The sequence below is a fragment of the Gobio gobio genome, assembly GCF_949357685.1.
Source record: "Gobio gobio genome assembly, chromosome: 16".
Taxonomy (NCBI): Eukaryota; Metazoa; Chordata; class Actinopteri; order Cypriniformes; family Gobionidae; genus Gobio; species Gobio gobio.
In genome coordinates, this window is record NC_137109.1 from 46,924,724 (window position 1) to 46,987,076 (window position 62,353).

The following is a 62,353-nucleotide window of genomic DNA, read 5'->3' on the forward strand; positions in this document are numbered from 1 at the left end:
AGATAAAAATCGCTAGAGCAATTTCAGATTACGACATATTTTTGTGTATTTGTTTATCACTCAAACGTGTATATTTAAGGCTTGCCGTGGATTAAAAACCCTAATGTATTCCCAGTTAAAGTGGAAGCAAAACAAACACAAGCACACCCAGTTTACATTTTTCATTCCCACCTGAATCTGACTGGTCATTTGCTTGACCCTTACACTACATTCTCGTTCCTCTTTCTTCAGCTACCCATCTAAGAGAGGGACGGGCTATGTCCTTTCCAACCCAAAACCGCAAAGCTGTCTGATGAATTTCACCCATCAAGACGGCTGTCTACGTGCCATTTGGCATCGAGGAGACTGACTCAACCCCAGACTCGTTCATTCTTGTTCTTTTTATTTGTGTTTTTTTTTTCTTTGGACTTTGTAAGATGTGTTTGTGATGCATGTTCTCTACATTTCCTGTGTGAAGAGATTGGACTAAAAACTGTTAGTTCTGTCAAGCTGGAGTCTTTCCTAAAACGCACTTTGGAAGCAATTATGGAGGCGCTCTCTCTGGATTCTTCATGACGTGACGTTTAAAGGTGTTTTATATTAAAAAGAATTGTGACTTCTAATTCTTTCTCCTCCTCTGTGAAATTACTTTAAGTGGAGTGTGTAATTTTTTTTTTTTTTACAACTACCGTATACAATTCCAGAAGTAATGACTGAACAGCTGCATGCAATTGGTTGAGCCACTGCTGCCATGTTGGGCTACCACAGGTTTTATAACTTTTTGGGAAATCAAATAGCTTATTTTAAATGGTTAGTTCACCCCAAAAAATGAAATTTCTGCCATTAATTACTCACCCTCATGAAATTCCAAACCAGCAAGACTTTTATTTATCTTTGCAAAAATAATCTTTAGGAGCTCAAACGTGCTGCGTAACACAAGAATGAACCTCATTGGTTCTTGAGGAGCTCAAACGTGCTGCGTAACACAAGAATGAACCTCATTGGTTCTTGAGGAAGCTCAAACGTGCTGCGTAACACAAGAATGAACCTCATTGGTTCTTGATTAAGCTAAAACGTGCTGCGTAACACGAGAAAGAAACCTCATTGGTTCTTGTTGAAGATCAAACGTGCTGCGTAACACAAGAATGAACCTCATTGGTTCTTGATTAAGCTAAAACGTGCTGCGTAATGAGAATGAACCTCATTGGTTCCTGCAGAAACGTGCTGCGTAACGAGAATGAACCTGATTGGTTCTTGATTAAGCAAAAACGTGCTGCGTAATGAGAATGAACCTCATTGGTTCCTGCAGAAGCTCAAACGTGCTGCGTAACAAGAATGAACCTCATTGGTTCTTGATTAAGCTCAAACGTGCTGCGTAACACAAGAATGAACCTCATTGGTTCTTGATTAAGCTCAAACGTGCTGCGTAACACAAGAATGAACCTCACTGGTTCCTGCAGAAACTCAAACGTGCTGCGTAACGAGAATGAACCTCATTGATTCTCGATTAAGCTCAAACGTGCTGCGTAACATGAGAATTAACCTCATTGGTTCTTGCTGAAGCTCAAACGTGCTGCGTAACGAGAATGAACCTCATTGGTTCTTGAAGAGCTCAAACGTGCTGCGTAACACGAGAATGAACCTCATTGGTTCTTGTTGAAGCCCAAACGTGCTGCGTAACACGAGAATGAACCTCATTGGTTCTTGAGGAAGCTCAAACATGCTGCATAACACAAGAATGAACCTCATTGGTTTTTGAGGCAAACGTGACACAAAATTAATCTCATTGGTTCTTGAGGAAGCCTCAAACGTGCTGCGTAACACGAGAATGAATCTCATTGGTTCTTGAGGAAGCTCAAACGTGCTGCGTAACACAAGAATGAATCTCATTGGTTCTTGAGGAAGCCTCAAACGTGCTGCGTAACATGAGAATGAACCTCATTGGTTCTTGAGGAAGCTCAAACATGCTGCATAACAAGAATGAACATCATTGGTTCTTGAGGAAGCTCAAACGTGCTGCATAACACAAGAATGAACCTCATTGGTTCTTGAGGAAGCTCAAACCTGCTGCGTAACACAAGAATGAACCTCATTGGTTCTTGAGGAAGCTCAAACGTGCAGCGTAACACAAGAATGAACCTCATTGGTTCTTGAGGAAGCTCAAACCTGCTGCGTAACACAAGAATGAACCTCATTGGTTCTTGAGGAAGTTCAAACGTGCAGCGTATCACAAGAATTAACCTCATTGGTTCTTGAGGAAGCTTAAAAGTGCTGCATAACACAAGAATGAACCTCATTGGTTCTTGAGGAAGCTCAAACGTGCTGCGTAACATGAGAATGAACCTCATTGGTTCTTGTTGAAGCCCAAACGTGCTGCATAACACAAGAATGAACCTCATTGGTTCTTGAGGAAGCTCAAACATGCTGCGTAACACAAGAATGAACCTCATTGGTTCTTGAGGAAGCTCAAACATGCTGCGTAACACAAGAATGAACCTCATTGGTTCTTGAGGAAGCTCAAACATGCTGCGTAACACAAGAATGAACCTCATTGGTTCTTGAGGAAGCTCAAACATGCTGCGTAACACAAGAATGAACCTCATTGGTTCTTGAGGAAGCTCAAACATGCTGCGTAACACAAGAATGAACCTCATTGGTTCTTGAGGAAGCTCAAACATGCTGCGTAACACAAGAATGAACCTCATTGGTTCTTGAGGAAGCTCAAACGTGCTGCGTAACACAAGAATTAACCTCATTGGTTCTTGAGGAAGCTCAAGCGTGCTGCATAACACAAGAATGAACCTCATTGGTTCTTGAGGAAGCTCAAACATGCTGCGTAACACAAGAACGAACCTCATTGGTTCTTGAGGAAGCTCAAACGTGCTGCGTAACATGAGAATGAACCTCATTGGTTCTTGAGGAAGCTCAAACGTGCTGCGTAACACGAGAATGAACCTCATTGGTTCTCGCACATCAATTGAATTAGCTTCAGCTTCTGTTTTCCACAACTGATGTGTGAATTGATGAAAGTTTATATGTGATAAAAGCATGGATTAAATCTGTTCATCATATAAAGCGATTGTGTCTATTCAGAATATTTGGACTAAACCGCTCAGTTCATACGGATTAGATTTACGATCTTTTTATGAAGTTTAAAAGTGTCAGTTGCGCAGCTGTCAACAGAGGGACAGAAAGCTCTCAGATTTCATCAAAAAGATCTTCATTTGTGTTCCCAAGAACAACATGAGGATGAATATGACAGAATTTTCATTTTTGGTTGAACTATCCCTTTAACATTGATAAACAATTACACACATTTTTAAATTTTACTACCTATTTTTAGTCCAAATCATCATTCGTCAACTTGTAAAAACCTCTTAGTGAGAACCTTTGAGCGCAGTTGTAAACAAAACACAAAGTTCTTGACATGTATTTTGAAAGCATTCATCGCCCATGTCCACCCAGACACTGTAGGGGCGTAAACAACTGATGGGATCTCTGTGAGCCAAAACAGCAGTCAAAACAGGAGTTTCCTCATTGGTTAGCACAGAGGAGTGATATCCGCATAACACAGGGAGGGGACGTGGAATCATAGCAGTTTTATTCACAGTAAATGAGCCTTTACATTCTGTTCTACACACGACTGCATCTCCCAGGAAATGCTAAAGCGCTAAACTGATTATGGCTCTCCACAGCCTGTGGCTTTCAGAAAAGAGCCAGCAGTTGACTGGGAACACAACATGCATCTTTCAACAGGAACAATAATACTGTTGGACTTGTGTGATTAGCCCATTTTAAAATTCATTACACATAATCATTGTCCAATTTAGTTCTACGGCAGGTGAATTAAACATTCAGATCTTGGAAATTGTTTCTGAAATTATAAAAGACATTCAAATAAAACACACACACGCACTCACGCACGCACACACAACACTGTTGTGTGTTCATGTCTTATGGGGACTTTCCATAGTCCTTGTTTTATATTGTACAAACTGTATTCTATCCTCTTACACTAACTTGACCCCAAAACTTACAGAAAACACAGAACACTTTCTGCATTTTTACATTTTCAAAAAACCTAATTTTGTCAGATTTATAAACTGTTTTCCTCATAGGGCCCAAAAAATATCCCTACACAAAGGATTTTGGATATTGCCATCTTTGTGGGGACATTTTGTCATCATAACGTAGGGTTTACCTGGACCACACACACGCACACACACACACACACACACACACACACACACACACACACACACACACACACACACACACACACACACACACACACACACACACACACACACACACACACACACACACACACACACACACACACACACACACACACACACACACACACACACACACACAGTCTGGGGTCAGTAAGATAAAATAATAATAATAATAATAATAATAATAATAATAATAATAATAATAATAATAATAATAATAATAATAATAATAATACATTTATTCAGAAAAGAAGTATTCAATTGAAATAAACTACACTCTAAAAAAAAAGGTTCTATATGGCACCAAAAATGGTTCTTGGCTCGTAATCATAGGGTAACCTTTTTTAGTGCTATATAGCAGTTCTTGGCTATATAGCACCTTAGTCAAAGAACCGCTGAAGAACCTCTAAAGAACCGCTGAAGAACCACTGAAGCACCAAAATTGGTGCTATATAGCACTAAAAAAGGTTCCCCTATGATTACGAGCCAAGAACCATTTTTGGCGCCATATGGAACCTTTTTTTTTTTTGAGTGTATTTCAAATAAATACTGTTTTTTACTTTCTCTTAATCAAAGAATCCCGACAATTTTTTAGCACGGTTTGCAAAATAATACAATATGAAGCTCAATAATAACAATAATACAATACATTTATGCATTTGGCAGATGCTTTTATCCAAAGCGACTTACATTGCATTCAAGGTGCATGTTTACATTTTTATCAGTTATTTTTTTTTTTAAATATTAAGCAGCACAACTGTTTTCAACATTGATAATAACAAAATTGTTTCTTGAGCAGAAAATTAGCATATTAGAATCGGATCATATGACTGAAGACTACAGTAATGATGCTGAAAATTCAGCTTTGCCATCAGAGGAATAATTAACATTTTAAAATATATTTTACAATATAAAACAGTTCAATTAAATTGTAATAATATTCACAATAAAACCGCCACAATATTACTGTTTTTACCAAGCGGCAACCTCCCGCAGTTTCTCTTGAAGCTTTGAGGCTTCAAAATCTCTCTTCAGAAACCTACGGGTGACATCACGGACACTACGTCCATATTTGTTTTACAGTCTATGGTTTTTACTAGCCTTGGCGATCATGAGAGATGTCTTTCAAAATCGTAAAAAACTTGCCAACCCCAAAATTTTAATGGCATATATATAAAAAAAAATAGATTTCATTGGGATTCATGTAAAGCTTAATATATTAAAGTCCCCTTGTGGTGAAAACGTATATTATAGGCTATGTCGATGTGTTGTTTTTTAATATGCTTTAAGACAAACCATGTGGAAATTCAACATTGCGGAGTATTTTCTCCTTTAAACTGCAGAGAGAAAAAAGGCGGTTTGAAATCACTGGTGTTTCTGACGTCACAAACTACCTTGTAACCAATCAAGTGTGATCTTCAATGAGTGGGTCTCTGAGCTGAGGCACGTTCAAGCTTAAACCGGTGCGCAACGCTTTGCTACGGTTTCTGGGTTGAACGACATGTTTCCTGGAAACGTTGTGCAACGTGGTTTGAGATGCGTTTTCTCTTGTTTGGTGGGTGTGTCAAAAAGGTCAGCCCAATCAGCAGCAAGATGTATATAAACCACGCTGTATTAAAGAGACAGCTCGCACAATGGGTCCAAGTAAAGCTGTTTACAAATGTGTCCGCTGCAACTTTTAAGATACACATAGAAGTTAAAATCCTAATTTATGGAAAATAACTATAAATTGTTTACAGTTTTTTCCTGTAATTTTGAATTATGCTTAAAACTATGTAAAATTACAAACAATATCTGTAAATAAACAACTTGACTGTTATTTTAAGGATTATATCATTAATGACAAATTACAGTCATTCTCATTTTTATTCAGGAAAATCACTGTATTATTTATACAGTATTTTTCTGTTTTCATAAATTACATACGAATTCATGTAAAATTACAAAAAAAATATCTGTAAATTAACAACTTGACCATTATTTTATCATTAATGACAAATCACAGTAATTCTAATTTTTTATACAGGGAAATTACTGTATTATTTATACAGTATTTTTCTGTTTTCTTAAATTACATACAAATTAATGTAAAATTACAGAACTAATCTGTAATAAAATATTTAGCTCATTATATTAAAGGTTTATGTCCATACTAACAATTTAACATTATTCTTTGTAATTTTAAAGTAAATCTTATTAGTTTCACTGTAAAAAAAAAATCGTAAAAAGCAGGTAAATGACTGGCAGCCAAACAAAAAACTTAAAATTAAAGTAAAATATCTTAATTTAAACAAGAAAAAAATCTGTAAAATAACAGGGTTTTTCACTAAAACCTTTATTGTTTTTGCACTTTATTTGAATTAAGATATTTTACATTCATTTTACGTTTTTTGTTTGGCAGCTGTAGCTGCCAGTCATTTACCTGCTTTTTACGATTTTTTTTTTTACAGTGCATATAAGAGTTTTATAGTTTTATAGTATATTTATACCGATTTCATCAGGCTCCGAAAATTCTTCAAAAAGAACACAAAGAAGGTAGCCTGACAAACCAGACTCACATCAAGATGTTGGGTCTGGGAACACAGCATTGGCAGGGCTCAATCTGAGGAGCGGGATAAACGGTTGTCTTTCAAACTCCCTCTGCACGCAATAGGATAGCGCTACAACCAACCAGAGCAATGAAGAAGGTGAAGCGGAACTGTTGATAGATTAAACTTTTGCCGTATCCGGTCAGGAAAACTCTGAACACATCTTCCTTTCTTAAGAATGACTTCAGTGCCGTTCTTTGTTCTTTCCTCAAAGAAAAGCTTAACTCAAGTCTTCCAGAGTCACGGCCAAAGCCGATTAGAAAGACCGCTGTTCGCCAGCTTCTTTGTTTACGAGTAGCACGCCGAACCGCCGCAACTCTGCCGTCATTATGTTAACTCCGCCCACCGACTCTATACACGATGTGATTGGCCTGACCAGAGTTTGTTTTTTCCAGCTTGCAAGCCAACGGAGAGTTGCTAAATGACCCTGCCTGCAAATTACATTTGCTGCCGCTAGGGTGCGTCTAGATTTCTAGGCTACAAAGAATGGCCTTCTCAGCTGCCATAGTTGCAACTCTTGCATCATCAGAACACAGTGTTCAACACCACAGTTTCCGTTTAGTAACCGGCTGCAACGTGTTGTCGGGGCTGAACGCAGCCCTGGTGTGAGTGAGTGAAGGCAGGCCTAATGTGTGCATATTCATAGAACATGGTGTAGAGATTCATTCAAGCTATTTTAAGGCATTTTTTCAAGGAAAAAATGTAATTTTGGTGATCAAAGATGAGTTTTAAGGGATAAAATTACTACAATTGACTACATAGGGACTTCATGGGGAAAAGCAGAATATTGATCATTTTCTTCTATTATAAAGTGGTTACATTTTTTCAGACTATACCCTAAGCGGAATGACAATGTCTGTTTTAGCCATCACATTCCTGGTTTGTTCAGCCAAGTTTGATGCCATCTCGCCTGGTTAAGATCCTGTCAGTGTGAGTCGGTTGCTGCGGTGATGCCTCTTCTACCCTCATTTCCCCTGTCAGTCTTCCAGCCGCTTTCATCTTCCTGTCTATTCTGCCACTGCGACGTGACTTGGCTCATTTCGCTGAAAATTCCTTTCGGCCTCTGTTTTCGAAAAATCTCTATTGTGTTTGGCCACAGGTGCTCTGAGCTTCTCTTTCTCCTCCTGATGTGCCTTTATGTTTTTTTTTTCTTCCTATCTACCTGAGGGCCCTCACCTCATCCGAAAATGTTGCCACACAAGATGAGCGAGAAACGAGAGGTTAAAGTATCACACTTCCTATCTCACTCAATGTTCCTAGACAGGCTCCTGTTTATCTCGCAGATGCTACAAACCAATATGACCTATACAGCCTTCGCTTCTTCATAATAAGTCTACGTTTTCAGATTACATCAGATGTCCAACTGCTCAACGATTCAACACACTGCATTCTCCAAACACAACCAGAAGGATAAACACAGTCCTTAAGATATAAACAACGCCAACAAAGGGCTTTAGGCTGAACATACCACAACAGTGAAAAACACAATGCTTCATCCATACAATAATCTATACATCTCACGTCATCTTCGACAGCTCCATTTGGCATGCAGCTAATGCAAGTAATAATTAGTAGAAGACTGACAGGTCAGCCAGTATTAGGCCGTTTTGTAACTATCTTTTTTATCCTTTAATGAAATATCTTGGTGCGCTGAAAATAGACTGTATTGACATGTTTTATTTTTATCTTGTATAGATGAAGTGATGTCTATGAGTCTAGTCACTCAAATCTTCTGAAAGAATTCAATAAAAGCCAACATTTATTTTTATCAAGCAAAGAATGGAGTACCATGGGACACTCGCTATACAATTTAATGCAGCATAAAAAGGCTTTTTTACTGTGTCTGTGGAACAATATCCACCCATATGGCGGGTCGTCAAAAGCATCACCAAAAGAAAACAACACACAGAAACAACTGATATACCTGTAGTTTTACTGACACATCTAAACTGCTGATCTGCGTTTGTGTAAATCAGATAGCTGGTTCTCTTCCAGAAAGCGATACAGGTCTGCAAAAACATTTCCATGAAAGTGAGAAGTTAGGAAAATGTCTAAGAACTGAATTTCTCATCATTATATTAAAGTACAGAGACCCTTTATAGTCTGATGGTCTGACATATGAAATAATAGCCTGAAAAATATTAGATTTTTTTATTTTACATTTATCCCCTTTTACTGCCAAAACAGCCCTGACCCGTCGAGGCATGGACTCCACTAGACCCCTGAAGGTGTGCTGTGGTATCTGGCACCAATATGTTAGCAGCAGATCCTTTAAGTCCTGTAAGTTGTGAGGTGGAGCCTCCATGGATCGGACTTGTTTGTTCAGCACATCCCACAGATGCTCGATTGGATTGAGATCTGGGGAATTTGAGGCCAAGTCAACACCTCAAACTCGTTGTTGTGCTCCTCAAACCATTCCTGAAGCATTTGTGCTTTGTGGCGGCGCATTATCTGCTGAAAGAGCCACAGCCACCAGGGAATACCGTTTCCATGAAAGGCTGTACATGGTCTTCAACAATGCTTCGGTAGGTGGTACGTGTCAAAGTAACATCCACATGGATGGCAGGACCCAAGGTTTCCCAGCAGAACATTCCCAAAGCATCACTGCCTCCGCCGGCTTGCCTTCTTCCCATAGTGCACCTGGTGCCATGTGTCGGTGGTGGACAGGGGTCAGCACGGACACACTAACTGGTCTGTGGCTCTACAGCCCCATATGCAACAAACTGTGATGCACTGTTTATTCTGACACCTTTCTATCAGGACCAGCATTAACTTCTTGAGCAACTTGAGCTCCAGTAGCTCGTCTGTTTGATTGGACCACACGGGCCAGCCTTCGCTCCCCACGTCAATGAGCCTCGGCCGCCTATGACCCTGTCGCCGGTTCTCCACTGTTCCCTCCTTGAAGCACTTTTGATAGAGACTGACCACTGCAGACCGGGAACACCCCACAAGAGCTGCAGTTTTGGAGATGATCTGACCCAGTCGTCTAGCCATCACAATTTGGCCCTTGTCAAACTCGCTCAAATCCTTACGCTTGCCCATTTTTCCTGCTTCTAACACATCAACTTTGAGGACAAAATGTTCACTTGCTGCCTAATATATCCCACCCACTAACAGGTGCCGTGATTAAGAGATCATCAGTGTTATTCACTTCACCTGTCATAATGTTATGCTTGATCGGTGTATATTTATATCTTGTTTGCAAATGTGTTTTGTTTTGTATCATATTTGATACAGCAGGCTTTTATGGCCCATATAGTGTGATATAGTGAGAATATGGAGCTCAAACTCAAGAAGGAAAAACACCTCAATTTTATTCAGAGGCCCAAACTGAGCAATGCAATATGGTGCAGATGTTGTTATGGCCAAAAACTTAAGATGAAGTTCTGATAGCTTGTAAATCATTGTAAATCAATGAGATTTTTATAACTATAGCAGACTACTGTCATAAAATGCACATACATATTAGTTGTCACTCTATGTCTTAATAAGATTATATTTAAATGCTTAGTTTTATGATCAAAGCTCTGCAATGCAATACAATGACAATTGAGAAGCATACTCACTCAAAAGCCTGTGTATCAAATTAGATAACCATTTTAACACGATTTAACATTATTTTTATTTATATAAAAAAAGAAGATATAATCCAGTAAACCTAAGATGGTTGAACTTGATTCAAAAAATGTTCATCCAATATTACTAACAATATAAAAAGTAATTCTTATATTTATTTTATATAAAAATCAGTAAGGATTCCATAGCAAAAAGACACATGAACCACAAGCTATTTTTCACATTTTCCAGCAAAGTTTTAATCATGTTGATCATTTAGAAGCCTTAGAAATGAATGGATCTAAAATGGTACACTAGGACTGGGTTAATGGGCTCATTTTTGGCCAATTTCAGATAATCTGGCTAGTAGAAAAATTTATTATTTTGTATATTTATGTCATTTCTACTAGATTTCAGCACTGAAACTTAAAAACACATTTCGGTCAACATAATCCACTGGTTAATAACAAATCCCATGATGCAAGCTTTCAATAATGAACATCCACCATGAATTAAAAGTTTTCAATATGTTGATAAATAGGCCATACTAAACATGATTAGCCTATAAGTTTGCACTCTGCTTACGAGAAAGAATTGTTTATGTGAATGTTAAGCAGTGTCTTGACAGGGCACAGAGACTACAGAGAGCTCTAAGATCCGACAGGCATGCATGTGTTTTGGGGTGTGCCATCAGACCGGCATGTCTTTGTGTGTATACGGGTCACTCACGTTAAAGTGCTGCTCGTTCTGAACTGTTTTCTTTCAAGATGGCCCTTTTCACCAAGCGCCTGCATGAAGGGTGGAAGCGATTATCTTCGTCCCTTTTTATGGCTGTCACCTCTAACAAAGCAAAAGAAAAAAACCCTTTGTTCTTGTGAATAGGAAATCAAATAAAACCTCTGAAGAGTTTAATAAATAGTCGAAGAACGACATGGCCTAGTGAACTACGAGGCGTCTATAAATTGCCAGAACGTGGTGTTCAAAACGAAGATCCGAACACTTTACGAATCGTATGATCTTTAATTCGAATCAATGCTTCGAGTGACTTATAATTTCAGCGTTACGTAAATTTAGTGTTTGACCCTGTACAATGTAAGATATTTTATGTGCATACCCCAATTTCTGTTTGTTTTTGTTTGATGTTAAATGTCATTGTATGTTTTTTTTGGAAAATTTTATATAAAACTAATAAATAATTCAGCGTTATGCCATTCTGTTTCAAAACCAAACCAAATATATAACCTAGTTGTTGGGTGCAATTAAATAGGCAAATATATTAAATATTCTTTCCTTGCAAAAGTAAAGTAATGGATTAGCCTACTCTGTAATCGTATTACAGATACTTCTGATGATACTTCTAATTGCATTAAATAGGCCTACTGTATAGACTATAGAACGATTCTATATAAAACAATAGTGGATTTAACATCATGTTAAAAATGTATATTTTTAATGTAGCCTATAACCTTCTCCCAATAAATACTTTTGTCAGTTCAAGAATAATTTATGCAACAGGCATTAATATGAAAGAATCAAAAGTTCAGTTTTCTGTCTATCCTTTAACTGGTCGAGACTGATGTGGGTTTTAGAAAGAAATTAATAAGTAATCCAATACCTTTTAGAGAGATGGTAATTAGTACAGTAATCTAATTACACTGTTGAAGATAATTCATTACTTTTTTAGAGTAGTAATGTACCCAGCACGGGTTGTAACTGATCTCAATTCAGTTTTATAATTTATGTTATTAAAATGTAGCAGATTTCCAAAAAATGCCTTACAATTCCAAGTGTGTGTTGCTAAACAAAACAAATGCCACACATTTTATGTATGAAAGATCACGTATGGCGTATAAATGGTAATCACATTGCATTTTACCAATTGAAAAAAGATATTCAACGAGAAACAGATTTGAGATTTTTCAACAACACAGAAATGTATCACTTGGTATTTGGTGAAAGACTAGCTGCTATTTTAACAACAAAAACAATAAATAATAGCAAATTTGTAATTGTTTTATTATTTGGGATGGATGTCAAATTACATTAAATCATACATCTAATCATAATACAACATTTAGGTAATTATATGAACAGCTTTAAGCCTTTATGTCTGTATTTGCTTACGTTAAGTATAATGTCTTGTTTGTGTTCTAGTATTGTGTATGTATAGAGATTTGTGGTGTAGTATGTACTTTTTGTCCTGTCTTTTATGAATATATATATATATATATATATATATATATATATATATATATATATATATATATATATATATATATATATATATATATATATATATATATATATATATATATATATATATATATATATATATATATATATATCCACATACTGCAATTGCACTGCACTTTACTTTCCTATTGTTACTGCGTAACAACCTGTAATAAACCTAGCACATTATACTTCTTTATATATACATATATATATATTTTATGTTAACCACTTATTTTTAAGTCTACAGTTTATCTCACTTATCATATCCACATATTTTTTATATTTTTATTTATCTTATTTCCTATTTTTATCTTTTACTTGATTTATTTATAATTCTACTTATGTTAATACTTTTTATTCTAATTTTTTTCTATTTCTATTTTAATTTCTTGTAACTGTTATTTGCACTGTCCATGGAGCGGACCTGTTTACATTTCACTGCCAGTTGTATATTGTGTATATAACTGTGTATGTGACAAATAAAACTCTTGAATCTTGAATCTTGAAATATATAATTTTAAACTTTTGGCCGCCAGTCTTGGCCAGGACTCCCTGGGAGAAGAGTTACTGTAACTCAATGGGACTTTTCCTGGTTAAATAAAGGTTAAATACATTTAAAAAAAAAAAAATTTAATTAAAGGGAAAAAACGGTTGAGCCGATAAGCAGTGTGGAGATTTGATGGATGTCTGAGCAGAGGCAGAGGCAAATATACCGAATATTTTATTATAGGGCGTCATCTTGCGGATAAATCAGGTACTGAAAGCAAGAAAAAGAAAACAAAGGAAAGCCATTGAGAGTGGGTGCAACCAAGGGTGTGTGCTATTGGATGATTCTTCCAAAAGCCCGCCCACTCTAGCACTCTCATTCGTCCATTCAGTTGTCAATCCACACGCCGGAACTACGATTAACAGGACCTTCTTTGGCGCAAAAATGGAGGATAACAGTAAAGACCTCAGCCGACCTCAGATGTATTTGTTTGGTGAGCTGAAATAAAACCTCATGTTGCATAATCATATATGTGCGATGATCAATAATATACCTTCATTTAGTATATGATATACATGCGTCTGCTGCAGTATTGCAGTGTAATAAAAGAGTTGTGGCTAATGCAGCTAGCCTCGTGCCTTTGTTTAGAGCTTTATGTTTAATGTAAACATACATTTTATTTCCATTATTATTTCAAATATATTAAGGACAAGAGGACTAAGAGTATTTCTTTTGTTTGCTAAGATACCCTGTTTAAAGGATATTGTGTATTATGTGGGATTGTGGATCGTTGAGGAGGGGGTTTCCCAAAGTTTGCACCCTGTTTACAACATTATTGAATAAAACACAAGTTTTGTCGTTTTGTTGTAGGTTGCTCGTTGAAAGCAGAAAAGAAAGAGCACAAAGTTGAGTTGGATGATGATGAGGCTGAACATCAGCTGTCACTCAAGTCGGTGAGGAAGATGAATTAATAAACTGGCAATAAAACTACCAATGATAACACAGATATTCAGTCCTGCATGGAATAGTTTAAAGATAAATGAACTGATGTTTCTGTACTTGTCTGTTATGTTGTAATCTTTAACATTTTGTCATGTTCTGTAGCACTTTAAAGAATAATCTTCTGTTTTGTTCTTATTAGCATTTTGCTTTTCTATATTCCTATTTTAGAGCCTAATTAATCTAACTTCTGTAAGAATGCATTATGATTTGATCTCTTTTCATGTTTGCTGAAATCAGCAGCTGCAGTGAGCTATTAATGTTTATTTAACTCTGAAATATCTTACCTATTGTTAAAAAAAACCCCTTTAAAATCCATATTATTATGTATCATCCTTCTTTCTATTAATGGACAGCCCAGTTTTATATCATTTTGTTCTTTAACATTGCATTTAGTAATATTATTATTATAGGATCTGTAGAATTATCCACTTGGACTATATCTAATGGGAATGTTGTTGTTAGTATTCATTAATTGTTGTGCTAGTGATCCATATTATTTAAATTGCCCATAATCTGACACGAAAACAGCAGTTTCCTCTCTCACGTGCACGTCTTCACCTGTGTCCTCAGGTGTGTTTGGGTGCAGAGGCGGAGGATAAATTCCACACCGTGGAGATGGAGGGGTTGACTTACGATGGCAAAACAACCAAAATCACTCTCGCTGTACTGAAGCCGTCCGTTCTGCCTTCTGTAAGTGTGCTAGTTTTCTATGTCATGAACTGAAACCCATATTTGTAAAGTCATTTACCTAGTCCTGAATTCATCATTCAAAAGTTATGCTACTGCATTTTAGCTACTGTTATTAAAGGGATAGTTCACCCAAAAATGAAAATTAGCCCATGATTTACTCACCCTCGAGTCATCCAAGGTGTATATGACATTCTTCTTTCAGACGAATAAAAGTTATATTAAAGATTAAACATTAAAAATGTTCTGGCTAATCCAAGCATTATAATAGCAGTAATAGTTGCTCTGTTTTTGAAGTCCATAAAAAATGCATCTGTCCGTCAAATAACATGCTCCACACGGCTCCGGGGTGTTAATAAAGGCCTTCTGAAGCGAATCGATGCATTTGTGTAAGAAAAATATCCATATTTAAAACTTAATTGCATTTTTTCTATGGCTCTGCATCAGCCGTCCACGCGTCATCACTTCCGGCGAGTAAGGTCAAAATACATGCAAAATACCGCCGCGATCATAGATGTAAACATAGAATCCTCATTAGTGCCTGCGCGGATCGGTCGAATGAGGCATTTATGTATATATATCTATATTCTCGGCAGTATTTTGACCTTATTCGCCGGAAGTTATGGCGCTGGGAAAACTTGATGACATTCGTCTGATAAGAGGTAAAAAAATAACAGATACTGTTGGGTTTCTCGCAGAAACTGATCGTTTCGTGTCTAAAGACATCAATGTGTCGCCACGAGCCGCATGGTTTAATAAGGATTCGTATGTCTATGTGTTTTTACTCATATTTTAAAATATCCCCATTGACATGCATTATCACACTGGTTGGAGTTAAAAATTTCATTTGTGATCGTTTTATATATAACCATTCACTTCATATGGATTAGTTTTACATGGATGAACGTCAAAGTGGTAGTTGTGTAGCAGTCAATGGAGGGACATCAAAAAGATCTTCATCTTACGAGTAGTTCTCCCATTTTTGGGTGAACTGTCCCTTTAATGCAGTGACTGTTTTTGTTGATTCCAATGTACACGCTGGCCAACGTAAGAGAGGTTCTGTAACACTATTTGTCCTTGTTGTACATATTAAATTATGCATAATTACAAGCAACTAATGTACATGTTGTTAATTAATATTACTCAATACATAATTGTATCAAATAAAGTGTAACCAACGGTTCCTTAAATTTAGAGGCTTTCACTTCAAAACAGTTTGTGGTAAAACAAACAAACAAAATATTTAGTAGAGAAATTAATTTTGCTGATTATATTGCAAGCTTACTTTAAATCATTTTGTAAAATACAAATAAAATACGGTCACGCTTTACAATATGGTTTCATTCATTAACATTAATAGACTATATTAGTTAACATGAGTTAACAATGAAAAATACATATACATGTATTAATATTAGTGAATGTTAAATTTAACATTTACCAATATATTATTAAATTGCAAAGTTGTATCTATTATTATTATTATAAAAGTTGTATCTGTTAATATTATTATTTAATGGACCTAAGCTAACATTAACTAACATTAACAAATATTAATAAATAAATACTGTATCAAATGTGTTGCTCTTTGTCAGTTAACGCATTGACCTGCGTTAATTCATATGAGACCTTATTCTGAAGTTTGACTGAAATAGCCAAGTGTTATACCTCCGATAACACTTTGTGTATTTATACTGCGGAGGGATGCCTGTTATGGGTGTTTTATGGTATTGGAAGAATGTGTCTAATAAAAATTCCAGCTGTGCCGAGGCTGGTCAAGTTGTGATTGACAGATTGTTTATGGAAGGGGCTGGGCCATTGTTGCATCATCAGAAGAGCAGGCACAAGCTCTCCATGACATCAGCACATATTCGCCTCTGTTTTATATCAGCTATGGAAAACATTTCCAAAGAACTGGGAGGAATCTATGTTTTATGGCTCGGTGCGAACAGAACGCAGAGTTTGCAACTCTATTTGTGTTCAGATAAATACTAACCGCCGATATGATTATCACAGTGGGTGGAGTTTCAGGAATTTTAATGTTGGCGCTTTGACCTTCTTCAACACCTTGTGTGTTTTGTCTATTTTTGTAAGCCCTTTCTCTCTGTGTGTGTGTGTGTGTGTGTGTGTGTGTAATACAGACCCTGCCTGTAAGATCTTGGATTTTATTCAGTTTATTCAATCCCCAAAATTAGAAAACGCCCCAGGATATCTCACTCAAAAACGAGTCGAGCAATAATTGTACCTTAATCACAAGGTTTTGTCTTGATTGCTCAGGAGACAATCAACTCATCAGTCAGCGTTTATGTTGAAACAGATCATCTGAGATGATTTTGGACGTGAGGGATTGCTTGCCATTCAGCGTAATTACAACAGTTACCTAGCTGTCATTTAAAGCATTAAGCAGACCATCGCGCCCTCAGCTGTTTACATCTGGTTGCCATCGATGCAAGTGCTGTTGCCTGGTGCGCTGGAATGTTCATTCAGATTTTTTGGCCGTGGCTTGTATTTTGCGAGTTGCGCAATTGTGTACTGGTGTTTAGCTGTAGGCCTGTCTTAGATGTACTGGCATGGAATGATCAGGACGGTTCCCAGTCGTGAAATCTTTCTGGGAAACTCATTTTGTTTGGTTGTTTGTGGTGGGAATCATTAGTCATCTGATTTTGCAAAAACATTGCCAGATAAACAACACGTAGCCTTGCTTAGTAGTACATTTTTTTAGGAATCATTTACGTTACCGTTTAAAAGTTTGGGTAAGATGTTTTAAAGGGGTGTAATTCAAAAATGCTTTGGAATATATACCTAAGTTTGGTCTTGTTTTGAAGAAGACACTCAGCAGATTATTGCATTTTTGATTATAGCATTTCAAAATATGAAAGTATGAAAAAGTTATGGAAGTTTAAATTTACTGTATGAAAAATACTGTACTAAATATTTTTTTATTTTCATATAAAATATATATTTTACAAAAAATGTTTTACTATAAAATCAAAGCCATATGTCTAACCAAGTTGTGTTCCAAATTTGAAGTTGATATCACAAAAATGGAAGTCCCCATGAGATTTTGTTTAGGCGCTGTACCAAAAATAGCCACCGGGTGTCACACATTCAATTGACTGTTTTTTTTAATGCATTTTCCTGTACATTTCTATCCAAATATCACTTCCATCACAAAACAGTCAGCAACTATGGAATCTTGAGACTCAGACCTTTCCGACGATATGTGTTTTGTCTAGATTAGAAAAGGTTTTGATAATAAAGTAGTAGGGCTGTCAAAAGATTAATCGCGATTAATCGCATCCAAAATAAAAGTTTGTGTTTACATAATATATGTGTGTGTACTCTGTTAATTATTCTTTATATATAAATACACACACATTCATGTATATATTTAAGAAATATTTGCATGTATATACTGTATATACATATATATAATCTATAATAAATGTAAATATAAATGTTTTATATATAAAAATAATATTTATTTCTTAAATATATACATGCTTGTGTGTGTATTTATATATAAATAATAATTAACAGAGTACACACACATATATTATGTAAACACAAACTTTTATTTTGGATGCGATTAATCGCGATTAATCTTTTGACAGCCCTATAAAGTAGTTAAAATACATTTTGTTAAATGAAACATTACACCGGCCACTAGGAGGAGGAGCCAGGTAGAAGAATTTTGAGTACCGTTTCCATGGTAACACAAAGTCTGCTTTCAAATAGGTTTTCACAGGATGAATTTTGAGTTCGTAAGCTTTCGAATGATACTTAATTTACGATAATTACTAAAATATATGATACGAAAAAAAGGGCGACAAAAAAAAAAAGGCGATCATAAAAATAGTGCCAGGTGTCCTGCCAGCGGGACAGGGACAGTTAAGGGGTTAAATACAGTAGAATGAAAATATATAAAAAAGTCATATTGTGAAATATTGATAAAAAAAAATCACAATTTTCGCAACTAATAATCGCACATAATTAGGGTTGGGTACCGAAATCTGTATTTTTAAGGGCACCGACCGAATTACGTCGGGACTACTGAGTACCGATTCACATTAAATCAATCTGTACCAAATTTCGGTACCTGAGAACCCATTTTGTGATATAGACGACTAGTGTCTGTGAATATTAAACCGCAAAAAGACCATTTAAATACGAATCATGCGTGTCTCTGTGCGAATGAATGCGTAGACGCGCGGTTTACAGTCTATGGGTTTACCTCACAAACACTCTCACTCAGAATCGTGCGTGACGGTCGCATGTTTCCATCTCTGCCTCTCATATGAGGACATGGACGCACAAACATCATCTCCAGAGCCACTGAGAGTCACTTCATGAGCATTTTACCGTTTCTTTTGAGAAAAACTACCGTCATATCAAACACACAGAAACTCAAATTCATGGCAACCCGTCAAAATAAAAGTTTGGCTAACTTGACAAATAAATTACTGTTGTACAGTAGAATTTAGATGCGTCTCAATGTTATAATAATACTAACACTAATGTAATAATAATAAAATATCAAAACTTAAATGTTGTTTTCTTTTCTTTTTTTTTTTATAAATTACAATTTTAACCATATAAAGCTCATTTGTGCAGCACTTTGTTTGACAAAAAAAGTTTAATTAAATGAAAAGATTAAATGAATGTCTTATATCTTCATTTGATTACCAGAAAATACATAACACATCATTTGTAACACATAGGCCCTCATTTATCAATCTTGCGTAGAAACGGGCGTATATATTGGCGTAAGATTATGCTTACACTCCTCTCACCGCCTGATTTATGAAACTGTGCGCACCTCTGAAATCCAGGCGTACGCAAAACCTGCCCTTGATAAATGCCGCGGCTGAAAACGATCGTCATTAGAATAACACGCCCCTATATATTCAAGTCTCCACCTCCCCCACGCCCTCATTTTACGCCATGGACATACGGAAGACGGCAAAGAAGCGAAACTTCTCTGACGTGGAGATCGAGACCATCACCAGGGAAGTGGAAAAAAAACTAAATTGTTTTGGGAGTTTAAAGAGTGGGATTAAAGGCGCCCACAAAAAGGTGTACGGTGGAAATCCAGTTTAAATAGCTGTTTGGATGAGAAATTACCTATCACAATTCATTATTTTACAGCAGGTGTTTTGAAATAATTAGCATTTAATTTCGTATCACGTCACGTGTATTGGGGTTTACAATAGTGATGATGATGTGATGTGGAGTACCATTCATTAACATTAATAATTGCATGACAATTTGTACGATTCTTATTATTATTATAATTTGTATTATTAATGACACTTATTGTTATTTAGAAGAAGAATTTCGTTATTATTATAATTTATTTTATTATTATTTAAAAGAAGAAGAATGTCATTTTTATTATTTTGTCAGTCTGAATTATTTTCAGTCCCAGTCCGTGCCCAGCTGCCGGGCCTAACCAACATCAGGTAAAGCGCACATGCTCGCAACTGGAGGAATACATATGCCTACAAATCAAATGCTTTGGTAAAGTCACACAAATTAAACATTGAAGTCCATGTTGCACAAAAAATAAACACTGAAGTTTATAATTACTATATCCCTATTCGCACGGGATTAGTAGCCTATTATCTGGGGACCTCTGGTGATTTGTAATAATTGCAGAGAATGTCTGTGATCTTAATCCCGTGCGAATCGGCCATGTCTGTAATATATAATGTAAATATTCTCCCGCAAATTAGCCTACCTACCATATTTCGGTCCTGTGATAACATAGTCCCGTGCGAATCGGCATCTCTGTGATTTGGCCGGGATTAGGCGGATCGTATATAATTTTTGCAAGGTTTTTGTGTCCTGTGGGCATTTCTATCTTTATCTTTCATGAAGAATGGATAGGCTGTATATAATGCGCACCATTATGACTTCCCATGCGGCCGCGCGGATTATAGCCTACTTTCACTTTAGAATGATCACCAATTTGGCAGTAAATTGCTTGAATGGTGTGTTTAATAGCCTATTATTCTTAATGAAAAACACAAAAACAGAACAGTACAATGACAACTCGCTTAAATGGGCACTTTTACATTTAGCTTTGAAACTGAATCTTCCGTTGTAGCCTATAGCTATAGGCTATTGCTCAGTTACGTTTTTAATTGCGTCTGTTCTCTAACTGAACGAAATTATTTTTATTACTATAAAACAATCAAAATGATATCGATACGACTGTTTATAATTTCATACAGCTATATAACGAAAAAACATTTTCAAGTCTTTACATCATATCCGGGAGATAAGTCAGTAAATTCTAGTAAAATCACAGCTTATCCCGTGCGAATGCGCCACGCAAAATTCAGATGTGGGAGAGTCATTTCTAAATCACACGAGGTCCCCAGATAATACTTATCCTGTGCGAATAGGGCTTTATTTGTTGTTGTTGTTTTTTGTGTTTTTTTACAGTGGGTCATAATATAGCATATCTTTGTCAGTGCGTTTTGTGGTGTTAGGAATTGTTTTTCTGCGCATTTTCGCACTAACTCAAAACGTGCGTACACCACCTCCTGAGCTGGCGTAGGATTTGAGCGTGCCGTACGCCAACGTCCATATTGATAAATCTCAAAGTCACCGTGGTTTTGGGTGTACGCCAGGTGTACGCTGGAAATTTGGTGTACGCACTTTTGATAAATGAGGGCCATAATCTTTTCATAGAAATTAAAAAAAAAAAAAAAAATGATAATATGGTTGTTTTTATGAATTAAAGTAAGTAGCTAGTAGCGTAATATTTACTAGTAAATATTACACTAATCAAACATCACAGACAATGGCAGACAGAGACCAGTGCAGCTCTGGCATAATGTTAATAACACTATTATAAATTACAGTTATTTATGTAAACATCCCAAAAGTACCGAAAAAGGTACCGTTGGGTACCGATACCGGTTAAAATGTGAACGGTACCCAACCCTACACCTAACATTAAAGTTATTCATATATTTTTATATTGTAATAGTTTCACATTTAATCTCCAAATGAATACAACATGAAAAAAAGTGGGCCTCATTGATATTACACAGCGCCTGAAAATAGTCTAACTTCCGTCAAAATAACCAACGTGACAACCTGCTTGCACAGAAGGCGTACTGGGGACTATTTTCAGGCGCTGCGTAATATCATTGCGCCTGTGCACCCATGGTACGACAGCAAAGCTCCTTGATTATTCCTTGGGCGGCAGTGGCTCAGTGGTTCATGTAGGTTGTCTACAAAGCAGAAGGTTGGTGGTTCAATCCCCGGTTCCACCTGACCAAGTGTCGAGGTGTCCATGAGCAAGACACCTAACCCGTGTATGAATGAGTGAATGGGTGAATGTGAGGCAATATGTAAAGCACTTTGGATGGCCATGGGTCTGTTGAAAGCGCTATATAAATGCAGTCCATTTACCATTATTACGCAGGAATGAGAGTATAGTTCCTATCCATATCGGTCTAGAAAATCACAACTTTTCCTTTTCCGTCGGTCTTAATACACGATGTACCTACAGAAGAGTCAAGTTTTAAATAGGAGAAATATCTAAACTCTTTGGTCATTTTTTGAGCGAGATGCTAACGGTCTAATCAGATTCAATGATGTATGCTAAGCTATGCTAAAAGTGCAACCGCCAGACCCGGAGATCGGCTGAATGGATTCAAAAACGGTAAAACTCAACAAGGGGAGTTGGAAAATGAGCCTATTTTCAAAAATAGTGGCGTGCTCCTTTAATGCTTCCTTAGCCTTGTTGAATAAAGTATTAATAATTTTTTTTTTTATCTTATTGCCCCCAAGCTTTTGAACGGTAGTGTAGGAAGTAGACAGCAAAGGCAGCTCACTAGGTTTTGGAACAGAGCCTCTGTGTGGTAAGATCAGCTGTCGACTGTTTTCTTTGTGTTCTAAAAGTAGATCATAATTCAAACTTTTTGCTATTGTTGTGTTTGTTGAAGGGATCATTCTCCGCTCAGTTTGGATAACCACATGTGTGTCTGCATGTTCCCTCTAGCTAAGTCTGGGCGGTTTTGAGGTCACGCCTCCTGTGTCCTTCCGCCTGCGGTCCGGAGGGGGGCCGGTCTACATCAGCGGTCAGCATTTCATCAGTGAGTACCTTTTGTCTTTCCTCATTTGTTAGAACTGAACATGACTATTCAGAACAGAGAGTTCAGGAAGACAATTTCCCAGGTGTGTCTTTTGCCTGTTGTTTATTCTTCTCTCTGATGGAATGTTTCTTTGTACCTGTTGCGATGTCCATGGGACTAATCCGGCCGTCCTAAAGGGCCCTGCACTCTCCATACGGACTCAGAATGAATTAACTACCAACATGTGACAGCATTTGCACTGATATAATCGCTTCCATATGTTTGCACAGGCTGTTTCAGCTTTGTCAGTCGTATTCTCCGGATATTAAACAAGTGCAGCACTTTCATATGTCAGACTGGTTTTGTCATATGAACCTGGACATTGTATTTATTTAAAGCATAGTTATTGATGTCTGGAGATCACTGTGGTCTTTTTCAGGTGTAAAGGAATCAGATGACGAGGACGAGGAAGAGGAAGAGAATAACACATCACCAGTCAAGAGACCGTCCAACATGACCCTCGCAAAAGTGCCTCAGGTGATTTCTTTTCAATCTCACCTTACAATTAATCAATTAAAACTACTAAATCATGACTATTTGATTTTAAATATATACATTTATTATTTTTCTCATCAAACAACAAGACTATCGGATGGCTTGACCCCCATATAATTAGGCTATAACAGTGATTAAGCCCAAAGTTAATGTGGGTGTGGGTAATGAACACAATGTATAGCCTATAATGCATCCTATGCATTTTGAAATAATACAGCACATTTTATAATTGACCGTATTTGCCAGAAAAGTCGCACCGAGTGTAATTCACACGACACGGGGTCATGTTGAGAGAGAAACACGCGAACGTTGCATTGTTGTAAAAACTGCATTTTATTGTTAGCCTACATTCAGAAGTAGTGTAAAACATCGGTAAATAACAACATTAACTTTATAAACTCTATTAACATGTAGGCTATGCGTATTTTACCTCCCCTCACTGCATGATAAATCCTTAAATGAATGGTATTCAGAAAACAACAAGAATGAAAAATATAAGTAGCCATATAATACAAATATACATAAGCCTATATAAAAATAGTCTATTTATTACAAACAACATTTATTTTAAACACCAAGCCTAAATGAATTTAGTTGAATTGAAACTGTATCAACGTTGGGCTTGTGCATCTTTCATTCGGTCCAAAATCTTTTTACCTCTTACCTGTTAGAATTCGTTTTCAGGCAGACGCAAAGATACTTAAAGGGTTAGTTCACCCAAAAATGAAAATTCTGTCATTAATGACTTCCCCTCATGTCGCTCGACACCCGTAAGACCTCCGTTCATCTTCGGAACACAAATGAAGATATTTTAGTGTAAATCTGATGGCTCAGAAAGGCCTCCATTGGCACAATGCACTTAACACTCTCAAGACCCTTAAAAGGTACTAAAGACGTCGTTACAAAGTAAATGGTAAATGGACTGCATTTATATAGCGCTTTTATCAGACCTACGGCCATCCAAAGCGCTTTACATTTTGCCTCACATTCACCCATTCACACACTCATTCACACACCGACGGCGGTGTCAGCCATGCAAGGCGCCATCCAGCTCGTCGGGAGCAGCTGGGGTTAGGTGTCTTGCTCATGGACACCTCGGCACTTGGTCAGGTGGAAACGGGGATCGAACCACCAACCTTCCGGTTTGTAGACAACCTACATGAACCACTGAGCCACTGCCGCCCCATCTCAAAATAACGACTTATATAGTGATGACCGATTTCAAAACACTGCATCATGAAGCTTCGAAGCGTTATGAATCAGCGAGTCGAATCATGATTCAAACTGCTGAAATCACGTGACTTTGGCGATTCAAATCATGAATCGACTCACTGATTCATAACACTTCGAAGCTTCATGATGCAGTGTTTTGAAATCGGTCATCACTATATAAGTCGTTATTTAGTTTTTTTTTCGCACAAAAACTATTCTCGTCGCTTCATAATGTTATTGTAGAACCACTGTAGTGAGATGGACTTTGTAACGACGTCTTTAGTAGCTTTTATGGGTCTTGAGAGTGTAAAGTGCATTGTGCCAATGGAGGCCTTTCAGAGCCATCAGATTACAACTAAAATATCTTCATTTGTGTTCTGAAGATGAACGGAGGTCTTATGGGTGTCGAACGACATGAGGGTAAGTCATTAATGACAGAATTTTCATTTTTGGGTGAACTAACCCTTTAATAGTGACTATAAATGAGCATGAAAAGTAAATATATTTTATAAAAACCTGACCTCTGAGAATGTTTTCTCTATCCACGCAATGTTCTCACCTTTTGCATCCCTGCATGTTGACTTTCATGGAATCTCAATAAAGAGACACATTGTTCAATACACACTTAATCCTCTAGATAAGTGTCTGAGACAAGCAACAGCTTGTCATCAATGTGATACTCAGAGAGCCTGTTTGAAATCTTTTGTCAGAGTGTTGAAATGATCCCAGAACTCTTACTGAAGCAATAAGCCATGAGAGATTGTCACTTTTAGTGATTTTACTAGGGTTTAGGAGTGTTGTCGTGATTTACTCGCAATAAAATTACTGGAATGCGCAGCCTTTAACCCTTTCATGCATGAATTATGGAAAACATTATCTAGATTTTTTTAAAGATTCTTTTTATTACTTTCATATGATGATAAAATTTAAATCCATTTTCAGTTTTAAAGAAATCAGTTTTATTTAAAAATTATACGTATGTGGACACCATGCAACAAAGGCGTAAAATGGGACAAAAAGCCACCGATGACAATATGGAACATTGTGTTTTTATCATGTTATGCTATGTATATCTGTATAATCGGTTATTAAAAACATTACTATTACAATATAACAATAATAAAACACATATTGCCGGCACACACTCTTCATCAGTGCTGTCACGCTCACTTCCTCAGTCCTCTGGGATATTGTATATTATTCTGTACTGAGTGCTTGACCTGTGCTGTTCCTGTTTGGAAGGCAAAATTGTCTCGGTATGCATGTCTAAAGTTGCCATTTAATGCTGTAATATGTCATTTTGAATGGTTATTTATGTTGATATTTGTTTTATTACAATATTATACAATTCAAAACATACATGCAAAAATAGAACAGATATACTAGCAGGTTACAGAAGGTTATTCTCATATTAGGAGTCTTAAATGAGTTAAATAACGTCTTAAATTAACTTGAGAGAAAATGAGATGCACGTGACATCGCGTCAGATTTGTGTCATATTTGGCAGCGGCCGATCTTAAAGTGACAGCAGCACTGATGATGCCTTTCATTAATGTTCTTTAAATAACAACGGGAACAGAAGAAATTGTAGCTTTAATGATGATTTATCTATATTTCATTTATTATTTATGCAGTTAAGAAAGGTGTTGATAACTTTATTAAATTTCTGTGTAGACTATGTCTAACAGGGAAGGCCACGGGTAAATATAACATTTATTATAATGGGGTTATGTAAAGATTGTTTTAAGTTCACTTGAATTAAAAGTCATTTTTTTTAAAAGCCTAATAAATGTTGAAATTGGTAGCTTTCAGTTATGCTGTAATGTAACGTCATTAATGTTTCATAGAGACATTAGTATCAGTGATACTGGCCTTCATTCATAAAAACATGCCATTACGACACGTATTTAAAATATGCTGTCTTTAAATTGTTTCTTCATCAATTTGGAGAGTAAAATATTACAATATCAAAATATTAAAAACAATGTTTTTTTTTAAATTGTGATTAATCATGATTAATTACAGAAAAAATTGGATTATTATTATTATGATTTTTTTATTCACAGCACTAATTTTAACATACAAAGACTTCTATACTACACCTTTAATACATTTTTTAAATAATATGGTTTGATTATTCTTGCCTATAGCAGCTCACCGCTCTCTTCCAAATAGATTTTAGTGCCAGAATGCTCAGCTTCACAAAAAAAACACATACTTTTTTTCTTTTTCCAATGATGGTGTTCTGTCTTTTTAGAAAAAGCTGAAAATGGACTCCGATGAAGATGAGGATGAGGACAGCGAGGAAGATGATGATGACGACGACGATGAAGACGAAGAGTGAGAACTCTAATTTGTTCAGTTATAACCAGTGTTGTGCAAGTTACTTCCAAACTATAATACATTATAGATTACTTGTTACTGTAATTTAAAAGTAATTCTTTACCTTACAATATTACTGTCTCAGAATTGTAATGCGTTACATTACTCCTGTATTACTTTTGAGTTACTTTCATCAAAATAACTACAGAAGTAGAACTTAACATTCTTAAATGACAAAATGTAGGTTACCAGAGCATTTTACATCCAGTAGAAGGCGATAAGATGTAGCGTAATGACTGTGGGCTATCCAGGCTCCTAACAATATAGCATATAATTGGCAAAGTGAAGGCTCAAGAAATGTTGACAGACAGAATCACAAACGATCCAAGTCTGTTAAAAGTATGGTAGAGGTGATGATCTGGCAATAGCTTGGGTCTATTCATATTAGACACAACAGAACTGTATGTAAACTCTAATGCCATGCCAAGACGCACATTTGTTTTTCTTATTGTTGTCATTATTTTATTCTCTTTAAATTCAAGAGGTTCACAACACAAAACCGTCATGTAAAAAGTGCAAGAGATGTTTTTTTAATTGCTAGTTCTATTTCACAACGTCGATAGTTATTTCAGTTTTAGACAAAGGTTGCATTTGACTATTACGTTATTCTTGTCCTTATCTCTGACAAACTCGAAGTAATGCGCATACGTCCATCTCGTGAATGTACAGTCTTCTTCTGCCGTCTTCATCCATTAAGCCTTTCATTATAAAGCGCGCCTCGTCCGTTTGCGGAGTTGTTTATACTCAATGCGCTCGCCGTTGTGCTATTCTTTGAAACGACAGAGCCTTTAAGCCGCCTTTATTTACAAACTCGGACACCACTCGCGGCTATCGACTGACCACAAAGAATCAATAACTTACTTACATTTTTCATTCTCGCGGTCTTGCTGTTTTTTGTTTGTTTTGTTTATTTTAACAATTCAATTTTGGGCTAAAAATTTGTTGTAACGCAAGTGTTTCTGAACATGTACAGAGTAAAATATTACTGAAAATTGATTTGTACACTACTGCGTTACAGCAAAACTTAATATGTTACTGTAATGCATTACTTTTGTAACGCGTTACTCCCAAAACTGGTTATAACTAATGCTCTGTTGAAATGTTTTTACACGCTCCGTGAACAAGATATCACTTGGAGAGGGATCATTTTTATTTTTATTTGTTGATAGACGTCAACAAGAAACATGTTCATGTCCGTCTGTTTTTCTTTTTAGGGATGACGACAAAGAAGAAAAGACTGTTGAAAAAACCCCCAACAAAACCCCTCAAAAAGTGAGTCTTGCTGTTTCTTGCTGTTCATAGAATCAGGAAAGAGGAAAATGCTTTGTATTACACAACCTTTCAAAAGTTTGGGCTCAGTAAGGTTTTTAATATTTTTAATATTTTTATGCTCACCAAGGCTGCATTTATTTGATCAAAGATATACAATAAATATGGTAATATCGTGAAATATCATTACAATTTAAAAACAACGGTTTTCTATTTCTGAATATATTTTACAAAGTAAAAAAGCTGCATCATTCCTCCAGTCTTCAGGGTCACATGATCCTTCAGAAATCATTCTCACGTGCTGATTTGCTGCTAAAGACATATTTCTGATTATTTTCAACATTTATTATCAACCTCAGAATTTTTTGATAAATAGAAAGTTCAAAAGAACAGCATTTAATTCCCTTTATTCGTAAACATTATATATGTCTTTTGATCAGTTTAATGTGTCTTTGCTGAATACAAGAATTAAAGCTGCACTATGTAACTTTTCCGTCCGCTAGAGGTCGCCTGTTTAAAACAAAGGCGTAGTTTGATGACGCCACGTTTGAGCACAGAATCTTGGGACATGTGGTCTTCACCTCACAGCCGGTGGGAAAGAATCGGGATAGGACTCGGGCAGAAATCATGTTCATGGATGTGATTATTAACGTTACTGTAGTCTGAAGCAGAGCAGGACAGAGTGTTGTGGAGCTGAGGAACCGCTGGAGCGATTGTAAATAAGATGAACGCAACACACGCCTTGCGAGTAGCGGGACTTTTATTATGCCACAGTCGTCGGCGCCACTTCCACTTTTCTGGTCATGAGTATAACGCAGCTCTGTTTATCATATTAGACACATCTGAGTGTGATGAAAATGATGTTATGACGTGACTCTGTGCGTTCTCTCGGCGGCTGCTATGACACTTGTTCACACTGCAGTGAGAGTTAAGCGTTTCTGCAGAATTAAACCGGAAAACGAGGGTAACGCAGATATGAGACAGGCGAATCCCTCACACGTCCTGGTTCCTTGGTAAAAATCAGGGCTTAAAAACTGAAAAAAATATCAATCGGTTCACTCCGAGCAGAATCGATATTTTAACGTTTCCGTTTTTGCGTTCCTCATTAAACATTACTGTTCCGAAAACGGTTTGATTTGAAAAAATAACGGTTAATAACTTTCGTTTAATTTAGCCTATACTTTAAACAAATATGTATAAATAAAGACTTATTTTCACTCAATAATAATATAACGCATGATAATTAAACTCGAATATTTATTTCATAACATTTTTAAAACCACAACAGAAATACATGCATTAGTTACAAAGCATAAACAGCGGGACAAATATTGACCTGTTTTAATGGAGCGGAAAGTGGCCCTCTATATGCCTATTCTTTTCAGAAGAGTGATAACATTCTTTGCACATAACTTTTTTTTCAACACGACTTGTTTTAAAAATTGCATGAATAAAGAATAAATAAACTGGATAACCATTGCTCTTTTAATGCACTGTCAAATGGTAATTTCAAAGCAAACACTGCGCAACACGTCTTTGCATCACATAATCAAATTCAGTCAGCTAATAAAGCTTGATCATTTAATGCAACATACCAGAACATACCATTTAATACGAAGCATCAACCGTCTATATAGAAAACATTGACCTGTATTGGCAATCTGAAAGACTATAGGAAAAATGTTTGATAGATGCTAGTAACCTACTTGGATAGGCTTAAACAAAATCCATAAACTAGCCTAAATCAGACTATTTGAGCTTAAAGTCCGTACTGCTTATTTAAACATACGAAAAGAATGTCCTCCAATACCTGCGCTTTCATTGTAGACCTCAGTGGGGAAAGAAATGTACTTGAGGCATGAAAATGTGCGCTCTATACTGACTTGCGTACCGGTAGATTCATAGATGACTGCTGCGCGGGCATTTCACTCACGCTTGATCCGTCAACGTCACATGCTGTAGCTACTACTCTATTCATTATTGGTCACTGCCAAATTAAAATATTAAAGAGAACAATAAAATAACGTTATTAACCGGTTAATGGTCATTTCAAATTAACGTTTCTGTTCAGAACGATTCAAATTGATTTTGATTTCGTTTTCGGTTTTGTTCCTCTTAAAATTTCGTTTCGTTTTCGTTCCTTGAACCGGTTCAGAGCCCTGGTAAAAATAGCAATTTCTCACGTTTTACAAATAGTTGGAAACATTTGGGATATTGTAAGTACTCAACTGAACAAAGTGGCCTAGTGGTTTTTACTGAAAAAATGTTACATAGTGCACCTTTAATTTAAAAATAAAAAAGTCTTACTGACCCCAAACTTTTGAACAGTAGTGTGTTACATTGCTGCTTGTTATTATCAGTGCTGTCCTGAATGAATTCAAGTGAGCCCCAGATTGACCAGCAGGTGCCAGTCTCTGCCTGAGAGAGAGAGGGGAAGTTACCCCCATCACACATTCATCACCACCTGTGATTATCCCATCAGCTTACAGAGCACTTTCTGCCTGTCTCTTCATGGAACACATATTCTTTGTCTCTCATGTCACATTTATAAAACCTCATTGTCTTCTATCATCTTTATCATGCCTGGTTTGCATCCTTTCCTCGTCTGTCTGTTTTCATATATACCTTCTTTCTGTCTGGAGCATAATGATCACACGTATACTGGGAAGCTTCACAGACAGTATGACTTCACCTCTCTACCCATCACTGGCTCTCTTTCTCTCCCTCTACCTCTTTAACATGTGGCTCTTTATCTGATGTGAAGAATCTGATATAAAGAAATTACGGAAACTATCAGTTAAAAATGCTTTAAAGCTGCAGTCCGTAACTTTTTGCGCTCTAGCGGTTAATAAACAGAATTGTATGCGTCTTGCGGAAGAACATTGTAGCAGGAGCTACTTCTCTCTGTTTATGTCTATGGCAAGTCACGCAGGGATCGACTGTGCTCCTCCGCAGCGGTTCCTACCAGACCGGCCTGAAGTAGTCCCAATATAAACACTTATTATAAGTGTACCGTAATGATTCAGGGTAAGACAAATACACGGTTTGGAAAATGGATGCATGTTGTACATTCTCATTATATAATTTTTGTAAATCTTGAACAGTTATGGACAGCAGCTTTAAATAATTTGATAAAAAAAAAAAAACCTGTTCCAAATGTCCAAAAATTAAATACCAATATGTTTAGTTTTTTAACCTTGAAACCCAGACTTTTGACTATTGGTGTATTTGGGCTAAGAACCACATCAGACAGGTTTTTTCAAAGGTACAAACGAAATATTATAAAACAACAAATATAGATAATCTGTCTATTTTGTCCACTTTCAACCAATTCTGTCCTGATTTCTTCGAGGGGAGGGTCTATAGGCGGGAAAATGTATGGAGACACAATAAGCGTGTGTAATTTACATTTAAATAAAACCGGAGATGACAGAAAACATAAGGAAAGCCGCAAGACCACACCGAACGCTGTGACTGTGTCTTAGAAATCAGGAATGGCGAGGGAACGTTGTGCTTGGTATGTTTTTCGTCTTCAGACCAAACTTAGGTCTTCAGACAAAAGTTTAAAGGTCCCATGGCATGGCATTTTTCTATTATTTTATAGTGTTTTCTGAGGTGTACTTATATTATTAGTATGATTTTTACATCATAAAATGTCATAATTTAGAAATAAAAGGCATTTTTTCTATACTGCTGTTTGCCCTGTGGCTGAATGCCCTGCTTCAAGAGGCGTGTCTGCTGTGAGACTTCAGTAAAAACGCCCACTGTTGTGATTGGCTGACATCTTTGCATTTTAAATGAGCGGAGGGGGTGTGGTTTAACGAGGCACGAGCAGGCACGAGTCTGCCAGAGAGACGGATGGACCTGTGTTCACTTCTCATCAGTTCTCTCAGCATGTCTCAGTTCAGGGTGAACTGTTGTAGTTACTAGCATATACTTCAGGTTATTAGTTTATTTCTAGTCGGAGGGGCTGTCACTCATGTCAGAAAGTTAGTAACTTTAGTAAATTATGGATCAGCGCTGACTCGAGACGCGAACCGTTTAGAACGATTCAGTCCGATTTGGTGAACTGGTTCGGTTCACTAAAAAGAACCGATTCAAAAGAATGATTCGTTCGCGAACCGGACATCACGGAGACGGAGCGATTGCTAACAAAGTTATTTATAGTAACTACTGAGTTATGAGAGCGCTGTCAGTCAGCGCGAGTTTATTGTGTTTGTATCTGAGAGTTCTGAATAAACACGAGTCCCAGTCACACCGAGTCCTCTTCATCATTATTCTACCAACTTTGTAACACATGCAATGTACCATTACAGCGAGATGAACGAGTTAGTAAGTGTTGAGTATAGCATTATTTCTAGATATGTTCCAATCATATGAATAGCGTCATTGACGCGCATTGAGTAACGTTACACAGCGCAAACAAAGACACAACAGCTGTAATCGAATGTAATCCAGTTTATTGTGGGGAAAGCTGGCTTAAAAGATCTGCTTAATCTCACGCCGCGTTTGGTGCCTCCGCTGTGGGCCAGATGCAGTACTGGGGGTCGGGGATGTTGGAGGCCGAGCTTCGGCGTGCGTGAAGTTTATCTCTAAAGATGTGACTGCTGATGTTAAACAGAAAAGACTCTATGCACATTTTAGAACAGATAGACGCAACAAGGACGTACAAAAACACTGACTCACAAGATAGAAAACACGAAAACACCGTTCTGTCGGGAGAGAGAGAAGCCGCTGCGTGTCCACAAATAATAAATAATAAGCTACACATAAGAAATCAATGATCACAGATCAGAAGGAACTGAAGAAAGACTTCTGTTTTCATTTGTACATCCAAACACTGAGAAACTGCCAGTGTTCACTCGTTCACAAGTAACGTTAATGATCTTGAGTGTTTGCATGGGTGTGGCAGATTCTCTGGGCGGGGGAAAGGGAGGTAACCGTTCCTGCTTGGACGTCAAACCAGGAGACTTCAGGATTGGCTCGTCTGGCCTGTCATTTTCTCAAAGGCAGAGAGAGACAGCCAGAACTCGGGTTTACACCGATCAACATTTCTATCCACTTGGGGACAATATTCAGGCTAGGGGAACTCATATTAATGTTGAAATACCTCATAAAATGAAAATTTCATGCCATGGGACCTTTAAATCCCGTCTAGCTAGCGCGCGTCCCATAATGTTTACGCGTTAGGTCAGTAGGCGGAGAGTAGGTGCTCTTTTGTGTCTGTTCAAACGCATTTGACCACATGAGCGTTTACACTACGAAAGCAATCCAGTTGAATGCGTTTTTGACTTCCTCTGGAAGTGGCCGAAAGTGGACAAGCTCTAAACGTTTTAGACCCCATTTACACCTGTGTTTAGCGTTGTCCACTTGTGATCCGATCGACCAAAACGCATCTTAATACCAGGTGTAAACCGTGCCCATTAAAGAACTTCAATCAAAAACATAAATCTTTCTGAATCCAAGCTTTTGAACAGTAGTGTAGTTAAAATTACAATTGAAACTATTTATGCACCATTAAAACTCAGGAACTCAACTCAAACTGACAACCCTAATAAAACCCAATAACCCTGCTGTGTATTTAAATGTTTGAGAGAGCGTGACAGTGTGTTTTTGTATGTGTGTTTAGAGATCAAAGCGGGTACATACCTGCACTGTGAGGACTGATTCCTGCCCTGAGGGGGAACGACAGACGAGCACTTCTGTCACACACTCCACATCCCCTCTGATCCCTCCGTCCTGAATGCTTTCTTCTCTTCTAACAGCTTTTCAATCTCTCACTCTCTCTTTCTTTAGCCGTCTCGAGCTCTACCTCTGTCCCATCAGGCCTTTAAATTGGTTATTAAATTGGTTATACTATGAACCTTGTATATAAGCCATTATTAAAGTATGCTAGTGTTCAAATTGCACATTATAAATCCGTCTCTTTTGTTATTATGTACTATAACTTTGTTCCTGTGAATAATTATAACCATATAATTAGTTATAAGACAATTTGCAGTTACAAGGCATGATGCATATATATATATATTAGGGCTGTCAATAGAAATTTTTTTAAAATTGCAATTAATCTCAATTTTGTTGTGCGATTAATCACGATTAATCACACATTTATTGTGAAATGAAGCACATGCCATTTATCTCATTAAACACATACATTTTGTCATAATTTGCAATATATAGTAAACAATCAGATTGAAGGGTGATTCTCATAAAACTGTATTTTCTGCAAACTTCAAGGATCATTGGAGACACCAAAATGACACCAAATAACCAAATATCAGGCCATATAGTTATATTATATAATAAATGTATACACACCTAAGCACCGATGAAAAAAACATTACATAAAAAAACTTTACAGAATTCACAGTGTATAGTATGTGTACAGACCAACAACAACGAGACGGTTTTCATTTTAGACGAGTCAAGCTGCGATACCTAACAGTACCACACGGAAACTAAATCAACCGCTTTGACTGCATTAACCTACGATTACTAAACACAACAACGTACATATGACAAATCAAACATTTTCCTTCCTGAGTGTGTGTGGAAACAACGCAAATGTACTGTGTTTCTGTACATAAATGCAGTGCGATCAGAGATCGAGAGCTCGCACACACACGGTCTGTTTTTACATCAAAATAAAAGACTCTCAAGTGCTTACTGTACGACTCCTGTACGTCACCAACGCTCTTCAGAAACGATCGCAGAATACGACAGAGCTTGTGTTTTAAAGCAAAGCACACACTGGAATGAATAATTCACTGAAAACGCAATGTGAGTCTCTATTCTCTCTGGCCTTCTCTACATTATCGTTGTTTTGGACTGTTTGAATGAATCTATCAAAAGTGCTCCAAGGAGGGAACAGTGGAGAACCGGCGACAGGGTCATGGGCGGCCGAGGCTCATTGATGCACGTGGGGAGTGAAGGCTGGCCCGTGTGGTCCGATCAAACAGACGAGCTACTGGAGCTCAAATTGCTTAAGAAATTAATGCTGGTTCTGATAGAAAGGTGTCAGAATACACAGTGCATCTCAGTTTGTTGTGTATGGGGCGGCACAGCCGCAGACCAGTCAGGGTGCCCATGGCCAGCATGTTCCTGTCCACCGCCAAAAGTACCAATAGTGGCACGTGAGCATCAGATCTGGACCACGGTGCAATGGAAGAAGGTGGCCTGGTCTGATGAATCTTATTTTCTTTTACATCACGTGGATGGCCTGGTGTGTTTGCGTCGCTTACCTGGGGAACACATGGCACCAGGTGCATTATGGGAAGAAGGCAAGCCGGCGGAGGCAGTGATGCTTTGGGAATGTTCTGCTGGGAAACCTTGGGTCCTGCCATCCATGTGGATGTTACTTTGACACGTCCCACCTACCTAAGCATTGTTGAGACCATGTCCAGCCTTTCATGGAAACGGTATTCCCTGGTGGCTGTGGCTCTTTCAGCAGATAATGCGCCGCCACAAAGCACAAATGCTTCAGGAATGGTTTGAGGAGCACAACAACGAGTTTGAGGTGTTGACTTGGCCTCAAAATTCCCCAGATCTCAATCCAATCGAGCATCTGTAGGATGTGCTGAACAAACATATATATGTGTGTGTGTGTGTGTGAGAGAGCTGTAAGGCATATCTATGTATACACATACACACATACATATTCAAGGTTCATGGAAAGTGTAAACTCTCCCATCCAGATTTCTTTATTTCATCATTTTGTTTTCTTGTCTTTATTTTCCTGCACTGTATAGAGTTCTAGAGCTATGACAGTGTCCCGCGGTCCCTTCAGGCCGTGACTAAACAGGCTACGCTTTCTACAAATTACTGCTCTCTTTCATCACGGCTCTCTGACAGCCTGACTGAAAAAAACATCCGAGAAGCGTATTGTGTTACATCACTGAAGAGTAAAGCCGTCAGAATCACTCAATTCACAAACATTATCCGCTTTTATGATTCTAACACCGAGCATGACAGGAGACTGGAGCTTGGAGTCTTTGACACGTGTTAAATATTTTCTCTGCTCATTTTAACCTGGGATTGCAATGTCTTTCTCTCTGTCATTTTTCCAGACCCCAGAGAAGAAGAAAAGTGCAGATAAGCAGAACGGCTCTCCAGACAAGAAAGCGGTGACATCAGGGAAGCCCCAAACTCAGGTACGTTTTTTTAAAGTTATTTACTTTGTAAAAAGTAGGAGTAGGAGTCATTTTATTTCATAGTAATGGTGTAATATCACAAAAGTTTTTTTTCTCAAGAACAAGTTTTGATGTACATTCAAAGACATTTCTACAGTCATACAGTATATACACCGTCATACTGCCCAGATCTACTTCAGGATAAGTTCATTTGGGTCAGGAGCCGTCTGGGTTTCAGGTTATGGTATTCAGTCCACATCCCATTCTTAAATTGCCAAGCCGTGCCAACCAAAAGCCAAGGTCTACCGTTGGATGCCAGAGGTAATTCTTACCAAACGTCCAGGTGCAGTTTAGAACGCAGACGACATGGCAGCTTCACAGAGAAAACCAAAGGATAATGAGACAGCCTGTCTTTGTTTACGATCAACCAACACCGCCAAAAGCAAAATGTGAATTAGACCAGCAGTACCCCTAAAGATAAATGTGTGCAACAGCATTCAAAACTCCAGCTGTGATTAGCTGAAAACCGCCCAGTCTTGGGAGGACACGATGATCCCAAAGCCATTATTTCAGTATCTTTTTTTGGAGTGAATGCACTTAATACACTTTTAATAATCAAGCGTATTAGAGAAAACATCTTGACAGGATCACGGAAAAGGGACGTCGTATTTTCCCATGCAAGGAAATGGTGAAGCACTCTTAACTAGCTGCTGGTGGCAACAATCCCAAAAACGTCCAATTTGAAGGGTCATTTGTGGTCTGCTTTAAAACAACAAACTACTCTCAAAGCCACGGCCTTCTGGCAGGGTGACCGATGTTTGGTGCCTGAAATGCATTCACCAGACTTTTCTTCTAATCACATTTTTTCCTCCTTTGACCGGTGCACACGCAGTTGTGTGGGGTTGAGATTTCTTTGATGTTGATTTTTTTTACCGTAATTGTGGTGATGAATCATAAAGACACAGGAGCGATACGCATAGTGTGGGCTCTTCAAAGACATGCACAGAGGGTAACGGTCACCCAGACGGAACAAAAGAACAGTGTGAACTTGAGAGAGAAGTTGAGCGCAACTATTGGGTAGTAAAAATATTTGTATATATATATATATACACTCACCTAAAGGATTATTAGGAACACCATAGAGACAGAGCGTATTTAGGCCACGCCCACACCGGGGGGGAAAACAATCCAACGCTCTCCATTGACTTTGCATTGCGTGAGGCTGCCTCATTGTCATTTCGGACTTATAACACAAAACAGAACAATGTCTAAAAGCTGATATGTGACAAGGTGTACAGCAAACAAGCTAAACAACACAGAAATAAGTTTTTATAAGCTGTCGACTCAAAAAAACGAGCGTTTAAGAAGATAAAAGTGGATACAGGCAATACGAAGTGAAGCTTCAGCAGGAAGAATGGGGAAATTTTGGGATCCTGACACTCAGTATGCCTCAATATGTCTATGTGTGCAGTAAACATTTTGTCACTGTTAAGTCAAATATCCAAATGTCCGTTTTATATATTATATTTACTGTCGCTGATTACGTTCCCCTCTAGTCGTCGTAGTTCTCAGTGTAATATGACCCGCGCGCTGTCTCAATGGCCTGAATCCACTTTTTTGTACTTATAAAATCAGCTTTTAAACATTTTTCAGTTTTTTTTTATAAGTCCGAAATGACAAAAAGGCCGCTTCACGCAATGCAAAGTTAATGGAGACGGTTTGATTGTCAAATTCTGACTCTACCATCTGAATGTCTCAACAGAAATTGAGACTCATCAGACCAGGCAACATTTTTCCAGTCTTCAACTGTCCAATTTTGGTGAGCTCGTGCAAATTGTAGCCTCTTTTTCCTATTTGTAGTGGAGATGAGTGGTACCCGGTGGGGTCTTCTGCTGTTGTAGCCCATCCGCCTCAAGGTTGTGCGTGTTGTGGCTTCACAAATGCTTTACTGCATACCTCGGTTGTAACAAGTGGTTATTTCAGTCAAAGTTGCTCTTCTATCAGCTTGAATCAGTCGGCCCATTCTCCTCTGACCTCTTGCATCAACAAGGCATTTTCGCCCACAGGACTGCCGCATACTGGATGTTTTTCCCTTTTCACACAATTCTTTGTAAACCCTAGAAATTGTTGTGCGTGAAAATCCCAGTAATTGAGCAGATTGTGAAATACTCAGACCGGCCCGTCTGGCACCAACAACCATGCCACGCTCAAAATTGCTTAAATCACCTTTCTTTCCCATTCTGACATTCAGTTTGGAGTTCAGGAGATTCTCTTGACCAGGACCACACCCCTAAATGCATTGAAGCAAATGCCATGTGATTGGTTGATTAGATAATTGCATTAATGAGAAATTGAACAGGTGTTCCTAATAATCCTTTAGGTGAGTGTATACATGCACTCAACTGCTCATTAATGCAAATATCTAATCAACCAATCACATGGCAGCAACTCATTTAGGCATGTAGACATGGTCAAGACAATCTGCAGGAGTTCAAACTGAGCTTCAGAATTGGGAAGAAAGGTGACTTTGATTGTGGCATGGTTGTTGGTGCCAGACGGGCTGGTCTGAGTGTTTTAGAAACTGCTGATCTACTGGGATTTTCACGAGCACCCATCTCTATGGTTATTTTCTTGGCACACTTTAAGCCTCTTATTACCAATTGAGCATATTTTAAATGGCTCAGCTTAGCTGAGTATTGTCCATCCCTTTATGACCACAGTGTACCCATCTTCTGGTGGCTACTTCCAGCAGGTGAATGTGCCGTGTCACAAAGCTCAAATCATCGCAAACGAGTTTCTTGAACATGACGAGGAGTTTACTAAACTCAAATGACCTCCAAAGTCACCAGATCTCAATCCAATAGAGCACATTTGGGATGTTGTGGAATTGGAGATTCACATCATGGATGTGCAGCCATGTACTTCATATGTGCTTCATATTTTTATGGAACCATGAAGATATTGATTATTTTCTTAAGGATCCTGTGAACAACAAACAGTTCTAAAGAACATAATTCAGATTTTTTTTGTGTAATTTTTTTAATTTGTCTCTTTTGATCAATGTAATGCATTTTTGCTTAACCGTTCTTTCAAAAAAAAAAAAGAAACTGCAAAACATTTGAACAGTAGTAGTGTTGCATCCATTTCCTAAAGTGCTTTAAATTACCATTAACAATTTTTTTCACATCAATCCAACCCAAATCAATTAAAAAGAAATTGGATATCACATAGATAATATAAGTATTCATACCCTTTGCTTTGAAATTTAGCTCAGGTGCATCCCATTTCTCTGGATCATCTTTGAGATGTTTCTACACATTGATTATTACACAGTAATTTGTGGCAAATTCAGTTGATTAAACATGATTTGGAAAGACACACACTTGTCTATATAAAGTCTAATGGCTGAAAAGCATATCAGAGCAAAAATCAAGCCATGTGGTCAAAAGAACTGGCTGCAGAACTCACAAATCTGGATCTGGGAAAGGCTGCAAAGAGGCAATTTTACATAATTCTTAAATGGAACAACCAGTGTAGGGTTGCACCAACCATTTGTAAGTTCTTACTTAAATTGCAACATAAAGTCCTACTAGCTAGTTTGTAACTAACTCTGTACTTTATTTGGTTGCACCATTTGTTCTTAAAGGGTTAGTTCACCCAAAAATGAAAATGCTGTCATTAATTACTCACCCTCATTTCGTTCCCAGGGTTTCCGCAGGGTCTTAAAAAGTCTGAATAAGTCTAGAATTTCAAAATCTACATTTTAGGCCTTAAAAAGTCTTAAGTATTCTGTTTTAGGTCTTAAATCATTTTAAACCGGTCTTAATTTTCCTACGTCCATGAAACTCTACTTGTAATGCTCAATGAAATCCTGCAGCACTTTAGAATGTTTTATTTTATTTTATTTATTTTATTGGTAGTTCTTTCTTTCGCACGTCCAAATATAATTCGCTGTATTACGACTACAAATGAGACCAACATGCCGCTTATATTGTAGCCAATCAGCTTTCGTGCTATTGGAGTCTCTTTCAGATTGTACCACAGTCACATAAAACGGATTTTATTCTTCAGCTAATAGTTTTTCATGTTTCTGCGATTATTAAATGCAACGGAAAATCAACATGCATTTTTTTGAGATCCTGCATTATTCCTAAACCAAAATAAACAAGATTTATGTATTTTGTTTGTTCTATTGTCATGTGTGACTAGTGTGCATCTAACATAATACATAATATGGTAAATGCAAATGCAAATTTCTGGAAATTACCACCACAAATTCAGTATTTTTGATCTAAAAAATCACCCCCCAAAAATTTGCAAAATCCTGGTGGGTTTGAGCTACGAGGAAGTGCAAATTTATCGATTTATTCAATTTGAATGAAATGTATTTACTTTGCAAGTAATTTTGTGATTGCATTTCCTTTTATAGGTTTTAAATTTAATTCATAACGGTCTTAAAAAGGTCTCAAAAAGGCTTAAATTTGACTTGGTGAAACCTGCTGAAAAATTACGATTTGATGAAATCCGAGAGCTTTCTTAAACATCCATAGGCAGCAACGTCAATGCAACTTTCAAGGTCCAGAAAGGTAGTAAAGATTTTTTAAAATAACCCATGTGACTACAGTGGTTCAACCTTAATTTTATGAAGCGACGAGAATACTTTTTGTGCACAAAACCCCCCCAAAATAATAACAATTTCTTCTCTTCAACGTCATTCCCCTACGCTATTCATATAGTAAAACCAGTACAGCAAAGAGAAGAGATTATTGAATAAATTCAAATAAAATGAGTTCAAATAATACATGTAATCATTGGCTAACTAGTGTTGTAGTCAGTATATTGTACCAACGTAGTTTCTGATTCAATTACATTCGCAGTGTTCTAAGGGAAGGGAAGTTTGTTACCTTATTAAAGACAGACACAGACTTGTTCATTTGTTCTTATTCTGAATTCCAAAATACTTGATAACACATTTTTGATAAATAGTTTTAATTTTAATTCATCACAGAGCTTTTTAAATGCCTATATGGTGAAAATGAATGGTGATTAAAAAGTGGGCGGTCACTGTTGCGCTCTATTGGTGCTCGAAGAATTACCAGACTGAAATCTGCTTGTAAATGTCCATCAAGCTTTGCCTTTCAAACATCCCAGCGTGTTTGCACATACCCGATGACCAATTACTAAGCGGCAAGTTTTTGCGGGTGACAAGACAGACAGGTGACAAACAAAAGCGAGACTGAACTTTCACCACTAAATTTGTCTGTCCTCTGACCCCTGGAACACACACCCTCAGGACAGGTTTATACCTTTACAGGGTGACCTTTGGTTTTGGCATTCAAACCCGGACCACCTTTAACACGTAAGCACCCACATAATGTCTAAATGAGTTTCCCATCGCTCCCGCTAGCAGTTCACTTGACCTAACAATGTAAGACTCCGTAAGCATGTTATTAGCATCTTAGATGCCTAACTTGAGGAGTGCTAATTACCTACTGTTATAAAAACACCCGGGGGGCTGTGTTTGTGTGTGTGTGTGTGTGTGTGTGTGCGCACCCACATTTGGCTAATTCCATAATGGCTACGTTCTGGTGCAAGACGGTGGTTGTTAAAACACCTGACGAGATTAGACAGTCAAGCAGACATCCTCCCATCTTTCTCAAACTCTTTTTTGCACTTCTGCTTCCGGTCGGCCACTCCTACTCGTCCTTCTCCACTCCCTTGTTTCCGGTTGCCACACCTCTGCCATTAGAAATCATTAAGGCTTGGAGCTGCTGGGTGCCCCTGCAGGCCATGAGGCGAGCGGAAACCGAGTGCTCTGTCATTAAAGTGTGGCTGGCTCATTACATTCTCCCAACACAGTGCTGTATATCTGTATGAATGCATGAAGAGAAATCGCATGCATTTCCCAATGACACGCTCGAACAGTTGTGGAATGCTTCGTAAGACTGTGTTTGCATGTAGAAGCAAGTTTAGTACAATAGTATGGGACATGACTGTAAGATGTCTTCATCTGTGAATGGCTGTCATAAAGTATACACGAATGTCCATACATAAAGTCCAGTTGGTTTTGTTTTGTTAGTCAAGGTCAGCCATAACGCACACAGGCTGTTCATTGACCATCGTATGGTGAAAGTTTACCCAACAGTCCTGTTTCTACCGAAATTACCCAGAACAATTTGTCCCAGGATCGTTTTTCCTCCAAACCTGTTGCTGTCTGTGTATCCATCGCGGTCTGAAGTACTGTGAAGATTAGGCAAATTAGTCCACTTTCCAGTTCCCGCTGGATTTCGTCCTCCACATATAAGTGGAGCATATAATTCAAATAGCAAACAACGACTTTTAAAAATGGTGGATGAAATAAAATGCTGCGTGGAGTCAACCAATCCGCATGTTCATCGCCCGAGTCCCACCCCCGAAAGTTCCTGACCTTTAAAAAAAGGATTACATCGGGACAGGGACTTTCTGAGGGGGAATTTTTTACCCGGAACTTAATTTTATACCCTGGAGTACCACTCCAAAGTCCCTAGTTCCTGGGGAAAGTTCCTCCAGAACTATGGAAAACTGATTTCTGGCATTTTTATCTTTTTTTTTTTCATATAAAATCCACTTTGTCTGATTTCAGATTCGCCCAGCTGTTGTTTAAAAAAGTGAATTGTGCTTAGTCACTTGACTACCTCTTTTCAACATAATGATCTGTGTACTCATCTGCATTTCTACTGACTTGAGACTAGGGTTGGGTACCGAAACCCGGTGCCATATTATATAACCGGTATGTAACTGAATCAGAACGCAGATTTTGGTGCCATTTAAGTTCTAACGTGCTTTCACGCTTTGGCTGGCGCCGAACCAGAGACAGACACTCTCAGCGCTGGTCACATATCACAACTATTCAGTGTTTTCTACCACATCATGTTTATTTTAGGTTCCAGACATTTAAATGCACATAAGTACTAGCCAAAAACACACACTGATATCTATAGCGGCAATAACAATCCTTTCAGACAGTTATAATTTGACTATTTTATTCACATCAGATACACATTATATAGTAAATATAGTTTACTCTATTCTTCTCCCAGTTCAGCGGTCACTGAAGTGAGACGAGGATGAATATACGTGTTATAAATCTGACAGATCCGGTTCTCTGAGGCACAAACTAACATGGTGACGCCCATCGCGCATTATAGATCAACTAACACACATTCACTCACACATATTTGAAAATCAGAATATCAGATAGTTTGTGACATAGTTAACAAGTTTGTGAATATTTTAAAATAAAGCAGAAAAAGCTAAATAAACCCGATACAGCTGAGCTGTCATACAGCGCTATCTGCTGTGTGTCATGTGAGAAGCATGACGCGTCGCCATGGAAACAATAAGGTGACGCGTTCAAAAATATTTAGCCATATGGTCATATTTCTGCAAAATAAAGCTGAACCTTGAAGCTGGTTTGTAGCATACCAAGAATACAGACTACTTTGCTGTTATTAGTACAATGTTATTTAGAGTTAAATTAGGCCTATTGTAGTTGGGTTAGGTGGCTTAGGTTTTACTGTGAATATGTTAAGTAAATTGTGTTTTGTATTTATTTATATTTTTATATTTAAGTATACTTTAAACTTTTAATAAATGGTTCAATTTAAATTATAATAATAAAAAAAATCGCTAAGTATCGGTTCAGGCACCGGTATCAACGATAACCCAAACGATACCCAACCCTACTTATGACTTACGTGAAAATGTAACTGACTAAGTTACTATATATATAATTTTGTTTTTGACAGGCAATAGCATATTTATTTTTTTACTTATTTTGGCAAATGTATTTAACGCCGAATCTTTATGCCACCCTAGGAAATAATACTTTCATTCAGTAAGTACACATTAAATTAATCGAAATGAAAGTAGAGACATTTCTAGTGTTGCATAATATTTCTATTTTTAAATAAATGCTATTATTTTGAGCTTTCTATTCATCAAAGAATCCTGATTCATGCATAATTATTCAGCTTTGCATCACAGGAATAAATTACATTTTATGTTTTTTAATATATTAAAATAGAAAACAGTTATTTTAAATTGTAATATTTAAATGTATTACTGTTTTAACTGTATTGTAGATCAGGTAAAATATTACCAACCTCAAACGTTTAGCTGCTAGCATATTTACATAAAATGTCATTATTATATTTCAATCAGAAGGAGAAAATTAGTATCATGTCATAAGTGTGGCAGAGTATATGTTAGAATTCGTAACTTACATAAAAACGTCATTATTGTAATAGAGTGGCAAACAATGCGCAAGCTTCTTCATAATGTCCCTGATTGTTAAAGGTCAGTAAAGTTTTGAAGTTATGTGCTCGATCGTGTGTGTGTGTGTGTGTGTATTGAGGACAGCTGATTACATCAAATGCTAGCGTGCTAATGATTAAGTGCCGTCCCCTGGCATCTGTAATCAGTGTCTGGCGTAGATTAAAAAGCTCGCTGCACTCTCTGTCTGTCAGCTGTCTTAACTCTACAGCTGTCCTTTCCCAACACACAAAAACGCCCTGCTATATAATGACTGCACCACACCGGGCCTCTCTGGCCCTCTTCCAGTCCTGTGTGTGTGTTGTGAGTCCATTTGTCCTTTAATCTGATACCTTTTGATCTATCGCATGCTCGTCAATCGCTACAGAGGAAAAGGGGATTATTTATTTTGTTCTTTCAAAGCAAGACTAGAAGACATTGTTCCTCTCTCACTTTCCGCTTTCATCTAGCGCGACCAAAAGTTCTGGGGTATTCTTGAGGGATATTTACCTGATCACCTTGAAGCTGAACTTACACAGTGTGTGTCCTGATGGGTCCAGTGATGCTTTGTTTTAAGGTGTACCCGCTCTTTGAAAGAACCAGTCCTAGACCAGAGAGAAACCAAACCCAGTTATTTTTTTATGTGTGTATACATATATATATATACACCTCCCAAGATTGTCCCAACTCAGTTGGGTTCGCTTTAAAATGCTCTGAGGTCATTTGAAGCGTTCTTTTAATCACATATGTTAGAAGTCTTCATGCTTTCCATCTCCATTTCTTCCCTCTATTACCCTCTCTCTCTCTCTCTCTCTCTCTCTCTCTCTCTCTCTCTCTCTCTCTCTCTCTCTCTCTCTCTCTCTCTCTCTCTCTCTCTCTCTCTCTCTCTCTCTCTCTCTCTCTCTCTCTCTCTCTCTCTCTCTCTCTCTCTCTCTCTCTCTCTCTCTCTCTTTCGCTCTGTGTGAAAAACAATGCTCTGTCCATCAATGTAACCCTGCAATCAGTGTAGATTCTTGGCTGGGCTGCATGCATGGACAGGCCACTGTGAGTGTGTGTGTGTGTGTGTGTGTGTGTGTGTGTGTGTGTGTGTGTGTGAGAGAGAGAGAGCTTACAGCAGTCTGCAGAGGGACAGTATATTTTTGCTGAAAGCTGGGCACACACCTGTGCCCCATGAGCAGACACAGACCTGATCTTTTAGAGGGTGGACACCAGATTCTTTAGTGAAGTTGTAATAAATACAGACATTTGCCCTCAGAATATCTCTGTACTATGACAGAGCATCAGTGAGCACGTAAAACCTTTTACTTTCAACACCTGGCAAACTTTGCTGGCTTTGAAATAAATTTACCATCCGATGTAGTCACAAAATCAGAGACCCTCCCTCCGAAATATGATCACAAGTGGTCACAGGAGATTCTTTTAGCATCTGCTACAGCACCTGTGTGTACATGAGGTACGCTGACTTCTTACATCAACTCTGTCCGAAACCTGAAAAATCCCTCTCGGTGTAATTTGGAAGAATATTTTCTGTCCACTTGTCTGTGGTAGAAAGGATTAAAAATTGCATATGGTTCAGACAATTCCACGTTTTATTTTTACGATTCCATTTCTACAGAGAAATATGCACTGTAGCTATAAAATATTCATTGACTAGGGGTGGGAATCTTTAGGCACTTCACAATTTTTTTCTTATTAAAGCAACACTAGGTAACTTTTCAAGACTCTTGTGATGATACATCGACTTAGAATAGGTTGAATGACACGTCTGCCATAGCCTGACAGGGTCTGTATCGTTTTTAATCGTATTTTTAAACTTCGGGTTTCGGGTAGTAACCCGAGAACAAAAAGAACTACAAAATTCGACTGCTTTACGGCAAATACGTCACTTCCACCCCCCCCCCCCCCCCACACTTCCTTAAATTCGGACGTGCGAGCCCAACTATCATTTGTTTGCCGAATGTTATAGTCATGGCCGAAGCAGCACAGAAAAATAAGAAAGCAAAGGTTTTGTCGGAGGAAAGCAAAACGAGGAAACGAGAAGGTGATGGGATTAAAGGCAGGACGAGGATCAACATTGGGCCAGCGTTTGCTTGTTGGCGTGAGCTGAAGGAGGAGGAGGGGTGCCCGACCGATGCTGACTTGGCTGTCAATAGTAAAATAAATACAAGTAAATACATAAGACGTACAAAATCATATTTTAGGATACCTAACATGTCTGTGATATTGGTTTATTTGTCTTGCCTCAAGCTATAATGCAAATCGATTTTTCAAATTTTCAGATTCATCTATGGTAGCTTGATATTATAATATTGACGATATATGGTTATTGCGTACCACTCAAACATTGAATTGAAGTATTATATAGATTCTGTAAAACGGGAACCAATAGACTAGGCTACTATAATGACGCTGGCTTGTAAACGTGAGCATCGCGATCATTTGGCGTTTGAAAAAAAATAAAACCCATGAAATTATATTCATATGACATGCTGAAACATATGCCACTGTACCTGGGATGAAGACATTTCACACGCGACGCAAGCAGAACTCCTGCATGTGAACTCCTGCAGTGTTCAGGGCTATCATAGTTGTCATGTCAATAAATGCACGTCGATGCATCCCCTGATGAAGGATGACAGTTTACGACAGTAGTAGAGGACAATACTGTTTCCCAACTGTAGGGGGACCCCGAGAGCAAAACCTACCTAGTGCTGCTTTAATTAGTTTGCTGTCTTTAAATCTTAAATTGGTCACACTTTATATTAAGTGTCTTTAACTACTATGTACGTGCATCCAAAAATAAGTGCAATGTACTTATTGTGTACATTGTTGTATTCCAAAACATTGTTGCTGCTACTGAGGTGTGATACGGGTAAGTTTAGGGACGGGTTTGGTGGTATTGGTTAGGTTTAAGGGTGGGTTAAGGTGTAAGGGAAGGGTCAACCGTGTAATTACATGCAGGTATTTTTTTTAAATACAAGTACAATGTTAAAACATGTATGTACACAATAAGTGCATTGTATCAAATGAATAATTAAAAATTTAGTACATAGTAGTTAACTCTTTCCCTGCCAAAAAGAGGGGGGCGCTATTACGCATCTTCTGAATGAGTACAGAATCTCCTGATCAAAACACAGGCGAAGAAGACGCAAAAAAAAGCAAGCGATCGTATGTAAGCAGATGTATATGTAAATTAACGTGATCATCAACATTAAACATCATATAAATCAAAACTATCTAATGTTACTGAATGAAATGTCGCCCCAGGACGAGCTCTAGGACTGTGAAGCTTTAGGGGTGTTGATGGACTCGATCTGCTCTGTGTTTAATGCATGTTGCTTTTTTTTATGAAACTTACCCATATTTAAGTGTTGACAAAAAAGGAATGCATGAAGCTAGAATAAAAGTTTTTTATTGTTTAAAAGCAGAGGGTCTGCTCTTTATTTTGATATCCATATGGCATGCTCAGATATACATAAAACAGAATATTCTATGGGCCATTACATTTTTGTGAAAATGATAAAAAATCCTGGCGGTGGCTGGCAACTTTAAAAAAAAAACACTGATGGGGAAAGAGTTAAAGGGTTAGTTCACCCAAAAATGAAAATGCTGTCATTTATTACTCACCCTCATGTCGTTCCAAACCCGTAAGACTTTCGTTCATCTTCGACACAGATTAAGATAAATTTTTTTGGATGAAATCCGAGAGATCATTGACCCCTCCATAGACAGCAATTACCACTTTAAAGGCCCAGGAAGGAAGTAAAGACATTGTTAAAATAGTCCATGTGACTCCAGTGGTTCAACCTTAATTTTATGAAGCGACGAGAATACTTTTAGTGCGCAAAACCCCCCAAAAATAACGACTTTATTCAACAATCTTGTCTGTGCCAGTCACCTACGCTGTTGACGTAGTAAATACAGTGCATCGCTTTCAAAACGATATTTCAGAACGCTGGCTTAACATTGGCCGACGCTGTTCACATGAGCACCACGCCGCATTCGTGTGATGCTGATGCAGGAACTGGCCAATAATGAGGCGTAGCTCTGACGTACAACTCGTAAGTGATGCACTGTGTTTACTACGTAAACTGCATAGGAGACTGGCACAGATGTGAAGAGATTGTTGAATAAAGTGGTTAATTGTGTTTGTTTTTTGCACACTAAAAGTATTTTCGTCACTTCATAAATTTAAGATTGAACCACTGGAGTCACATGGGCTATTTTAACAATGTCTTTGCTACCTTTCTGGACCTTAAAAGTGGTAATTAAATTGCTGTCTATGGAGGGGTCAGAGAGCTCTCGGATTTCATCAAAAATATCTTCATTCGTGTTCTGAACATGAACGAAGGTCTTACGAAGGTTTTGGAACGACATGAGGTTGAAATTGCATTTTTAGTTGAACTAACCCTTTAAAGACACCTAATATAAATTAAATGAAAACAATTGCACGTTAAGCATTTTCAGCTGATTATATATAGTTTCAAAACATACAAGCAAATAGTAAATAATAAAGAGGAACAAAGAAACATATTACAAGCAATAAATAAATCTGAATGTTTTTCAGTCAATCTTTCTCAGTAGCTGGTGTTTGGTTATTACTGATGACAGGCCACATTCACAGTAATGTACATCTCTATTCTGACATATCAGATGTCTGTCTAATCCCTTAAGACATAACTGACTGTGTTTACATTAATTTTGCATCCTAAAAGCATTTTGAGATGCAAAGCTCAGGTGAGCGTTTCAAAGCAGTCGCCTGTCTGCAAGTGAGTTGCGTGTATTAAATCTCCTACTGCATTCCATGCGGCTTAAATGCTTTCATAGAGCTTTTTGAGGGGAAAACGCTGAAATACCCGTGGACGAGACCACACATTGTTAAGCGTAACATCATCACCCGTGATTGCCCTTGTAATTCGCTCCAACCTTTTTAAACTTTATAGAAGATTATTTTATGGAAGGTTTGTGGGTTTTTGAGTGTGTGGAATTGAAAGCAAACAGAATACAACATATAGGGCCGTCGCGCGTCTGTGGTATAAAAATCGATCGAAAATCGATTCTGTTGAAGAGAGAATCGCGATGAATCAGAAAATTGACTCACTCTGATTTGTTCTTGGTCATTAAATGTGATCTTATAGTGCTTTAGAAGCTCTGAAACCAGTTTCTTCTTACAAAAAACTTCAAGGGGATTTATACTGATACTGATACATAAAGGTATTTGATTTTCAAAATATGCCAGAACCAAATAGTAGCTTTCGCCAGCACCATTTACACTACCATTCAAAAGTGGTTTTACGTTTTTTAAATAAGTCTCTTCTACTCACCAAAGCTGCATTTATTTGATCAAAAATACAGAAAAATCAGTAATATTGTGAAATATTTTAACAATTTAAAATAACTGTTTTCTATTGTAATATAAGTCAAAGTGTAATTTATTCCTGTGATGGCAGATCTGAATTTTCTGCATAATTCCTCCAGTCTTCAGTGTCACATGATCCTTCAGAAATCATTCTAATATGAGGTTTTGCTGCTCAAGAAACATCAATCAATGTTGAAAACAGTCGTGCTGCTTAATATTTTTGTGGAGACTGTGATATTTTTTTCCCCCCCAGGATTCTTTAATGCATAGAAAGTTGAAAAATAGTTTTTTGGGACATATAAATGTCTTTACTGTCATCTTTGGTCAATTCAGTGCATCCCTGTTGAATGAAAATATGAATTTCTTTTAAAAAAATCTTACTGACCCAAACTTTTGAACGGTAGTGTATATACTGAGGGATGCGTCACTTATTGTATGTGGTAATTGACAGCTGGTTGAACAAAAACCTGTAATATTCCTTTAAGACATCTCTACACTAGCTGCACGCTTTTTAGAAACTCCAGAAACTGGAGAGCGAGATGATTAGTATGTTGTGCGGTAATATCCAGTTTGAAACTGGAAGGATGCGGCGGATGGATTGTGTTGAGCTGATTTGTTCTTGGTCATTAAATGGGATGTTATAGTGCCTTAGAAGCTCTGAAACCAGTTTCTTCTCACAAAAAAACTTCAAGGGGACTTAAAAAAAAAAGTTTGTGGTACTGATACATTAAGGTGTTGATTTCTATATAACTCAAGGGTGTTTGGAAATAAGGGTCTTGTCACTGAAAAACAAGTCGTTTATTCCTCCTTTGGGCAGAGCGTCCGTCCCACCACCACATCTAAGAGCTTTGGGCTTGTCCTCTCCTGCATGGAAACAATAAAAGGATCATTTGTACCCCTCTAAATTTGTCAAAGGGTGCTGTCATTAGTGCAGAGGTCTGTGGGCCAGACTAGACCACTGGTTAACAGAGCTAAATGAGTCAAGTATGTTATTTATGTATGCCTTTTGCAGTCAATATCTAGCATTAGATGTGTGACACTTTGCTGTGTGTTTGATTAACTTGTCTTGATTAACGTTTTTCTTATTTACAGACACCACAGAAAGTAAAAGACAAGTCTACTGCAGGGCCTTCTGGGAAGAGTCCCACCACTCCCAGCCTGAGTGAGGTCAAAAACAAACTTACATCAGCAGCTAAAGAGGTACGAGTACTCATCGTCTTCCCTTCCACATCAAAATGTGTCTCTCTGTTAACTGTGGATGCATTTCTTTTCCGTAATCACACACATGCTTAAGCCCTGACATGCATACAAACACACACACACACACATGCCGCGTGTTAACAGTAAGTACGCTGACTTAGCAGATGATGAGATGGTCAGATGTTAATGAGGCGTCTTGAGTTAAAGGCCGGAGGGGGAATGAGCAGGTATATGACATCAGCATATCGGGATTAACCAGCCTTTCTGAGCCATTTCCTCAATCAATTCCCAAATGCACACATTCACTCAGTACCCCTAACCACTAACCCTCTTCATCCTCACATCCTCAGCGTCACAAGAGCCTTCTGATCATTTTGAATCGCTCATGGCATCTGTATGTCTTTGAAACCGATACTGATTCTTTTAATGTTCAATGATTGCATGCAAACACACCATGACAGTTAGATGCTATAATGCATTAGGGTTTTTTTCCCCCTGTTATCTCAATATGTATTTGTTTAATGCATGTGTGATGTGCTGTTAAGTACCAGACCATAGTTTTGATTCATTCCTCAGTTTGTCAAAATCAACAGTACTAGGAATCCAGGCATGCAGTAGTAAAACACCGCAAGTAGATATCTAACATATACAATATTTGATTTTTAATATCTCTCGCCAGCACAATTTACTCTACCATTCAAAGGTTTGTTTTAACGTTTTTGAAATAAGTCTCTTCTACTCACCAAAGCTGCATTTATTTGATCAAAAATACATATCAGTAATCAGTAATATTGTGAAATATTTTTACAATTTAAAATAATTTTTTCTATTGTAATATATGTTAAAGTGTAATTTAATTCTATGATCATTCTATGAATCATTCCTCCAGTCTTCAGTGTCACATGATCCTACAGAAATCATTCTAATATGAGGTTTTGCTGCTCAAGAAACATCAATCAATGTTGAAAACAGTCGTGCTGCTTAATATTTTGGTGGAGGCCGTGATATATTTTTTTCCAGGATTCTTTAATGCATAGAAAGTTGAAAAATAGTTTTTTGTGACATATAAATGTCTTTACTGTCATCTTTGGTCAATTCAATGCATCCCTGTTGAATGAAAATATGAATTTATATTTAAAAAATCTTACTGACCCAAACTTTTGAACGGTAGTGTATATACTGAGGGATGCGTCACTTATTGTATGTGGTAATTGACAGCAGGTTGAAAAAAACCTGTAATATTCCTTTAAGACATCTCTACACTAGCTGCACGCTTTTTAGAAACTCCCGAAACTGGAGAACGAGATGATTAGTATGTTGTGCGGTAATATCCAGTTTGAAACTGGAAGGATGCGGCGGATGGATTGTGTTGAGCAGATATGATGATTTGTGTCCGTGTGATTTCATTCGGTCTGCTGTAGATAAGGGAAGTGGAATTACTGTGAAGGCCACAAAAAAATGCGAGTTCACTGAAGTGCGTCCAACACCCAAAGACTCACCCTGTTCATCACCGCAGCAGCGCTCTGGCTTCGAGTCAGGATGATCTCAACACTTAGCAGAGAGACACAAGTGATGAAAAAGGGCCATTTCATTTCTGCTAAAATATGTTTCTCTGAAACAGGGGAGGCCACTTCCAAAGACGGAACAGAAGTTTGAGAACTATGCTAGAAGCTCTTTCAAGATCGCTGATAAACAAGTGAGTATCGTTTTTTTCCCTCTTCATAAAACACCATATAACACCCAGCGTTTTTACGTTGCATAAAATGCATGTATTGCCCTGACTAAATTAATCAACACTTCTAAGAGGTCTTTATTTAAGAACTGTCCACTTAAAAGTTTAAAACGCTTCTGCTTTGAAGATGAGACACTCTTTAACCTCCAGAGATATACAGCATCCACCTTATTGATTTTAAACTTCCTAATTTTCTTTGAATGTGCAAGACTTCTGATTCATTAGCCGCTATGGGTAAATAACTATAAGTGAAAAACCCCAAAAATGTGTTTAAAATGCATTTATTTCATGCTAAGTATACTACAAATCCATTAGCATATTTACTTACATACTGCTTGAGACTTAAAGATAAATATTATAATGCAACTTTATTTGGAGTTCTTCTTTATTGCACATTTTTTTATTTTAAACTTAAGATGTGTTTAAAATCACTATTCGTAAGGATAGTATGGTCTCTGTGTAATATCAGTCTTTAAATGCAAGATATGCAAAGAGCACAATCAGATATACTTAAGTATATCTTTAGTTGGACCTCAGCATTATTTCCGATAACTAAAGTGCATTAAGTACAAAATTTGTTGCTCCGATGTAGCAGACCTTAAGAATACCAATTTAGTATACCAAAAGTACAATTGCAGGGTATTTATATTAAGCACATACATATGTAAATATATTTATAGTATACTTAGCATAAAATAAATGTATTTCAAGTACATTTCAAGTACATCACAATCATGTTTGATTGTGATTATACATATCATACAATATGATAACAAATACCAGTTTGCAATATCATGCAGTGCAAGGGCCTATTTTTTTTTTTCCGCCGGAAGCGAATGACACAGAAAGCCTCACACATTCAAGTGACTCTTACGTTAAAAGTAAAGTGGAAATTAAAGGCATACTTAACTACGTCAAGTTTACCATTACTGTGCATTTCTGTGAAGAAGCAAACCCTCGCGGGCGCTATAGTTGCCTTGAAATGTGTTATTCCAGCTAGCTAATTATGTGAAGTAATTACTTGCATTTGAGTATATTTTAGGCCTTAGCATCTTCTGTCTTAGTGGGCCGGTTAGGGGGTGGCATACTGAGATCTTCCTGCCGCTCTCTTTTTTTATCAGCAAATGAAATATGTACTGATTGACCTCTTGGCATTCAAAAGAACAGGAGGGAGCTGTCACGCCTGACATCTTTAGCTGTGATTTAAATCCCTCGTTCACTCATTCCTCTCTCGCCGTCTCTTTTAGTCTAGAGCTTTTTTTGCAGTCGTATGTGTCAGGCTGGGTGTTGACCTAAAATATTGCAGTAGTCTAAAGCAGCCCTCACAAATGGCCACGTTTGGGTCAAACGAGAAAAAATCTCTCTTTTAAGTAAAGTGCACGATCATGTCTGCTGTAGCTCTTCTTTTCTCGGGATGAATTACACACAAGAGAGTGCAAATGTCAGTGTGCGTGTCTGTGTGTGCGTGTTAGTGGTACGCCCAGGGCTCATTTTACCCTAAAAATTTTTTCTTTGTAATCTTATTTTTCTATTTATGCATTTTTTTAATTTAAATGTATTTATTTGGCTGATGCTTTTATCCAAAGCAATTAAAGGTTTACATTGTTCTCAGTTCATGTATACATATATATATACTGTATATATAGGCATGCAGACTGCTTCTGCATATGTTCTTTATGTCTAAAGTATTGGCTACTATAGAACAAGTAAAGCAAACTTATCAACTCCTTGTTTATTGTCCTTATAAACTCCTTGATTTAAAATATCAGGAAGAGCGCGTCCACACATTCTGAAGAGCACGCATCTGAACTCATATTTGATTATTAAATAAGGAATTTAATTAAATTATCAATCACATCAATTCATTTTACAATCCTGTAACCATTGATTTCCCTTCCCAACCCTTCCCATTGAATTGGTGAGGAACATGGCGTTTTGTCAGCGTTTGCACACCCTGTCATGTGGTCGGCTATAAGCCACTGCTGTAGACGCATATGCAGTATTAAGGCTAATGATTAATTGATCGTTAATTTAAACGACAATCAATCGTGGAAATGTGTGTAAATTGACTTCCCTAATATATATATACACTGTGTGCAGAATTATTAGGCACGTTGATTTTCTGATCATATTTTTTTTCCAGGCACATTTGACCAATTTCAAACCACAGTAATCCTAATAACTACTATTAATTTAGTATTTAATCATGTATACGTGATATATATAATAGTTTATGAAGGCTGGAAATGAAAAACACCTTATATTCAGGTGTGCAGAATTATTAGGCATGTTTTCTTTTACAGATAAATTGAGCCTAAAAAGAGATTTAACTCAGACTGAAAAGTCCCAATGGACAGATAGGTTGAGAGTGACTCTTGAAGGACCAGCACCACATCCTCTAGTACCACTGTTTGAAGAATTCATCTTCCAGAATCTGGCAGTACGTTTTGGGAGTTCATTTTTAGTCCATCTCTGCAAAACGGACTTCAGGTCCTTCAAGAGTCACTCTCAACTTATCTGTCCATAAAGCCTATAAAAAAAAGCAGTCTTCATGTATTTTACACTTCAGCTTGTGATTCTTATTTAGTGGGGGTCATTTTTTAGGATTCTTTACCTAATTTAAGCCTCTGAGATCCTGACACCTTGCACTTCTGGAGACTCCAGGTAGGTTGCAGCTCTGGAAAATGGTGGCGCTGGAGACTAAAGGGTTCCTGATGGTTTCACCCTTAATTCTTCACCTTAATTCTTAATTATTTTGCGGTTAACAGATTTCTTTTCTCCGCCACATGTTTCTGTCTGACCATGCTGACCCAACGAGCATTTCACTGTCCAATGGTCATGCCTAAACTGCAAAGTCTAGTATTGCATTAGTATTGCATCCTTCTCATGGGCATTTCATAATTTAGAGTTAAATCTCTTTTTTGGCTCAATTTATCTGTAAAAAAAAACATGCCTAATAATTCTGCACACTTGAATATAAGGTGTTTTTCATTTCCAGCCTTCATGAACTATTATATATATCACGTATACATTATTAAATACTAAAGGAATAGTAGTTATTAGGATTACTGTGGATTGGTATTGGAATTGGAACTGGAAAAAAATATGATCAGAAAATCAATGTGCCTAATAATTCTGCACACTGTGTATATTGGCCTTGGTGATATATCGGTCAACCTTTTATTGTGGACATACTAAATCGCTGTTCCAATAAGTGTTGAATGTCAAGTGTTGATTATAAATATTCTCACATTTTATTAAATGCCTAAAAGTGTCAGTAAAACTATCCAGTACTTGTGTGTTGTATTTTTATACTCATCATCAATTCTATCGTGTCGAGTCCCTTCACTTGAGGAGCGCTATGCTGCCTATGAAGATGGTTCCAGATCTCTTATGAGGTCCCATTCCAGTTAGGGTGCTGCCTTAGAAAGTAGACAGCAAGGCAGCTCACTAGGATTTGGAACAGAGTTTACATGTTTTGGTCGGTAATGAGTTATGAGCTATTTGATGCATTGCGCCCTGTGAGTCTGTTCTAGAAACAAGGCTGGAGCGTGTCAAGCTTTGCGGCGCAGGTGTCCTCTCAGATGTACAACGGGTGGAGTGTGTGTGTGTGTATGCGAGCGTGTTTTCGAGCAGAAACGGCTTTTGGAGCACAGCAGGCAAAGAGGTGTGAGACATGTCTTTGTCAAAGAGAGGCACTAGTCATACCCTTTGGTATGTACAACGACTGCACCCCCTTCCTCTGGGCTCGGCGCTGTAGTTATACCCCAGACGCACTGCTAATGTGAAGCTTTTCGTCCAAACTGACTCACACGGCTCTAATTATTAAGCATCCAAATGAGTCGCTACATCAGAGAAACTCCGTTCCAGCTTCACCAACTCATCCTTTTCCCCCTTCCCTCTCTCTCTCTCTCTCTCTCTCCCCGTTTGTTTTCTTGCAGGTGATCAAAGACCTTTGGAACTTTGTACAATCACTAAAAAAGTAATGGCTGCTCTGCGCTCCCCTTCCCGTCCCGGTGCAGCAGAAGTCTGGGGTTAGCCAGTAACAGCACTTGAGCGGTGCGATCTGGCCTCTTCCCCTCTTAACGCGATCCGCCTGCCCCTTCTCTGCCCTTCTCTCTAGATGGATAGAGCAGAAGAAGCCTCAGCAATGGCAGAGATATCATGCTTCATGATTTATGTTTTACTTTGTTTTGTTTTTAAGTCATGGATACTTTTTTTTGTCAGGTCCTCAATTGTTTCTGAAGAACATTTAATAGGATGTTTTGCCAAGGCAGTTATAATTTTAAAATGCAACTTGAATCTCGCAAAAATCTTATCAAGAACATGTCCAGGTCATATTTCACCTCAAAATCAAAAGGGAGAAAGAAGAAATTATATTGTGCATAAAGAAAATAAAGTCTATTTTATGACCAGACATTGGACATTTCATGAGATGCTTTTTCAAAATGCAAAAAAAATCTGTATGGATTATAATTTATGATTTAATTTTTTTTTTTAAAGTACAGTATAAAATGAGTTAAAGTGTAATATATTACAGTAATTGAGGATAAAATCGGGTAAAATTACATTACGGTAATGACAATTTGGGAAGAGAAAATGTTATTGGTCATAAAAATATGCTTTGTTTTCTTAATGCCAAATGTTCTTTTTTTGGGTCAGATATGATCCAGTTTGTGATATGTTTTAATATGTCAAATGTGATCTGTTTTTGTGAGTGTCACTCTAGAAAGTAGGAAAGTGATCTTACTTGGTGCTGGTTTATCACATAATTTTTTTAATGGTTATTTTTTTGTGAGGCCATTTGAAAAAAAAACATTATCTTGAGCAAAAAGCTTTTTGCACTACCAGCCCAAGACCAATTTGCTTCTGGCGTATTTTTGAAACCACAACCACTGTAAATCGCCCCCCTAATGTTGTTTGTGTAAAGATGGCAGCTGAAGTGTAATAATGCTAACTTTGAGTGTTGTGTCTAGCTCGCCGCAGTATTTCCACTCAGCCCTCAGGATTCTGATTTGCTGCAATTCCAATGGCCTTCGACATTTAAACTTGACTATTATATCAAATGCTATAGACTCTCCCATAAAATTTCTCTTTAGAAGTGTGGCCAGAATATTATACCTCGTAAAAAAGAAAAGATGATTGTTAGCCCATGGTTTAGATCATGAAATATGACGACAAAGATGTTAAGTTGATTTGATGCTTTGAAGTCCAGCTTTCTGTATATGTTGTTTTTGTCATATCAGTCGTTTTTATTTTCGCACTAAACCGTTTTAAGTTGTTCGTTAAAACTCTTCAATATACGTAGGTGTTTTTGAAGCTGTCATTGATCTCTTTTAATTAGTTTGCTAGCTCTGAATGCGAGTAATATTGGTACAAATGTGATTTTTTTTTTTTTTTTGCATCATGCATGCTGCAAGCAAGCAGTGCATTGCAATAAAACTATATTGTTCCCATTGTGATGTAAAATGGTCTACAATTGGAGAGCAGCGTTGCTTGTTTGTGAATGGAGCAATCTAGTTTTGTCACATGATGCTTCTCGCTTGCAGTGTTAGATTGGGTTTCAAGCCTTTCTTGCATGGAAATGGAGGTAATCCAGCTTTAGTTAAATAAATACTGTAAATCAACTTTTTGTCTGTGAATTATAACGATGTGAAGTTGCTTATACCTTTAACCAGTCTTTGGATTAAGGTAACCAAGTTCACCAGTAAGGTGTTGTTATAACTGCTAACATTAAAGGCTGGAGTCGTGTTCTCCGTCCCAGTTTTCAGAACAAGAAGTGACGCAAAACAAACTATATTGTGCACAACTATCATTCTGATTATAGTCAACAAATCTTCAATTTGTAATTGCAACGCACAGGCTGAAGCCCCATTAATGTGCGTGTGTACAAACATCACAGGTGTAAATTGATCGATAATTGAATTCATTATTAGACATCAAAAGCAGCTCTGTTTAAGTAAATCTATTGGATGATGGCCGAGCACCATTTTAGTGCAAAAGGGGTCATTTATGTCTGCTGTTCAATCTCCCCTAGAAAGTCTCGCCCCATTTCTCTTCCCGAGGTGTTCGCCTGATAGGCATTTTTTTCCGTCCCATCATTGTTTGAAACAGAATGAATAAAAGTGTCAACTTGAACGGCGGTGTTTGCATTTTCTTTTTTGCACTTGCCTTTTCTGAACATCCGAGATCTGTGGGATCACGTGGTTCCTAGACTCTAGAACCGAGGGCAGTCCACAGCCATTATGATGATAGCTCTGGAATGGGCTAAACAAACATTCGCTATCAGCCGTGTTTGTTTCCGTAAAGTCCACCTTCCTAAATTATGCCATTTGCTTATTTTACAGCTCTCACTTTTCTTTTCATGTTCTTTTGGAAGAGATTCAAAAGAATCTTTAACAGCAGATAGTCTCAAATGAAGAGATCCGTCATAAACTCTCCAACTGATTTTTATCTCGTTTTCATTGACCTTTCCTTATAAATGCTATCCTGAAGTGGCTTTGCTAATACATTTTGGAGATTATTCTTCATTCACCACATGGTGGCGATAATGGCTTATGATGACAGTGAATTTTGATTTATGGGACGCTCCTTCCCACTATAGTAAGGGACAGTTAATCAGCCACTCTCCTGAATTACACTCCTTCATTATACCTGCTGAAATTTTCCTACTTCCTGTTGTCTGTCTACAGCAGGAAGTTAGCTCAGCAGACAGGGTGTGTGTGTTGTGGGGGGGTATTGAGACTTGAAGTATTACTGTGTGGAATTCCCCCTCTTTCCCAAGGGTGAGGAATTCCAGATCAGCGCACACTCCAGGCAGAATCAAGGATGAAGAAGAACGTACAGAAATTCCACCTGAAGCTATTCCAATCAGCGGTTGGTAGGAATTATGAACCATTTCACTGATTCAGCTGTCTGACTGAAGTGTCCAGTCATGACTGCACAAACAACAGTGTCAGCAAGATCATGTTGGGAGCAGAAATCATTTTGATCCATTTAATAATGGGACAGAAGCAGCTGTCCTGAGTGTTGCACGTTAGTGTTTAACTGTGCAAACATCACTCTTTAACTCTGAAGAATTTATCTGGCCCTTTACCTCGCATGATCTTAAACTAGTCTGTTCTCATGAATGCTAAGACATTCAGGCCTGGTTTCACAGACTAGGATTAGGCCTTAGTTCAATTAGGGCATTTAAAGGGGTATTTCAGCGCTGGGAAGATGGATGTGTATTTAAACTGGGTCATTTATGTAGTAGAAATGTGAAATTATTTTTGAATTTGGTGCCTTCTAGACTGAGAAAAGACAGAAAATGTATTTTTGTCTCATGTGGATGAAAGACAACAACTCCCAGAATGCACTTTGCTTCGCTGCCCTACGAGGCCACTCCCAAAGCCACGGCTTCTGGTTATAACTTGCCCACCATTACACCATCGTTTTGATATTCATAGTAATAAAATAATTTAGTTCAGTTAGAGAACAGGCACTACAATTAAAAACTGAACATGTCTTTTCAATAACGTGTGAGTGAGCCGAACGAAAGTCACGACACAGATGCAGCAGGAGTCAGATTTCATTCAACACGAGAGTGAAGAGCTGAGCAGAGCTGAGGTGAGCGTGGCTGTCATTCACGACACATGTCCAGTATGGTGCGTTTTCAGATTGCATATGGAAGCTTAACTTTTATAGGAATTCATTGAAAAGTTTAAACACCCCTGTGGGCGGGGTGATAACATGAGGAACTAGCTCCTTTTACTGGCTGTAGTCTCGAGCCTCTGGCCAAAAAGTCCTCTGATGACACAAAATGACGATATTTGCGTCATCGGACGATTTTTTCCAGAAATAAAATGTAAATTTCTCTCGTCTCAGGGGGATATGAGGAGGGAAAGTACCATAATTTGAATATACTACCAGTTTTCTACTGATAAAAAGCTTAATGCTAATCGCTGAGTAACCCTTTAAGTATATTTTATAAATGCGTCTTTGAAAACAACATTAGATTAGATTATTTTTTATTGTGTATGCGTTTTCACTTCAATGTTCAGTAAAGTGACAGCTTTAGGATAAAAACTGTTCATGAATCTTGTGGTGCGTGTTTGATAGACCTATAGCGTTTTCCTGATGGCAACAGTTCAAACAAATGATGGCAGGGTGATATGAGTGTGTTTTCTGCAGGCAACAGGAGGTAAATATGTCGTCTAAGGCAAGTAACTGTTGGTTTGTGATGATGTTCTGCACAGTCCTTATGACTCTCTGCAAAGCCTTTCTATCAGCTGCAGAGCTCCCTCCATACCATACCAGCATGCCATATGTGAGGACTAGGGCTGCCACTAACGACTATTTTTATATCGATTAATCTGTCGACTAATTTATCACAACAATTTTCAACAATTTTACTTAAAATGTTTAATTTAACTTGCAATTCTGGCCTTCAGTAGTGTACTATAAAAAATAATAAATGTAAACAAGCCCTTAAAGCTACACTGTGTGATATTTTCCCCATCTAGCGGTTAAAGGTAAATGACCTGCAGTGAATATTAGTTTCTTCCTCTCAATTCCGATTTCGTTTTAACTCCTACGGTGGCCGATTTAGTCCAAGGTTAACATGGCTTCCAGTTCGACCTCGTCCACATTCGACACGGTGCCATCAAGTGTTAACACGTGAAAGGCGAAGCTTGAATTTACGGGTATGTCCCTCTTTGGCTAATGTACTTTCAAGATGGAGGGGCAACATGGCGACCCGCATTCGAACCCCTCACCCGTATGTATTTTCAATGGCATATTATAAACTTACGAGAATACTTTATTACTTGAAATAAGTAAATATACATTAATGAGCACATATATTTTTGAAAGAACTAAGTGTTTTTAGCTAAGAATAAACTAAAAAAGTGTAGCTTTAACAAAATGTAAAACTAAAAGAGTAAAAATGTAAAAAGGTACAAATTTGTAAACCAACATAAACAAAAAAAAAGAATATCAGCAAATACTTTTTATTTTTATATAGAATAGTGTTGTCACGATACCAAAATTATGACTTCGATATGATACCAGACTAAAATACCTCAATACTGATACTGAATTGATACCTTGGCAAAAAACTGTAAAAGTAGTTTAATAATATGACAAAACTTACTATTCGTCGTTTTATCATTGTTTTAGGGTTAAAAAACCCTAAAAACGTACTTGGCCGGCATTTTCCTCTCCTGCTTCACACAGAATATTAGGTCCGGCCCTTTAAGAGCTGCACGGATCAAATTCAATGTAACACCCGATTTCTCATTCAATTCAACTCTGTATACGTTCACTAAAAACATATCCGACTGCGTTTACCCGAATATTCAACAGTACGTACATTT

General features: G+C 37.6%; 1 protein-coding gene across 2 annotated transcripts; it reads left to right on the forward strand.

Moving 5' to 3' along the window:
• Positions 1-13,491: 13,491 nt before the first annotated feature.
• npm1b (nucleophosmin 1b) lies at positions 13,492-59,133 on the forward strand. 2 transcript variants are annotated; one of them, XM_079838349.1, is made up of 11 exons: positions 13,492-13,575; positions 13,953-14,035; positions 14,655-14,774; positions 22,792-22,885; positions 23,304-23,401; positions 26,889-26,971; positions 28,228-28,285; positions 36,352-36,435; positions 51,158-51,265; positions 52,887-52,961; positions 56,939-59,133. In XM_079838349.1, the coding sequence occupies exons 1-11, from the start codon at positions 13,527-13,529 to the stop codon at positions 56,981-56,983; spliced, it is 897 nt and encodes a 298-aa protein (XP_079694475.1). In that variant the 5' UTR covers positions 13,492-13,526; the 3' UTR covers positions 56,984-59,133. The 2 variants fall into 2 exon arrangements, with proteins under 2 accessions (XP_079694475.1, XP_079694476.1); XM_079838350.1 differs by having other exon boundaries at positions 13,503-13,575; positions 36,340-36,435.
• Positions 59,134-62,353: the final 3,220 nt, after the last annotated feature.

Bases quoted from the DNA above. Each gene is read 5' to 3' on its own strand.
- npm1b (XM_079838350.1), top strand. From the start codon at position 13,527: ATGGAGGATAACAGTAAAGACCTCAGCCGACCTCAGATGTATTTGTTT. The intron at 14,775-22,791 runs GTAAGTGTGCTA...TGTTCCCTCTAG, and splicing joins AGCCGTCCGTTCTGCCTTCT to CTAAGTCTGGGCGGTTTTGA. The intron at 36,436-51,157 runs GTACGTTTTTTT...TCTTATTTACAG, and splicing joins CAGGGAAGCCCCAAACTCAG to ACACCACAGAAAGTAAAAGA.